Consider the following 72,089-nt stretch of genomic DNA (forward strand, 5'->3'; position numbering starts at 1 on the left):
AGGAGAAAGGGAGGTAAACCAGGCGGCCTTGGAAGAGTTCGAAATTACGAGAGGAGGAGGTCAAGAGACACCTGCTGGATCTGGATGTTAGAAAGGCTGTTGGTCCAGCCGGGATCTCACCATGGGTACTGAAAGAGTGTGCAGAGGCACTTTGCTTGCCACTCTCCATAGTGTATAGTAGGTCACTGGAGACGGGAGACCTACCAGAAATATGGAAGATGGCGAATGTGGTCCCAATATACAAAAAGGGCGACAGGCAAGAGGCACTGAACTACAGGCCAGTGTCCTGGACTTGTATACCATGCAAGGTGATGGAGAAGATCGTGAGAAAAAACCTGGTAGCACATCTGAAGAGAAGGGACTTCGTGACAAATTGCCAACATGGGTTCAGGGAGGGTAAATCTTGCTTGACTGGCTTAATAGAATTCTACGACCAGGTGACAAAGATTAAGCAAGAACGAGAGGGCTGGGCGGACTGCATTTTCTTGGATTGTTGGAAAGCCTTTGACGCAGTACCGCATAAGAGGCTGGTACATAAGCTGGAGAGACAGGCAGGTGTAGCTGGTAAGGTGCTCCAGTGGATAAGGGAGTACCTAAGCAATAGGAACCAGAGAGTTACGGTGAGGGGTGAGACCTCTGATTGGCGTGAAGTCACCAGTGGAGTCCCACAGGGCTCTGTACTCGGTCCTATTTTGTTTCTGATGTATGTAAATGATCTCCCGGAGGGTATAGATTTATTCCTCTCAATGTTTGCGGACGATGCTAAAATTATGAGAAGGATTAAGACAGAAGAGGACTGTTTGAGGCTTCAAGAAGACCTAGACAAACTGAAGGAATGGTCGAACAAATGGTTGTTAGAGTTTAACCCAACCAAATGTAATGTAATGAAGATAGGTGTAGGGAGCAGGAGGCCAGATACAAGGTATCATCTGGGAGAGGAAATTCTTCAGGAGTCAGAGAAAGAAAAAGACTTGGGGTTGATATCACGCCAGACCTGTCTCCTGCAGCCCATATCAAGAGGATATCAGCGGCATATGCCAGGCTGGCCAACATACGAACGGCATTCAGAAACTTGTGTAAAGAATCATTCAGAACTTTGTATACCACATATGTCAGGCCAATCCTGGAGTATGCAGCCCCAGCATGGAGTCCATATCTAGTCAAGGATAAGACTAAACTGGAAAAGGTTCAAAGGTTTGCCACCAGACTAGTACCAGAGCTGAGAGGTATGAGCTACGAGGAGAGACTACGGGAATTAAACCTCACTTCGCTGGAAGACAGAAGAGTTGGGGGGGGGGACATGATAACCACATTCAAGATTCTGAAGGGAATTGATAGGGTAGATAAAGACAGGCTATTTAACACAAGGGGCACATGCACAAGGGGACACAGGTGGAAACTGAGTGCCCAAATGAGCCACAGAGATATTAGAAAGAGCTTTTTTAGTGTTAGAGTGGTTGACAAATGGAATGCATTAGGAAGTGATGTGGTGGAGGCTGACTCCATACACAGTTTCAAGTGTAGATATGATAGAACCCAATAGGCTCAGGAATCTGTACACCTGTTGATTGACGGTTGAGAGGCGGGACCAAAGAGCTCAACCCCCGCAAACACAACTAAGTGAGTACATCATACGCCCGCCACCCCCAACACACGGGGCGCGCGCAAATACAGGTAAGAACGAACACCAAACACCCATAACCGCACACAACCACAGAACAAAGGCAAAACATAAAACAAACCGCAAATACAACAAAACAGGCCACGCAGGAGCCAAAAACAAACACCCACACCACACACACGCACAGACATAAACGCCCAACAGTGCACGCAGGCACTGGGGAAACAACACTCACAACACAGTCAGAAACCAATCACATGGATCACTCATACTTCTCCGGGTACTCCAGAGCTGGAAATTGTAGGCAGTAAGCATCCCAAACAAGTTGGTCCGTTTCAGGAATTGCACGTCCAGGAGTCGCAGTAGGCTGAGGCATCAAATCTGGCACGCCAATGTTGAAACACTGCTCCCGCGGAACCCAGATGGTAGGAGGGCACCAGGGTACAGGACGCACTCGGTCATCCGATTCAACACAAATATTTGCACCAGACTCGTCGACCACCTCACCGGACAGGAGGATGATAGGGAAGGGTTTCTTCCGAGGAAGCTGGTCACAGGGCCGCACCCCAGGAAGCACACCAGGCTGCACAGTGGGCCGCACATCTGGCCATCCACTAGGGCGCGCACTACGGTCTACGCCAAGTCCCGCGGAGGGTGGCACCGCAGGCGCCCCAGAGTCTCCACCAACCAGAATAGGAGCAGGGGCCCCCTGATGCACATCCTTCGACAACACCACAACGAGGTTGCGGTCACCAGAGGCAACCGCCCACCGAGGAGAGCCACCAGCAGGGGGCACAGTGTCCAACACAGAAGGCACCACAGAGGCAACACAGCGTCGTCCACAGCAGCATCATCCATCGCATCACGCTCCTCTGCCCACGTCCGGTGAGGTGGCATATCCCAAGCTGAACGACGGCGCTTAAAAAGAGGCCGCTGATCGTCGGAGCTGTCACCCCCAGCAAGCGGTGTCCCAGAAGAACCAACGGCAGGCGGCCCCAAAGCCGGGGCAGCACAATCACGCAGAACAGCAGCCTCAACAACATGGGGCAAAAAGCAACTACCATCCAAGGAGACCGGAATCGGAGAAGGAATAAACACAGCAGGTGGAAGAGTAGACTCCAGCACACGTGAGGTATCCAATGGGGACGACGGAACCGGCGCAGGAGAAGAGGCACGTGGGAACGAGGAAACTACCAGAGGTGACGATGCAGAGGGTGGGGGGTAAGTCTCACACACCACCACCCCGACATGTCCGGGGTGGTGGTGTGTGAGACACACACCACCACCCTCGGAAAGGGTGGAAAGGAAAGCACATGTCCGTCTGCAGGAGAAGCAGGCACCACCCCAACAGCACCACTCAATGCCTCCACGGAAGTAACCAGCTGCGGATGCACCTCCGCGACCACCGAACGTCGAAAATCCGAAGCAGGTGCCCCCAAGTCCTCAGAGCTTACTGGTGGGGCAGACATACCAGGGCCAGACAGATCAGGGCCAGATGGAACGCCTGCTGGAACCGCCGCAGGAACCACACCTCTCACCAGGACAGAGCGAGGATCTTCCGGGGACCCCCCACTCACAGACAAGCAGGGAAAGTCATCCTCCAGAAAACTGAAGGGGCCTCAGCACGAGGAGCGTGCTGAGGCCCCTTGTCTACATAAATCATTGTCTACATAAATCATCTGCCAGATGGAATACAGAATTATATCAACATGTTTGCTGATGAGGCTAAGATAATAAGAAAGACAAGAAACTTAGATCATTGTAATGTCCTCCAAGAAGACCTGGATAAAATAAGTATATGGAGCACCACTTGGCAAATGGAATTTAATGAGAATAAATGCCATGTTATGGAATGTGGAATAGGAGAACATAGACCCCACACAACCTATAAATTATATGAGAAATCTTTATTGAATTCTGATAAAAATTATCACCTGAGGACCACATTAAGAACATTGTGCAAGTAGCCTATGCTACACTTTCTAACTTCAGATTGCTTTTAAATACATGGATGGAGAAATACTAAAGAAATTGTTCACGACTTTTGTTAGACCAAAGCTGGAGTATGCAGTGGTTGTATGGTGCCCATATCTTTAGAAGCACATCAACAAACTGGAAAAGGTGCAACGACATGCTACTAAGTGGCTCCCAGAACTGAAGGACGAGCTACGAGGAGAGGTTAGAGGCATTATATATGCAAAAACTAGAAGATAGAAGAAAAAGAGGCGATATGATCACTACATACAAAATAGTAAAAGAAATCGATTAAATTGATAGGGAAGAATTCCTGAGACCTTGAACTTCAAGAAGAAGAGGTCATAGATTTAAACTAACGAAACAAAGCTGCCAGAGAAATATAAGAAAATTCACTTTTGTAAATAAAGTGGTAGACGGTTGGAACAAATTAGGTGAGAGGGTGGTGGAGGCCAAAACCGTCAGTAATTTCAAAGCATTATATGACAAAGATTGCTGGGAAGACGAGACACCACGAGCGTAGCTCTTATCCTATAACTACACTTAGGTAATTACACACAACTGATGTTCCCTCCCTTCCCTCCCTCACTGGTTCAAGGCCAGATGCACTAACATTCCTCCTTCAAGTATACTGTTTGTGGTGTTATTACCCTATATACACTCATTATATGAGTGACATATAGTATTTACATGCTTTGTTCACCACAACTGTTCAACTAAGCTGGTATAGTGCCCACCTTACAGAGCATGACAAGTCGTGCAGATGTCGCCACCTCCCTCACCAAAATTGCTTCTTCCCCAACACTCCTTTTGCTGTTATTACACTATAAATCCACATCATATATAAGTAACTACATTTTTGTTCACCATAACAAACCACTAAGTTGGTATGCTGAGTCAAACAGCAGCAAGGAGTGGCCACCACACACCAGCTAGCCCGCTACTGGCCGCCACTCCCTCCCTCACCTTACCTCACTCACAAACATTCTCCTCCCACCAAACTGTTTTTGCTTTTATTCACTATATACAGACGTTATATATAAGTATTTGCATGTTTTGTTCACCATAGTGAATCACTAAGTTGGTATATTAAGTGCAAATAGCAACAAGTGGCCACACAGATTTGGCAGACTACGCTACAGCCCTCCCACCCTCGACATTACTCCTCACACAGCACAGCACAAATTATCACAACAATCATGCTATTATCAGAATCCTGGTCATTTATATCATAGTCAGGGGTCTTCTGTAATACTATCATCACTAAATAATACCAGTTACATATATTTTTTACATTTTTAGGCGATGCTGTGGTCACAAACTGAACAACAATGCTGTGAGCTCATGCTGCTTGCACCAGCCTTGGTGGCTCACTCAGTACTGAGGCCCTCACACCTGGGAATGTTGCCCACGATTTTTTTTTAAATGGCGTCTGTTTACAAGTCCTGAGGAAGGTGATGGGAACCCTGTGTATCCGCGGACCATTTAAATCTTGTGTAGTACTGTACTCCAAAACTGCATATGCAGTGATGCACACTTTTACGTCAGTTACTCAAAACTTCATATGCAGTTTTGCACAGTTTAAGGGTTAAACATTAATATACAGCAGAAAATGAGATGGTGAAAATAAATGCAATATAAATTTCTAATTTTATTCTGAATCAAAGTTACTCATAAATTTGAAACAGCAGTAAGACAAGTTTTCTGATGGGATAAGGTATAACAGATATAGAAAGAAACTATGATAAAAAAAAAATTGCATGCACAAGAGCATGTTTATAGTTCAACTATCCATTTCCAAAAGTGCCTCCGTCAGTAAAGTTGATTAATGAAGGATCATAAGGTTTACCCTGGAAAGGAGATCCCTCTGCATTCCATGCCACACGAAGCAGTGATTCCATTTTCTGTTGAGAAATAATTGAAGATATGTGCAATCACTTCCACATCCAGATGATGTACCCTCATACCTATGCTCAGTTTAAGGTGTGTATATAAAAAGACGATGATGCTACTGATGAGAAACTGTACACGTACATATGCAGTATATGTTGATAATACAGTATTTACTTTATACTATCATAAATGTTCAAAATAATTTTTAGAATAATTAAATGCTATTGCCATCACTAACTTTGAGCAAGAGGAGAGAAGTACAACTGACATTGCTGACACAAGCAGCTTGTCTTGCATATGAAGATTGAAGACAAAACATAGGTTAGAGCATTGATGCATATATCCAAAATTGATATAATGAAAATCATGATAAGCAGTTATGAATACTGTACAGTCAAATGGTATTTCTACTATGCAGAATTAACTCTAGGGCTAAGTGCATAAAATCTTACAAGTTGATCTGTAGTTGGTTTGCCTTTGTCTTTCTGCTGCTGATTCCATACTAGCTCCTCAATTTTCTGTCTTTCCTCTTGAGGAAGTGTAGCATAGTCACGCTCAGCATTTATCTTCTTCATGTCGATTGGATCTTCACAGAATAACAGCCTGTTCCACCAGCACTCGTCACTCTTCTCTAGGTGAATCTGGAAGAATTTTACATGGCAAAGTTATACCTCTTGAGGAAGTAGAAAACTAATACTGTATAGTGAAACAAATGCAACAACCAATACAAAAGTTAGACTGTATACAAGGCATTATGTTAGTGAATGTAGCAAGGCTACAAAAAAACAGCGATGAATGTAATGAAACGCCATTTCTGGGCGAGTCCCAGAGGCTCCCTGGAGCTACCCAGGCTGATATGGATATTCCTAACTTTGGCATCAGTCGATGTGGGTGGAGTTCTAGGCCTACCAGGGACCACGACCAGAACCTGGCCCCCTTAGAGAGGCACAAGGAGCAATGGCCTATAGAAATGCACATGTGATTTTGGAGCATTCTGTAACTGCCATCGACCGGGACAGGCACCCAGAAAGGTAAGCACCTCAAAACAAACCCCTATTCTGGTGAAACCAATGAAACTAGCCAAACGAGTGGACAGAACTCCCCCAAATGAAAACGAGCAAACGAGCATGACGTCACAGGAGCTGCACTGCATGTCTGCCTAGCTCCCCCCTCCCCGGGAGGGGGAAAGGGGGAGCCCCAGACTCCCACGCTGGCAATCCACACCACAGTTCTGAGGCAGGATATCAAAATACACAAAAAAACGCCGACCAGAGGGAGGGAGGGTTGCCAGGGAGCCTCCGGGTCTCACCCAGAAAATGGCATTTCATTATATTCAATGCTAGTTTTTAGGGGAGGGAGTCCCTATGGCTCCCCGGAGCTACTTCACCAAAGACTAAAATAAAGAAGGGGACTTACCCGGGAGGTGATCGGTGCTCCACACCTCAACTCATAGTTGAGACAGGCTACAGTCGCCGGCCTAAAGCGACACAGGCCCGACTAGGCTCAGGAACATTTACGAGGTAGCGTGCAGCCAGGACCCTGTTCGACCGCCAAAAACCCCGTGCTCAAATGTCAGCCCAGGCCATGTTCCCAAAGACGGCAGCAAGAGCAGAGAACTTATGAACGTCATGGGCACGCTAAAAGACCGCAGGTTGACTAGACTGCGGAAGATCTGAGAGACCCGTACCAGCGAACAGGGAAGAAGGAAAACAGGATCAACTCAAAGCACGTCCCCTGACACAGAAGCCGTGACACGCAAATAATGGCAGATGGCCGCAACCGGACACAACACATGATGCACCCCTGGACCTAGATTCAGGAAGCTCTGTGTATTTCTTCGTAAGTGGGTTTGCTACGAAGGTTCCTAAGTGCGCCCTAAGAAGATGCTTAGGTGCGATTCAATAAGGTATACTTAGGAAGAAAATTGTTGGTTCACCTGCGTGCCGATAGAGGTCACTACTGTGTTTCGTTTGGCCAATCAGAGAGCAGCAACATTCTTCATATTGAAGATTTAGCGCTGGCTTATCAGAGCTCTACTGCCTCCTATTTACGTCGAATTTTCTTATAAAATTAGTATATTTCGAAGTAAAACAATGTTATTTCAACTTCTACAGCCAGCACCGACATTGTAGTAAACAAATATGTTACATTTGTTGTTTACCTACATAATTCTAAGAGATACTCTGTAGCTGTCCTTGTTGCTCGGAAGATGCGCTGACAATTATTGTATATATTTACTGAATTTACCCAAGGGCCACTAACTATCTAGTGACCTCGAAGAGGACAGAAAGCCGGCGGCTTGTTAAAGGGCCTGCCAATTGTCTTAATGATATTTTTTAGCTGGAATTTGGCATTTACGGCTTCAGCGGGTAGGCAGTTCCATGGGTTTATAGCCCTCTTGGTGGAAAAAAAAACATCTGTTTTCAGTCCTACTTGAGAGAACATACTCTCTAACACTATATCTGTGATTGCCCTGTTATCAGTGACTTCATACCAAATGGTATGAGGTATTTTGAGCTCTGTAATTACTTCATACACTCAGGAATATTGGAAGATATTCTTGTGCTGCACCCAGATTTTGCCAGTGGAGGCTAATAGATCAGCATTAAGTATTTTGTTCTCTCCTAATTCCATGTATGACTGGCCATCCTGTGAGGTGAGGATGTTGGGTGAGCTTGTAGCTGGTTTTTGATCTACACTGTGTGGTCCTTTAGACAGAATAGGGAAGCAGCACATTGCTGTGTATACCTAAACATGTTTAAAAATACATTGTTTGAGAGGAGTTTTGTAGAAACTGGTAAGAGTAATTATAATATAATGTTTTCATGATTCAGTGCTTACCTCTTGTGAAAATTGCTTAGAGTTGTTTAGTCAGAGTTGATTTGTTTTTTGTATTGAGGCTGGTATTTTCTAAATTGATTCTATGTACAGTATGTCTAACCATCTTGTGAGATGGGAGTATTAGATAAACTTATAGCTAGTTTTTTATCTACACTGTGTAATATTCCATATAGAATAGGGTAGCAGCACATTGCTGTGTATACCTAATCTTCTTAATAAAAAAAATCAGTAATAAAGATTTTAAATTATAGTTTGTATTACAAATACAGTACTGTATTATCCTTATTAAATCATGTTGACCATGGATCATTAAGATCTCATGTTGATATGTAATACAAGTCATATTTCTTTTGAACTGCTAATCCATGCTAATCATTCATTAAATTGTGCATTATGTCTCAATTTTTCACTTCCTTGGATATACTGTACAGTACAAAAAAGACAGGATAAAAATAAACCAGTAATATTTCTTTCATTATATTTTTCATTTAAATAACTGCATCAATATTTTTACAGCTGACAGGATTTGTTTTCCCATACAGGTGCATTATTTGTTAAAAAAAATTTGGTTTATTGTTACACACAATGGTGCTACATAGCCTTCCCAGCTTGGTGCCTTCTTTTAATACTTACTGATTAAAAAATAAATAATAAATACATTTTATTCAGGAAAAGTACATACAGTTGATTTACAAACATAATGTTGGATTTAAAGGCAGAGCTAGTACATACAATACCTAAAGCCACTAATACTCATAGCATTTCGGGCAAGGTGTGGGGGGGAAAAAAACACAGACTAAAACTTAATAGTAATCGAGATTAGGTATAAATTGTGTTAAAAGAAGGAATAAAAAATACAAAAAACCAGCGTTGAATGTAATGAAACGCCATTTTCTGGGTGAGTCCCGGAGGCTCCCCGGAGCTATCCCAGGCTGATATGCTAATGTCAGACTTTGGCATCAGTCATGTGTATGGAGTTCTTAGGCCTACCGGGGACCACGGCCAGAACCGGGCCCCCTCAGAGAGGCAAGGGGAGCAATGGCCTATAGAAGCCCCCGTGTAGTTGGAAGCATTCTATGTCTGCCATCGACCGGAACAGGCACCCAGAAAGGTAAGCGCCCCAAAACAAACCCCTATTCTGGTTAAAATTGCTACCTAAAACCGAACTAGTGGATAGAACTCCCCAACCGAAAACAAGCAAACTAGTGTGACGTCACACACACTGCCGCGCCGCTGTCTGCGCAGCTCCCCCCTCCCCCGGGAGGGGGAAGGGGGAGCCCCAGACCCCCCGCGCCGGCTACCCACACCTCAGTTCTTGAGGCTGGATGTCAAAAACGCGAAGAGGGAGGGAGGGATGCCGGGGAGCCTCCGGGACTCGCCCAGAAAATGGCGTTTCATTACATTCAACGCTGGTTTTCTGGGTGGAGCCCCGTCGGCTCCCCGGAGCTAACTACCCACAGACAGAAAAAGAGGGACTTACCCGGGAGGCGGTCGTCGCTCACCCCTCAACTCGAAGCCGAGACAACTGGCTGCAACCGCCGACCCAAAGCAACACAGGCCCGACGAGGCCCAGGGACATTCACAAGGTAACGAGCAGCCAGGACCCTGTTCGACCGCCAAAATCCCCGCGCCCGAATATCAGACCAAGACATATTCCCAAAGACGGCAGCAAGAGCCGCGAACTTACGAACGTCATGGGCACGGGGATAGACCGCAGGCTGGCTGGACCTAATAACCCTGCGGACGACCTGAGAGACCCGAACCCGCGAACAGGGAAGAAGGGAAACCGGATCAACCCACAGCGCGTCCCCGGACACAGAAGCTGTGGCGCGCAAATAACGGCGAAGCGCCGCAACCGGACACAAAACATGATGCACCCCCGGCCTGACCAACCAAGCATCAACCACCCATGGACCCCTCCGGAACGCAGCAGTCTCATTCTTTGCCAGAAAAGAAGGAGACGGCTGCAAACGAACAAAACTATCACCACGACCAAAAGAGCAGAAACCCCTGCGCCGGAGGAGAGCATGAAGCTCCCCTACCCGACCCCCAGAGGCCAAAGCCAACAAGAAAAGTGCCTTGGAAAAACAATCCTGGACCGAAGGGGCCACAACGAAACGAGGAGAGGAAAGGAAAGCGAGCACTCTGTCCAAAGACCAGGACGGCTCAGGCGACGCATGAGCAGGCCGGAGGTGAAACAATGCACGAGACAGCTTGCGAAACGGCGCAGACGTAACATCGATACCGAAAGCAAGCTGAAGCGGCTCCGCCAGCGCCGCACGATACGAAGCGACAGTGTTAGGCATAAGATGACGGTCCTGAAACAACCACGAGAGGAAGGACAAGACCACCCGAACAGACAAAGAGCTAACACGACGAAGACGCAAAAAGAAACGGAAGGACCGCCAGGAAACTTCATACTGCCACCGAGAAGAAGCCCTCAGGTGGGACACCAACAAGGAGGCCACCTGATCACCATAGAGATGATGATAGACTCGAGTCAAAAAAACCATACGCGAAGACTCGAGGAGAAGATCGAACCAGCTACGTGACGTACCGGCCTGATCTGCTGAAAGAGGCGGAGCCGCGGGAAAACCCTCGGGTTCGGACACCGAGCAACCAGCGCCTGAAACCAAGGCTGGGCCGGCCACCAAGGGGCCAGAAGGACAACTCTCCCCCGGTAAGTCTCTAAGCGAGTCAGGACCTGGAGCAACAGCCGAACCGGGGGAAAGAGGTACAGGAACCCCCACCTCGACCAGTCGAGCCGAAAGGCATCGACCCCGACGGCCTCGCAATCGGGGAAGGGCGCCGCATAAACGGGAAGACGCCGCGACCACGCCGATGCGAAGAGGCCCACTTCGGGGCGCCCGAACGTCTGGCAAAGCCAACGGAAGGACTCGTCGTCGACCGTCCACTCCGTGGAGAGGTGAACGAAGCGAGACAGGGCGTCGGCCAAGACGTTGGACACGCCCCGTACGTGAACCGCCAGGAGAGCCAAACCCCGAGAACTCAGCAGACGAGTCACCTGAAGCGACCAACCCCAAAGAGACAAGGACCGTGTACACATCGAGCGAGGGCTCGGGTAGGCGCCAAGGCACTGAACCCCGAAAAACCCGAAGAGGAAGCCGGTGACGCAGCAACCGACGCAAGTCCCCCGGGGGTCGAACTCTGCGATCGCGAGAGAGGCGGAAGGGGGAACCCCGAAGGAACCAGAACAGCCGTCGAAGCCAAACCCGACCCGGCGGGTAGACCACCATCGCGAAGTTCAGGCTCCCGCACAGCCCCTCGAGCAACCGCCGGGTGACCCGAGGGCCCTCCAGAAACAGACGAAGGCGGGACCGCAGCCGCAGGAGAGACTCCGGAGGGAGAGACAAGGAGGCGGTTCGAGAGTCCCACACGAGACCCAGCCAAGTCCGAACCTGAGAGGGAACCAGATGGGACTTCCTCCAGTTCACCAAGAACCCGAACCCGGCGAGCTGGGAAAGAACCAAATCCCTGGCTAGCAAGCAAGCTGACTGGCTGGGAGCCCAAACCAGCCAGTCGTCGAGGTAGGCCAACACCCGAACACCTAGGAGACGCAAACGAGCCACCACAACCCGTGTAAGGCGTGTGAACACGCGAGGTGCCAGGTTCAACCCGAACGGGAGACAACGAAAGCGGTAACTCAGACGCCCAACTACAAAACCGAGCCAGTCCCTGAACCGCGGATGAATCGGGACATGCCAATAAGCGTCCCGGAGGTCCAGGGACACCATCCAAGCTCCCGGCTCCAAGAGGAGCCGAACCTGAGACAGCGTAGTCATCTGAAAGGAGGGGCAATGAACCCAGGGGTTCAGACGGGACAAGTCCAGAATGAACCGCAGGTCCGCGCAGTCCCGTTTCGGAACCGGAAACAGACGGGAAACCCATCTGAGGGACGACGTCGTTTCAACGACGCCCAAGCGTACCCACTCCAAGACGACTCGACAGAGCGCAGGGGAAGAAGCCTGCCCTTGCCAGCCCCGACCCCCCAAAGGGGGGAGGGGCCACCCAACGCCACCGCAGGCCGCGATACACGACCCGAAAGGCCCACGAATCGTGGGACCAGGCGCGGGCGAACAACGCAAGCTGCCCCCCCATCGCCCCGTCAAGGGGGCAAACCGCGAAAGGGCCGGCGACCCTTACGAGACCCAGAACCCCGCACAGCGTGAACACCGCGCCGACCAGACGAGGGAGGGTCCGCAGGAGGAGCCAACCCCAAACTTGACACCAGAGGCCTACCACGACGAGAGGAACCCCGAGCCCTGGCACGACCTTTCCGGGAAGACCCACCCCGGGACCCCCGGAAAACCAACAAGTCCGACATCGGACGAGAAGCCGCCGACGCAGCCTGAATAAACTGCGCCACGGCCGCCTCCCCGAACAGGAGAGGACAAAAAGGTGAAGAACGCCTAAGAGCAAGAGCCCAAGCAGATTCCACGGAGGAACCCAGCACCGCCTGCCGACACGCAAGACGGGAAGCATAGAACAGGGAAACCGCATCCCGCAAAATCGGCGTGAACAGCTTCAAGAAGGCAGCCGACGAACGCGCAGCCGAGGACAAGGTGCCGGACCCCGGGACGGACCCAAGCGTCCCCACATCCTCCACGAGCCAATCCGAAGACAGCTCCAGGAGGGAAAAGAACCGCAAGGCCGAACACAAAAGGCCCCGAGCGCGCAAGTCCTCCGCCACGAGCGCCGCCGAAAGGGAGGGAACCTGCACATGGAGCTGAATAACGCCCACATCGCGGGGAAGGGCAGGGGCAAACAAGCACTCATTCAGGTACTCAAGTTCACCCCCCAGGAAAACCTGAAGCACCGTGGAAGCTTCCCGCCACTCCAGCGTGCGGGTACGACAGAAGGAATGCCAGGAATCCAGACCAAACAAGGGGCAGTCAGCTAGCCAGGACGACTCCGGAACCTCGTAACGGAGCCAGAAAGGGAACGAAGTCCCAAACCTGAACGTGGACGGATCCATTTCCGAGGCATAATCCGGGTCACGCAGGAGGTAAGCTGCAAAGGCCGCTCGCACCACACCAGGTTGAATGCGATAAGCCGAAAACCTCCGGAAGGACGGAACCGACGTACCCGGGGGAACACGGAACCGAACCCGGGGAGGGGCCGACACCAAATCCAACTCGTACGCAGAGGGGGGGGAAAGAAAACCCCACTCCTTGTAACAATAAGCCCCGCTCAGTGGGAAGAAAAACCCAGGCGGGGTCCAGCGGGGCCCAAGGCCCCCAAGTCAGCCCCTCCCCAGCCTCGAGGTCCGTCACCACAGGACCCGAGGCCGAGTCCTCTCCCCAAGCCCCGACCCCACAAGACAAGGACGGAGCAGCCGAAAAAGCTGGAGGAAGGGGGGCCCACTGGTCAGACCCTGAAGCTTCGGCCGGGAGACAAGACTCGAATGCCTCTGCCGCCCCCCCGGAAGGGGCAACCCCCGAAGCTGCCCGAGTCTCGAGATCAAGTAACCCCTGCTCCGACCCCGAAACCCTCAGACGCTTCGGGGCCGGAAGCAGGGGCGGGGGACCAGAACGAACAGAAGGGGAAGGACGAGGAGGTGCGGACTGAACCAGGATCGAAGCGACCCCCACCCCCAAGTCCGGGTCTCGAAAAGCAAAGCGGGGCAGCCCCGGGGCATCTGGGGAAGCAACCAACCGAGCTCGTTGCAACAGACGAAACCTAGACTGCAACGCACGTGCCGCCTGTACCCGAATAGAATCATCAGAGGATTGGGTAAATTGAGTCACAAGTAAGCAGCAACACTCACAGGACTCAGGGTCGAAAGTATCACCGACCCAACAGGCAGCGTGGCAGAGGCAAAAACAATGAGGGTCACCCTGAGACAAGGGGACCGAGCAACCCTCAAACTCGCACACAGCGAGTGGGGACTCCGGGGTCACATCCATCGGACCCACGCGCCCCCTAGGGGATTCCCAGGGTCCTGAGCGTTTACTTTAAGAGGACTCGCGCTCAGGTAGTCCCAGGCAGGGTGCTGCAAACCGGCGCCCAAAACTACCAAGCAAACTTCTAAAGCTGAACCCCAGGGACGTGTACACTCACGGGGACCTAGCAGGGGGCGCCACCGAGGAGAACAGTGGAAGGGCAAAAACAAACTGAATAAAATGACAGAACCCCCCACCAGGCAAAAAGAAAAAGAAAAACAAAACCCCGCAAGAGGACAGCGAACCCCAAGGAACAGAGCCGGCCGCGATGTCGGGAAATACAAGCTGAGCAGCACCCTGCGCCCCTACCAGTGCAAACTGCCTGTTACCTGCCGGTAACAAGGGAGAACAGAACACCCAAGAGCCCAACAGGCGGCCGAAAAACCAAAAGGTAAAACGGACCAGCAGAGGCAGACCCCGAGGAGCCTGTGGAAGGTGGCCCCAAGGGCAGTACTTACAGGGCACCTAGGGAAGGCAGCCCTAGGCGCATGCAGCCCGAGTACTGAAGATAACTCCTGGCTCTCGCACCCACAAAACTAACACCAAACACAAAGCACAGTGCAGTAGCGACACCGGAGCCAGAGCACACGACCATCGCCTATAGCATCAGCCTCAAGAACTGAGGTGTGGGTAGCCGGCGCAGGGGGTCTGGGGCTCCCCCTTCCCCCTCCCGGGGAGGGGGGAGCTGCGCAGACAGCGGCGCGGCAGTGTGTGACGTCACACTAGTTTGCTTGTTTTCGGTTGGGGAGTTCTATCCACTAGTTCGGTTTTAGGTAGCAATTTTAACCAGAATAGGGGTTTGTTTTGGGGCGCTTACCTTTCTGGGTGCCTGTTCCGGTCGATGGCAGACATAGAATGCTTCCAACTACACGGGGGCTTCTATAGGCCATTGCTCCCCTTGCCTCTCTGAGGGGGCCCGGTTCTGGCCGTGGTCCCCGGTAGGCCTAAGAACTCCATACACATGACTGATGCCAAAGTCTGACATTAGCATATCAGCCTGGGATAGCTCCGGGGAGCCGACGGGGCTCCCCCCAGAAAGGGGGTTAACATAGCATAAATCAGCAATTGCACATGTTGGTGAACAGCGTTGTTTAAATAATAGCAAGACATGGGTTGACATTTAGGAGGTAAGTTAGGTTACATGGAGTTAATTAGGCAGTACTTGGTTTAACTCTTAAACTGGTTGAGAGAGGTACAGCCTTTGACATGATTCGGGAGGTCATTCCACATTCTGGGTCCCTTGATTTGTAGAGCACTTCTAGCTTGGTTACACACAGCCAAATTGAGTAACAGGAAGAGGTCTTGGACACAAATTTGTTCCATGCTAAATGTAGAGGAATCAGCTGAGTATTCCTCAAATAAAATAAGTTGCCTCAGCTTATAAGGTATATAAAATAAGCATTTCTCAAATAAGTAGCTGCCTCACCTCACTGCCTTACTGCTACATAGCCTTCCCGGCATGGCGCCTTCTTTTGATAATTACTTGTTCCACACCCAAATTGTATAACAGGAAGAGGTCTTGGATCCCTACTTCCCTCTCTCTTTTTTAATAGTCTATATAGTCATAATTATAGCTTTAAGTATTCAATGAATAAAGTTTTTGACATTTTTACCCTTTTCCTTACCTAACATCATTTGTGCAGCATATTTTTATTTGATGTCTCACCCGATTAATTTCAAAATAAAACCAAACTAAATAAATTAGAAATGGGTATGTATAGCTAAGGTACACCCTTACTACTAGGTGAACAGGGGCATTTGGTGATAGTAAATGATCCCATCAGGCAGGGCTCATCACCTTCTCTCATATTTCATGTTCACCAGTGTTTATTTACTTAATAACTACTGGTATATCATCTTGCTATTATAAAACTAATTCTACTATCATCAAACACATATTTACTTCAAGTTTCAAGCAGAGAATGCATATATAACTAACACGAAGGTCTCCTCTCTACTAGATTCACCAGCTATAATATTTTGGTCATGTTCCAATATCATAAATCGATCCTAGTGTTATGTAGTAGAGAAAAAATGACTTATATCCAGTTTACGTAAAGCTACGAGTGGTCGAAACCACACTTAAATCCCGGAATGAACTTACGAAGGTTTTTCCACTTAGGGTAGTTAATTGAATACGGACGTAGCCGCCACGAAGGCGCTAAGACGGAAAACGCTCTTGGCTAAGAGGAAAAACCTTCGTAAGTACCTTCCTGAATCCGGCCCCTGGCCTGACCAATCAAGTATCAACAACCCAAGGACCTCTCCAGAAAGCAGCAATCTCGTTCTTTGCCAGAAAAGGAGATGGCTGTAGACAAACAAAACTATCACCAGGACCGAAATGAAGCATGATGTGATGCAGGAGAGTATTAAGCTCCCCGACCCAACCCCTAAAGGCCAATGCCAATAGGAAAAGAGCTTCAAAAGCAATCCTAAACCAAAGGGGCCACAACAAACTGAAGAGAAGAGAGATAGGAAAGAACCCCCCCCGACAGTTTGACAGTCTCCGTGGTGTAGTGGTAAGACACTCGCCTGGCGTTCCGCGAGCGCTATGTCATGGGTTCGTATCCTGGCCGGGGAGGATTTACTGGGCGCAATTCCTTAACTGTAGCCTCTGTTTAACGCAACAGTAAAATGTGTACTTGGATGAAAAAACGATTCTTCGCGGCAGGGGATCGTACTCCAGGGACCTGCCCGAAACGCTACGCGTACTAGTGGCTGTACAAGAATGTAACAACTCTTGTATATATCTCAAAAAAAAAAAAAAAAAAAAAAAAAAAAAAAAAAAAAAAACTATCCAAAGACCAAGACGGCTGAGGCAGCACATAAGCAGGCCGGAGGTGAAACAACGCACAAGACAGCCTGTGAAACGGTGCAGAAGTAACATCAATACTAAAAGCCAGCTGAAGCAGCTCTGCCAGTGCCGCACGATATGAGGCGACAGTATTCAGCATAAGATGATGGTCCTGGAACAACCATGAGAAAAAGGACAACACCACCTGAACCGAAAGCGAAGTACAACGACGAAGAGTCAAAAAGAAATGGAAGGACCGCCAGGAAAGTTCAAACTGCCACCGAGACGAAGCCCACAGGTGGAACACCATCAAAGAAGCCACCTGATCACCATACAAATGGTGATAAACTTGAATCAAAATACCAGACAAAGACTCGAGGAGAAGAGTGAACCAGTCTCATAACGGACCAGGACGATCTTCTGAAAGAGGCGGAGCTGCGCAAAAACCTCTGGGTTTGGACACCGAGCAAGCAGTGCCTGAAACCACGGCTGGGCCGGTCATCACGGGCCAAGAGGACCACTCGCCCCTGATAAGTCTCCAAGCGAGCCAGGACCTGGAGCAACAGCTGAACCGGTGGGAAGAGGTACAGGAACCCCCCCATATCGACCAGTCCCCATCAATCCCGACGGCTTTGCGGTTGGGGAAGGGCGCCACATATACCGGAAGATGGTGGAGGTCCACCTCCGGGCACCTGAACGTCTGGCAGAGCCAACTGAAAGAGTTGGCATCGACCGACCATTCCGTGGACAGGGAAATGAACTGGGACAGGCTGTCCGCCAGGGCATTGGACACCCCCCTGAACGTGAACCACCAGGAGAGCCAAATCCCAAGAACTCAGCAGATGAGTCACCCGAAGCGACCAGCCACAAAAGAGCCAAGGATCGCATCGAACCCCCTCGGTTCAGACAATGAACCACTGGGGAGCAGTCTGTATGTAGCCGGATCGTTGATCCGCGGACAACCCGAACCCTCCGAAGTGCAAACCACACGGCCGCGATCTCCCTCACCGTGCTGTGGGCTCGACGGAAGAACAGACCACACCGCCTCTGGCCGGCCTGGTGAGCACTGGTGAACACATTGAGCGAGGGCTCGGGTAGGCGCCAAGGCATTGAACATCCAAAAACCCGAAGAGGAAGCAGGCGACGCAGCAGCCAATGCAAGGCCCCCTGGGGTCGAACCTAGCGATCGAGAGAGACGGAAGGGACATCCTGAAGGAACCAGAACAGCTGACAAAGTCAAACCAGACCCAGTGAGTAGACCATCATCGCAAAGTTCAGGCTCCCACACAGACCCTCAAGCAACCGCTGGGTAACCCCCAGAAACAAGCGCATGCAGGACTGCAACCGAAGGAGACTCCGGAGGAAGAGAGAAGGAAGCAGTTCGAGAGTGCCACACAAGACCCAGCCAGGTCCGATCATGGGAGGGAACCAGATGGGACTTCCGCCAGTTCACCACGAACCCGAACCCGGCTAGCTCGGAAAGTACCAAAACACTGGCGAGCAGACATGCGAACCGACTGGGAGCCCAAACCTGCCAGTCGTCGAGGTAAGCCAACACCCCGAACACCTGACAGATGCAGACGGGCCACCATGACCCGGGTGAGGCGTGTGAACACGCGAGGTGCCAGGTTCAACCCGAAAGGAAGACAATGAAAGCCGTAGCTCTGACGCCCCAAAACAAAACCGAGCCAGTCCCCGAGCCCCGGATGAATAGGAATGTGCCAATATGTGTCCTTAAGGTCCAGGGACACCATCCAAGCACCCAACAGAAGCCGGACCTTGGACAGAGTGATCATCCGAAAGACGGGGTAAAATATCCAGGGGTTCAGATGGGACAAGTCCAGAATGAACCGCAGGTCCTCACAGTCCCGTTTCGGAACTGGAAACAGGCGGGAAACCCACCTGTGGGATATCGTTGTTTCGACCATGCCCAAGCGCACCCACTCCACGACAACCTGACAGAGCACAGGAGAAGAAGTCTGCCCGACCCGAAAAGCCCACAAATCGTGGAACCAGGCGTGAGTGAACAGAGCAAGCCTCCCCCCTCATCGCCCCGTCAATAGGACGAACTGCGAAAGGGCCGACGCCCCGTACAAAAACCTGATCTGCGCACTGAGCGAGCACCGCGCTGACCAGGCGCAGTCGGGACCGAAGGCGGCATCGGCCCCGAAATTGGCCCCTGTGGCCCACCTCGATGAGCAGACCGTGGGCCATGGCACGACCCCTCCAGGACTCCAGGAAAACCAACAAGTCAGACATAGGGTGGCAGCTGGAGGAAGCTGCTAGCATATATTGTTCAACCGCGGAAGCCGTAAATAATAAAGGATAAAAGGGTGAAGACAATCTAAGAGTCAGGGCCCAAGCAGATTCCAAGGAGGAAGCGAGTACCACCTGCTGACATGCAAGGCGCGCGGCGAAAAACTGCAACAGTGCATCCCACAGGATCGGCGCAAACAACTTCAACAGCGCAGACAACGCTTGAGCAGCGGAAGCCAAGGCGCTAGACCCAGGAACCGCTTCAAGTGCCTCTACAATGTAGAGGCACTTAGAGTCTACATCCTCTGTAAGCCAATCGGAAGACAGCTCAAGGAGGTTAAAGAAATGCAGGACCGAAGCCAATGAGCCCCGTGCTCCTCAGCCACAAGCACAGCTGACAGGGAGGGAACCTGCACATTAAGCTGAACCGTGCCAACATCCCGCTAAAGAGCAGCAGCGAAAAGGTACTCATTAAGGTGTGCAAAATTGCCCCCCCCCTCCCAGGTAAACCTGGACCACAGTCAACGCCTCATGCCACTCCAGAGTGCGGATATAACAGAAGGTGTCCCAAGCATCCACCGAAAACATAGGGCGGTCCGCAAGCCAGGACAACTCCGGAACCTCACAACAAACCCAGTATGGAGACGAAGACCCCACGCCTGAAGGAAGACGAATCCAATAAAGAGGCATACACCGGGTCGTGCAGGAGATAAGTCATAATGGCTGCCCGCACCTCAGCCGGAGATGCGGGACGCCAAAAATCTCCGGAAGGACGGAACCGAAGGACCCGCAGGGACACGAAACCGAACTCGGGGAGGAGCCGAACCTAAACCCAATTCGTACACAGAGGGGGAAAAAGGAAAACCCCACTTGTAACAGCAAGCCCCGCTCGGAGGGTCGGAAAACCCAGGCAGGGTTCAACGGGGCCCAAGGGCCCCAAGTCAGCTCCTCCCCAACCCCGGGAACCTTCACGTCAGGCCCCGGGAGCGAGTCAGTCCCCAAAACACCCGGCTTCACAAGAAAAAGCCGGGGCGGCCGGAATAGCAGGCAAGAGGATGGGCTCACTGGCCAGACCACGGAGGTTCCTCCAGACCTACGGCTGGAGGAACCGACTCGAATGCCTCTGCAGCCACCCCAGAAGGGGCAACCTCCGAAACTACCCGAGTCTCAGAAACCTCTAAACCCGTGCCCCAAACCCAAAGCCCTCAGACACTTAGGAGCCGAAAGCAGAGAGGGGGGGGGGGGGCGAATGAACCACAACAGGGAAAGAATGAGGGGGCGTGCGGACGGACCCAAGTCTGGGTCCCTATAAACAAAATGGAGCAGCCTCAGGGCATCCGGGGAAGCAACCAACCTAAACCTATCTTGCAACGCACGAGCTGCCTGCACCCAAATAATGTCATCATCAAATTGGGTGAACCGAGTCACAAACAAGCAACAAAGCTTGCAGGACAACGGGTCAAATGTGTCACCGACCCAACAGGCAGCTGACGGAGGCAAAAACAATGAGCGTCGCCCTGAGATAAGGGGACAGAGCAACTCTCAAACTTGCAAAAAAGAGAGCGGACTCGGGGGTCACATCCATTGGACCCGAGCACCCCCGCGGTGTTTCCCAGGGCCCCTTGACTGGGTCTGCTAAGGATTATCCCAGGCAGGGTACTGCTAACCGGCACCCAAGCTACCAATCAACACTGCTAATGCTGAAACCCCGGGACGTGTCCACTCACGAGGGAGAAGCTGGGGGGGGGGGGGGAACCACCAAACAAACATCCCTAGTATAAAGGGGGAAGAAACACCAAGGCAGACCCCTCCACCAGGCAGAAAAAAAAAAAACTCACAAGAGGACAACGCACCCAGAGGGAATAGAGCCGGCCGCTGTTATAGGTGAAGACTAACTATGCAGTACCCTGCACCCCTACCAGTGCAATAACTACCACTTACCCCAAGGCAAACTAGGGAGGAAACCTCCCCCCCCCCCCCAAAACACTTGGGGCGGTCAATTGCCAAGCAGCAAAAGACCAACAGAGGCAGACCCAAGGTGACTTGTGGAAGGCAACCCCCCAAGCCTCTAGGGCGGTACTTACAGGGCACTCAGGGAAGGTGACCCTAAGCACTTGCAGCCCGAGTACCTGTGAATATTATTCCCAGCTCGCACACCACCGTAAGATGAGTACTGAACAGAGGACAGCACAACAAAAGTCCGGAGCTGGAGCCACAACAACCAAGCCAAATCCCATCAACCGAAGAACTGTGGTGTGGATCGCTGGCGAGGGGGTCTGGGGCTCCCCGTTCCCTCTCCCGGGGAGGGGGAGCTGCGCAGACATGCGGCACGGCTCGTGTGATGTCATGCTCGTTTGCTTGTTTTTATTTGGGGGAGTTCTATCCAATCGTTTGGCTATTTTCGTTGGTTTCACCAGAATAGGGTTTGTTTTGAGGCGCTTACCTTTCTGGGTGCCTGTCCTGGTCGATGACAGATATAGAATGCTCCAAAATCACATGTGCATTTCTGTAGGCCATTGCTCCTCGTGCCTCTCTAAGGGGGCCAGGTTCTGGTCGTGGTCCCTGGTAGGCCTAGAACTCCACCCACATCGACCGATGCCAAAGTTAGGAATATGCATATCAGCCTAGGTAGCTCCGGGAAGCCATAGGGGCTCCCCGGAGCTACCCAGGGGCTCCCCCCCAGAAAAACAAACAGATCATGACTGCCTTACTGATACATGTTCACCAGGGACTAAAGACCACACAGACTCCTCAGATTTGATATTATGGGAAAATCTGCCTTTAAGAAGTGTATGCCACTCCATATCTGGCTCCTGCACTCCCACTTCAACTGACGAGGTTTGAAGAACCACTCTAACCTGTCAAAACATTCTTAATTAACAGATAAAATGATTAGGTATGCAGTTTATTATCCTAGGGAATGCATACCCCAAAAAATAATGTTGACAATAATCAAAACACTCACTTTGACAATGATTAATATGTTCCCCTTTACAAAATGATCAATACAGTGATATAAACATTCACTAAGAAAATGATTGCATACCTGCTTCCCTCTCATTATATTATCTGGCACTGTGACTCTCACTTCCACATCTTCAACTGTTTGTGTCCAGGCATACAAGTCTCTCACCGCACCATTTGTTGTGTCAAAGTTGTTGCCACATTTTCTGCTGTTATGTGGAATAAATGAGGAATAAATGGCAAATTAGACATTGTACAAATATAAATATAACTAAAGATTTTCATTTCTGTTTATTGAGAAATTAGAACACAAATTAATAACCTAAATTAGAAAAAACATGAGAGTTGAGCTTATGAAAACTTCTTTCTGAACATTCTTAAGAATTCTTGTCTTAAAGGAATTACCCTTTGCACTGTAACACCCACCCACACTGCAGTCAAACCAAATAACATAAAGGCACCGTCACCACAGGGACTAGTGCATCCTTACAGAGTCAAGCAAGGTGTTTAGAAGTCTGTTGTTGTTGGTTGAGAGGTGACGACAATCAAGGAATCGGCAGCTGCCCAGTTTAGAAGTCATGAGAGACAATCAATCTAGCTAACATAACCAATGCAGAAAATTCAGTTTTCAAACAAAAAATCCTCAAGCACCCCCAGTGACATCACTCATATCCACCATTAGGAACCCTATATAACAATAACAACTGGCATTAACACCATCAGCTGGCAGCGCTTCTCATAACCCAAGGTTCACCTCTCCGCACCCACCATATATACATTGGCAAAAAACCAGGGTTGAATGTAATGAAACACCAATTTCTGGGTGAGACCCGGAGGCTCCCCGAAGCTATCCAGACTCCGGGGAGCCTGGATAGCTCCCAGGCTATGCTAATGTCAGACTTTGGCATCAGTCATGTGTATGGAGTTCTGTGGGCCTACCGGGGACCAGAACCTAGCCCCCTCAGAAGAGGCTAGAGGAGCAATGGCCTATAGAAACCCCGTGTGGTTGGAAGCATTCTATGTCTGCCATCGACCAGGTCAGGCACCCAGAAAGGCAAGCATCCCAAAAAAACCCCTATTCTGGTGAAAACTGCGACAAAATCCGAACAAGTGGATAGAACTCCCCAAACAGAAATGGGCAAACGAGTATGATGTCACACGTCGCCATGCCGCTGTCTGCACAGCTCTCCTCTCCCCAGTAGGGGGAAGGGAAAGCCCCAGACCTCCGCGTCGGCAATCCACCTCTCAGTTCTGAGGCTGGACCTAAAATCACCCGAAAAACCGCCGATCAGGGGAGGGAGGGTTGCCGGGGAGCCTCCGGGTCTCACCCAGAAAATGGCATTTCATTACAATCAACGCTGGTTTTACCTACCCAAAGATGAAAACAAGAGGGACCTAACCCGGGAGGCAGAAGACGCACACCCCCAACACAAAGCAGAGACAAAAACTGCAACTGCAACCCAAGGTCACACAGGCTGGACAAGGCCCAAGAACATCAACGAAGGAATGCAGAGCCAACCAACGAATGCCATGGGCATGGGGACAGACAGCAGGCTGGCAGAACCAAACCACCTCGCGGATGACCCGAGAGAACAACACCCTGGAACAGGGAAGAGGGAAACTCGGAACAACCCAAAGCGTGTCCCCGGTCACGGCATGCGTGGTACGCCAAGTATGGCCCAGTGCCGCAACCGAACACAACAGATGATGCACCCCCGGCCAGACCAACCAAGTACCAAACAACCCAAGGACCCCCTCCAGAAAGCAACCATGCCAGTCTTCGCCAGAAAAGGAGATGGCTGCAAGCAAACAAACCTAACAGGAGAACCAAAAGAGCTGAAACCTAGGGACCTAAGGAGGGCATGAAGCACCCCAACCCAACCCCCAGAGGCCAACACCAACAAGAAAAGAGCCTTGGAAAACAATTTGGAACTGAAGGGGCCACCACAAACCGAGGAGAAGAGAAAAGAGCACGCATCCAAGAATCAGGACGGCTCAAGCAGCGCAAGAGCAGGCCGGAGGTGAACCACGCCAGAGATGGCTCGCAAAGCGGTGCCGAGGCAACTTACAAAACCGAAGCAACACGGAGTGGCTCCGCCAGTGCCGCATGAGACAAGGCGACTGTATGTGGCAAGATGACGGCCCTAAACCTCCACAAGAGAAGGACCAGACCAAGCCAAGAAAACATAGCAAACCGAAGAAGGGACAGAAAGAAAAACAAAGGACCGCCAAAGAAAGCCCCACACCATCGCCAAGACGAAGCATGAAGGTAGGACACCATCAACGAAGCCACCTGACCACCAATAGATGGTGAGATACTTGAGGCAGAACCTGAACCAGCCCTGCCATGGCCCGATCGAACATAGGAAGAGGTGGAGCCATGGAAAAACCTCAGGTGTGACCACCGAGCAAGCAGTGCCGGAACCCATACCGGCAAGGAATGAGAAGGAACGTCTGCCATACAGAAAACTTCCCAATGCTAGCGTGCTCGCCAGGAGATCGGAGACACTGGGGTTCCGATGTGAGACTCGTGAGAAGTGACACCGCGAGAACCAGAAAATGCCAACTGGCAGGGTAAGCCAGGAAGCCAGGAAACCAAACCTAGCAAGCCGGGAGAGAACCAAACATAGGGGCGATGCAAAAGCAGGGAACTGAACATGGACAAAGTCTAACCTAGCCTCTCTACTCTAGAGAGAACCCCAGCAACATCAGAGGCCCGAGACTGTTCAACACGCCTCCACTACACATAAGGGGCAAAACAGGCCAAAGTGACCAAGAGAGAACTGGAGCAGCACCTCCATAGGATACCTGATCAACCAGGCTGTAAGTAATATGTCTGGCTGTGCGCAGCCTCGTCAAACAGCCTGGGCGACCAGTCCAGCAACGACGAAGCCTAGTCGATGACTGGGCCGCGGGGATGCTAAGCCCCGGAAACACTGCAAGGTAACCGCAAGGCAGCAGTAGGAGAGCCAAGAAGCACATACTAAACCACACAACAATGTGTAACGAAAGGGGCAAGGTAACAATAGAACTATTACATCCCCTGACACTTAGTTTACACTTGTTTGTGTTGTGCTCACTAACTCGTATAGGGCTTCTCGCAGACGTCAAGCCCTGATGAGTAACCGACATGCAAAACAATCCAACTACCCCTCACTTATTACCTCACAGGTCAATCGACCTGAAGCGGATACAGGATAACAAGTCATATGGACTAGAAAAACCGCCCCAGCACCAGCAGCGAGGGACACGAGCGTAGATGGAAGATGAGGAATGAGAAAGACAGGTAGCAACGGGAACGAAAGGGACAGGACCAACAACACAGAGGCTATGTCTATGTCAGGCGATTGACAGCCGAGAGGCGGGACCAAAGAGCCAGAGCTCAACCCCCGCAAGCCCAGCCAGGTAAAGACAACTAGGCGAGCACAGAGAAACCAATGTATATGGAAGGGCTAAGCCAGGCACTGCAAGAAGGGCAAGGAATGAGTGACCCAGATAAAGCCACGAAAAACGGGGCCGTGACCCACCGTGTAACAAGCAACACAGACATGAACGTGTCACAACACAACGTAGCCGAGAAGATTCCGGGAGCACCACCCGAGGAAGAAGGCCAGAGCCACACCTGCAGGAGAAGAGTAGGGTAGAGGAGAATGAGGCACCCCACACCCATATACAGGGAAAACCCAGCGTCCTCTCCATATCGGCAATCCAGAACACCCCAAGCATCTACGGGGAACGGACTGGAGAGACGAGAGTAGCGAGAGAGGCGAAGCACCCAAGAGAAAAAGGACGCGGAACACCAGCACTTGTGTACACTGTCCATAACAAAAACTCCCATGGCGCATGCGCAGGACGAATGAGGTCCGAACCGCACAACCCCGCCCAGTGGGGAGGGCGCCAACAAAGAGTATTGCAAAAATATTAGCAGTGCATAGACAGAGCATGGAGAGAAAATATAATGACAAAAGAATAAGACAGTATTGAAAACCAAGAAGAAGCACAGAAAAGGACCGAGTCCAAAAAAAAGGACTGGAGGTAAGCCTAACCGGAAGACGACAGACGTTCCAATAATGTGGGAAGAATCGAAGACATTCCCGAATCCCTGAGATCTCACAGAAGCAAACAAAATAATGAAGGCTCATAAAGGCAAAGTCGCACCTGAGACCAAAAGTCATGCAGAACCCCGATAATAGGGGAACATGGCCCCGACACAACGGAGAAGTCCTGTCCCAGAGAAAAGGGGATTGGAGAAAAGTACCCACCGATAGAACGGAACCAAACGGACCCGAAGGGACAAGGATCCGAACCCAGGGAGGGGCCAACGCCCAACAACTCGTATGCAGAGGGGGAGGGGAGGAATAACCCCACTCCTCGTAACCGCAAGCCCCGCTCAGATGATAGAAAACCCCAGCAGGGTCCAATGGGGCCTAAAGCCCCCCAAGTCAGCCTCTCCCCAACCCCGGGAACCTTCACGGCACACCCCAGGGCCGAGCCGTCCCCCCAAAGCCCCAGCCTCACAAGAAAAAGCCGGGGCAGCCGGAAAATTACTAAGGAAGGGAGCCCACTGGCAGACTCATACAACCCAGCTGGAGGAACAGGCATGAATGCCTCCGTCAGTACCCCGGAAGGGGAAACCCTCGAGACCACCCGAGTTTCAAGACCATCAAATCCCAGCCCCGACCCCGAACCCACAGATGGAAATATAGTATCCACTCAATTTAATGGCCTCTTTTATACCAATCTGCCAGTAATAACGATTGGTTTGGGAGACTGGTATCTGGAGCCTTGTATACCGGTCTGGAGGTCGATATTACCGACGGTCAGTATTTGGTATGTTTTGGCATCGGCAGCCCCTCACATGGCGACCAGGCCACCGACCTCGATCATCCAGAGTCGTATATTAAATCTTAACTTTCTTTTAAAATGATTTCGTTTAATGAAGAAATTTCTAAATTATTATTAATAAAATATTTTGAAACAATTGTTATTAAGCAACATTTTTTTTTTATTTAAATACCTTTCATAGTAAAGGCAATAGATATTTTTTTCCCCACAGACCTAGAATGTACTGTGCTGGGCCATGTGTTCACATTGTTTACCGTAAACTCGCGTGACTGAGAGCAATGTCTCAGAATATTAGCCAGAGAAAATCAGACCCAGACAAAAATAGATAAAACCAGCATTGAATGTAATGAAACGCCATTTTCTGGATGAGCCCCAGAGGCTCCCTGGAGCTTATCGGGCTAATGTATGTTATATTAGACCGGGACATTAGCTAAGGAGTTCAGACCTACCAGGGACCAGCGCCAGAACCTGACCCCTTCAGAGAGGTTTCAGGGAGCAATGGCCCTGGAAAACCCCTTGTGGTTGGGGTTTTCCTTATCTGCCATCGACCGGGGTTAGGCACCCAGAAAGGTAGGCATAACAAAACAAACCCCACATGGTAAAAACTAAAACAAAAACCGAACATAAAGGTAGAAACTCCCTACAATCACAAGGAAACAAGCAAACAAGCAAACATCACACTTTACTGCCGCGTCGATCGTCCGCGCAGCCCTCCCCACCCCGGGAGGGGGAGGGGGGAGCCTCGGACCTACCGCGCCGACTGCCAAGCTCCAGTTCGGAAGCTAAGCTTCAACCAACGCGAAAAAACCGCCGACCGGTGGGAGGGAGGGTTGCCAGGGAGCCTCCGGGGCTCGCCCAGAAAATGGCGTTTCATTACATTCAACGCTGGTTTTCTGTGGGGAGCCCCTACGGCTCCCTGGAGCTTCATACCCAAAGAGAAGGAAAAGAAAGGGCTAACCCGGGAGGCGGCCGCCACAAACTCTGCAACGCAAAGCCAAGACAACCGGTCGCAAACCTGCGAGCCAAGGCAACAAGAACGCCCAAGAGCAGACGCGCATAAGGATGGGCGGCCAAGAACCTGCGCGACCCACAAATCCGTGCGCCCGAAATGAGCCCGAGACGTCACCAACACAGCAGCAAAAGCTGCAAACGTCTGAACAGCACGGGCGCAAAGACAGACCGCAGGCTGGAAGAATGAAAACACTGCGGGCGACCTGGGAGACCCGAGCCCTGAAAACAGGGAACGAAGGAACCGGATCAACCACAGCGCATCCCCAGACACGGTACGCCGGCAACAGCAAAAAGCACAACCGGACAACACAGGACGCACCCCCCAGCCAAACCAATCAAGTACCAATACCCCAAGAACCCCTCCGGACAGCAGCCGTCTCGACCGTCGCCAGGACAGAGAAAGGCTGCACACCTATAAAGCTACCACCAGTACCAAAGAGCAGGAAACTGAACCGAAGGGGCTACCACAAACTGAGGGAAAGATAAGAAGGCACCCTGAACAAGGACCAGGATGGCTCAGGCGACGCTTGAGCAGGCCGGAGGGGAAACAAAACACGAGAAAACGTATGAAACTGTCATACTGTCGCCAAGACGAAGCTCGCAGGTGGGACACCGTCAACTAAGCTACCTGAACACCATAGAGATGGTGATACCCACGTCAAAATACCAGACGCGAAGAGCCAAGGAGAAGGCCGAACCAGTCACGGACAGGACCGATTCGGCCTGCTGAAAGAGGAGGAGCCTCAGGAAAAACGCCCCGGGTACGGACACCTATCAAGCAGCGTCTGAAAAGAAGGCCGGGCCGGCCACCATGGAACCATAAGGACTGCTCTCATGGGAATGGGCTGCAACCGAGCCAGAATCCGAAGCAACAGCTGGACTGGGAGAAGAGGAACAGGTACCCCCCACCTCGACCAGTCCTGCCAAAAGCATCTACCGTGAAGTCCTCGCAGGTGGGAAAGGGCGCCACAAAATGGGCGATGCCTAGACCACGCTGACCCGAAGACGTCCATGGCCAGGAGTCCATACACCCGACAGAGCCAACAAAACGAATCGGCGACGACTGGCCAACCCACGAAGAGGAATGAACCGAGACAGCTGTCCGCCAAGACGCAGGACACACCCCAGGACATGAACCTCACGGTTAGCCAAACCCCTGTGGGGCCGGCAAGAACCACCAGAGAACTGTCCGAACAGAGCTGAATGGTAGAGTACCAAGTGACCCAAACCCTCCGAAGCGCAAACCAGACAGCCACGAACACCCGAACCGTGCTGTGAGCCCGACAGACAGACAGACACCATCAACCTCGGCCGACCTGGTGAGCACTGGTCACAAAGCCCCAGCTGAGAGACGACCCGTCCGTGAACACATCAAGCGAAGACTCGGGGAGGTGCCAAGGCACGGAACCCCGAAAACCCCAAAGAGGAAGCTGGTGACGCAGCACCAACACAAGATCCCCGGAGGAACCCAATGAATGTAAGAGGCGGAAGGGGAGTCTCCGCAGGAACCAACAGACGCCGTAGCCAAACCCGACTCCGCGGGCAGACAAGCACACCGAAGTGCAGACTCCCGCACAACCGCTCAAGCAACCGCTGAGCAACCGCTGAGCAACCCGGGACCCCCTCCTGTACAGCCGAAGGCGGGACCACAGCCGCAGTAACACTTCTGGAGGGAAGACAATGAGGGGCCCAAGAGCCTTAAACAAGGCCCAGGTCCGAACCCGGGACGGAAACAGATGGAAAACCTCCAGATCACCAGGAAACCAAACCCGGCGATCTGATAAGAACCATACCCTGGCGAGCAGACAAGCAGACTGACTGGGAGCCCACACCAGCCAGTCGTCGAGGTAGGCCAGACACCGAATCTCAGACTCAGACAGGGCACTAAGATCGGGTAAAGATGCAAAAAGTATACGAAGTGCCCATTACAAAATAGGGAAGGCAATAAAAACAGCAAACCTGAAGCCCCACCACCAACCGTGCCAGTCCCAGAAAAACTGGAGAGGAACGTGCCAAGAAGTGACCTGGAGGTCCAGGGCCACCATCCAGGCACCCGGCCCCAACAGAATCCTAACAGGAGACAACAGTCCTCCGAGGAGGGCATAGGATCCAGGGCGCAGACTGAAGAAGTCCAGAAGAACTGCAGACGGGAAAAGCTCATGACTGCAAAGAGCAGACGAGAACCCCAGAAGGATGGGGCGGATCGACCACGTCCCACGCACCCACGAAGAGGAAATGACGAAGCGTAGGGGAAGAAGCCCACCCCGCCAGCTCTGAACCCCCCCAAGGGGGAGAAGCCGTCCTCCGATGCCAGCAGAGGCTGGAAGACAACCCAAAGTGCCCACCAACAGCGGGACCATGCGAGAGGCAACAGAGCAAGCTGCTCCCCCAGCGCCCAGTCAACAGAGAAGGGAACAGAACCCCTTCCGAAAGAAAAAGGACACTACCGAAATCATGATGAGAGACTACGGGAATTAAACCACACTTCGCTGGAAGACGAAGAGTGAGGGGGGACCTGATCACCACATTCAAGATTCCCAAGGGAATCGACAGGGTTGATAAGGACAGACTATGTAACACAAGGGGCACATGCACTAGGGGACACAGGTGGAAACTGAGTACCCAAAAGAGCCACAGAGATAGTAGAAAGTTTTTTTTTTTTTTTTAATGTCAGAATGGTAACGGGAAAGCACTAGGAAGGAATGTGGTGACTCCACACACAAGTAACGAGGCTGACCCCCATACAAAGTCACATGTAGACATGATAGAGCCCAATAGGCACAGGAACCTATACATCTGTTGATAGACGGTTGAGAGGCGGGACCAAAGAGCCAGAGCTCAACCCCCGCAAGCACAACTAGGTGAGGACATATATTGTAAAAGTACAAGTCGCCGACTAGTGGGCAGAGAGCACCACGCCGGCCAGGCAAAGAATGCACAAAACTGCATCAAAAGGCCCACCTCGACAGCAAAACCGCAAAGTCCCAGCACAACCACAACATGTGCCAAGACCCAAAAAGATCAGTCTGCAAGCCAGGAAGACCCAGGAACCCCAGAAGGCAGAACCGGGTCACACGAGGAAACAAAGTCCCCTGAACCCACAAAAGGGGGCCCAAGAGGAAGAAACCTCCAGAATGAAACCAAGGAACCCAAAGGAACCCAAAGGAACCCAGAATCGAACCAGGGGGAGCCCAAACCACCACATTTTGCCGGCGGAGAACACCACTGAAAGGCAAAGCACAGCCCCCAGCAGAACCCCCCTGGGAAAACGGTCCCAACAGACCGAAAACCGAGGGACAAGGTTTGGGAGCAAGCATACCAGCCAGGGGCACTGAGCCTAAACCCAAAGGCTCAGACCCAAAACAGAAAAATTGGAAAAACACGGTGTAAAATTAACACCCAAACGTTCCCAGAGGAACAGGCAACGGCAAGAAAACACCAGAAAAACAAAGAACGACAACAGGAGAACAAAAACCCTGAAAAAATTAATGAAAACTCACCCGAGACGCTCGCTCGCACACCCAGACGCATGTAAACAAACTGCAACGCCGCCCTGGTGGCCACACCATGAAACTGGCAGACGAAAATGGCCGCCAGCAGGGGCTGTGACTGACGCTAAATTCACAAAAACACGCCAGCAAATGTGGGAAGCTAGCAGACTGGATGGGCGAAAAACGCCGCCCAACAGCAGAAAAACCCCGGCAGGGGCAAAACCGCCCCAGAACTGCTAGCAGGCATCCCCCACAGCCCCGGGAACCAACAACAGAGGCCCCGGGACAGAGCCGTCCTCCAAGCCCTCCGCCCTTAAAGAAAAGCAAGAGTCCATGGGAAAGGCAACAAGAAAGGGCCGCTGGTAAGACCCAGAAGCCTTGGCAGGAGGCACAGGCTCAAACCTCCGTCCCCAACCCGAACGGGGCAGCCCCCGAAAACCGCCCGAGTCTCTGCCACAACTAAACCCCGCCCCGACCCCGAAACCCGCAGACGGTCCGCAGCCGGGAACATAGAGGGAAAGGGGCGAACAGCACCTAACCAAACGGGGCGGCCACGGGGCATTCGAGTGGGAAACCAACCTAGCATGTTGCAGCAACCTAACCAAGCTTGCAACACGGATGCCGCCTGTACTCTGAACAGTAATAACATCAGGAGAGTACTGGAGAACAAGCAAAGAATCACTCGCAAGACTCCGGGTCAAGGTGTCAGTGACCCAACAGGCAGCATGACGGAGGGAAAAATGGCGACTGTCACCCGGAGACAAGGGAACAGCAACCAACGATCCCGTACAAGACGGGTTGGAACCCGGAAGACACATTCAATGGTCCCCCGAGCCCAGACAGGGGTTTCCAGGGCCCGTAGGGTAACAACTACGGGAAGCACGGGCAAGGTGTTGCTAACCGGTTAAGAAACCCAAACATAACAAGAGGGTAGATTATAGCACTGAAAACCCGAGACGTGTACAATCACGGGGGCCTAGCAGAGGGCCGCCAAACACTACAAGTGGAACTATAACCACCTTAGGCAGACCCCCACCAGGCATGAAAAATTAAAAACAAAAGAAAACCCCCGCAAAAGTACACCGTCTCCAGAGGCAACAGAAACCGGCCGCCGCTTAGGTGGCAGGCTGTGAAACACCTTGACGCCCTAACCAGCACAATACCAATCCCTATCCAGGACCAAACAAGGGCCCCAAGCCCCAGCTGGCCCCAAGGGCGAGGCAAATGCCGAGCAGCAAGAACCTCTACGGGAATGGTTCCCGAACGCCCCAGGGAAGATAACCCTGTTACTCAAGGGCAGTACTCACAGGGCGCTTAGGGAAGTCAGCCACTAAGCACATGCAGCCCCGGCACTGATGAGGTACTCCTGGCCACCGCACAACACAACACACGGCAGTGAACGCCACACAAGGCAAACACCGCCTAGGAATCTGAGGCCAGAGAAGCGTCAATCCCGGTTGACATTAGCGAACGAACTACAGCTTGGCAGCTGGCGCGGTAGGTCCGGTGCTCCCCCCTCCCCCTCCCGGGGTGGGGAGGGCTGCGTGGACGATCGGCGCAGCAGTAAAGTGTGATGTTTGCTTGTTTGCTTGTTTCCTTGTGATTGTAGGGAGTTTCTACCTCTATGTTCGGTTTTTGTTTTAGTTTTTACCATGTGGGGTTTGTTTTGTTATGCCTACCTTTCTGGGTGCCTAACCCCGGTCGATGGCAGATAAGAAAAACCCAACCACAAGGGGTTTTCCAGGGCCATTGCTCCCCTGAAACCTCTCTGAAGGGGCCAGGTTCTGGCGCTGGTCCCTGGTAGGTCTGAACTCCTTAGCTGATGTCCCGGTCTAATATAACATACATTAGCCCGATAAGCTCCAGGGAGCCGTAGGGGCTCCCCACAGAAATTCATGATTTTAATGGTTGGTGAAAAATTTTCAGTCTACAAGCCATGCTGAACCCGCTGGGAATTCAACAAGTCATGCAGCATCCGCTGGCAACGAGTGCCCTACAAGCCATGCTGCACCTGCCCATGCTGAATTCCCATCAACAAGTCGTGCAGCCTCTGTTGGCAACGAATGCTCTACAAGCCATGCTGCACCTGCCCATGCTGAATTCCCATCAACAAGTCGTGTAGCCTCCGCCGGCAACAAATGCTCTACAAGCCATCCTGCACTCGCCAATGCTGAATTCCCATCAACAGGTTGTGCAGCCTCTGGCGGCAATGAATGCTTTGCAAGCTATGCTGCATTCCCATCGACAAGTCGTGGAGTATCCGCCAGCAACGAATGCTCTGCAAGCTACGCTGCACCTGCCGATGCTGAATTCCCATCAACAAGTCGTGCAGCCTCCGTCGGAAATGAATGCTCTGCAAGCTATGCTGCACCCGCCGATGCTGAATTCCCATCGACAAGTTATGGAGCATCCGCCAGCAACGAGTGCCCTACAAGCCATGTAGCACCCTCCGATGCTGAATTCCCATCAACATGTCGTGCAGCCTCCACTAACGATACAAAATATGATTGAAAGGCATATAAATTAGGGTAAAAAGTATTGATAGAGTACAGTATTGTAAGTGTTAATGATTATTTAAGCCTTGACAAAACCAGCGTTGAATGTAATGAAACGCCATTTTCTGGGTGACTCCCGGAGGCTGATATCCAGCCTCAGAACTGGGGCGGGGATCGCCGGCACGGGGGTCTGGGGCTACCCCTTAAATATACATACCTGAAAATAAATATACATAATCCTGAAAATAAATATACATACTGTACCCTGTATACAGTACTGAACAATGTAAAACAAGCGCTGCAGAGGATGACATAATATTCACAGCTTTGTAATCTTCAGCTTCATTAAAAGTAAGTCAATTTACCAATTTTATTATAGTATTACAACATATTAGCTGTTTTTTCAACAAAAGCTACATATTAGTCTCTGCAAATGTATATTCTATCATTAGCAGAGAAAAGGTGAACTCAAAATATTTCGTCTTGGCTAGCTCTCACTTAGTGACAAGGCTCGATCGCCATTGTATGGCCTGGCCGCCACAGCTTGTGTCGTAACATTAAAAATACATTACCTGCACTGTACAGGGTAAACCAAACACATCTCTAAAATTTTATTGAGAAAATATTAACACTTTGACGCACCCGCCGCGCCACCCCTCAACTATGCGATGTGGGTCCCAGCGTTTCACGGGAGTGCGCGGTAATTCTGAAGTGTATTCTCTCTTCAACTTTGTCCCCTCAATTCTCGTCCTACGAGATTAAATTTGGTATCATTGTGGAAAGATATTGCAAATCAAATGCAATATCTTTCATAGACAACTGGGAACACTTCTATGGAAGAAATGAAATGTATGCTCGTGATGGGGTGCATCTATCGAGAGCTGGGGTTGTTGCTGTTGCGAACTCGCTAGAAGAAGTGGTTAGAGGTGTTTGTTTGGGTTTAAACTGTTAGTAGATAGAGGTATGGGAATTGATTTGGAGGAAGGAGGTAATAAAAGTATGTGTTTGTGGGAGAAAGGAATTGGCAAAACGATCAGGGAAAGAGAAGGTCCGCAAAATAACAATTCACTTAGGGTATATTACACTAACAGTAGAAGTCTAAGAAATAAAATTAACGAATTAAATGCTCTTGTCTGCACAGAAAAAATAGATATTATTGCACTTACCGAAACGTGGATGAATGTAGAAAATAGAGAACTATTAGCTGAATATCAAATATATGGATTTAAACTATTTCACACAGATAGATATATTAGACGAGGAGGTGGAGTAGCCATATATGTTAGGGACAATTTGAAATGTAGTCTCAAAGAGGGAATCAAAACAGAGCCACACACAGAAACTATTTGGATTGAATTAAACGAAAAAGCTAATAATATTATAATAGGAGTAATATATAGGCCACCAAATTTAGACAGAATGGAAGCAAAGCATCTATGGGATGAAATATCTAGAGCATCTAGATCTAACAGTATTTATGTCATGGGTGACTTTAATTTTAGCGGAATAAACTGGTTGAACAAAACAGGGAATAGTGAAGCAGAAGATTTTCTAGAATTAATTGACGATTGCTTTCTTACGCAACACATTAAGGAACCAACACGGGAAAATAATATTTTAGATTTAGTGTTAACTAACAGGGAAACGCAAATTAATGACATCGAAATAGGGAGTGAGCTAGGGAGCAGTGATCACAAAGAAATCAGATTTAGCATAGAATGGAATAGACCAGTAGGAGAAAATTCTGTTAAAGTGCCAGATTTTCGAAAAGCTGATTTTAATAGCCTAAGAAATTTTTTGGGTCAAATTGATTGGAAAGGCTTGGGTATGGGGAGTGGGCCGGTCTTGGAGCGAGACATGAACCCAGCGATAGGTGACTTAAATGGGGATTTCGATGTGGATTCAATATATAACTTATTTAAGAATATTCTAAACAAAGCACAGGAACGTAGTATACCATACAAATTGAATAGATCATATACTAATGACCCAAAGTGGATAACAAAGAATTTGAAGAACCTTATAGGTAAAAAGAGAGCTTGGTACAAAAGGATTAAAAATGGGGAGGTCACTTTAGAACAGGAATTCGTACAACTGGTTAGAAATGTTAAAAAAGAGATAAGGAAAGCAAAAAGAAACTATGAAGTTCGCATAGCAGGGCAAGCAAAGACAAATCCTAAAGGGTTTTTTCAGTTATATCGTACTAAGACTAGGGAAAGGATAGGTCCATTAAAAACTGAGACAGGTCAAATAACAGATAGTGATGAAGAGATGAGTAGTATTTTTAATAAATATTTTGTATCTGTATTTACTAAAGAGGAACTTAACAATATGCCTTCAGCCGAACAAGTCTATGTGGGTGGGGACGAGGACAGGTTGACGAGTTTAGCAGTTACCAGGGAGGATGTTCTTAAACAAATAGTAAAACTCAAACCAAACAAATCCCCAGGGCCGGATGAAGTGTTTGCTAGGGTGCTTAAAGAATGCAAAGAGGAGCTTTGTGACCCACTGTCAACCATATTTAATAAATCAGTAGAGTCAGGCAGAGTGCCAGAGTTTTGGAAAGTTGCTAATGTGATACCAGTTTTTAAGAAAGGAGATAGATCACTTGCGTCTAACTATCGACCAATTAGCCTAACGTCTATTGTGGGAAAGTTACTCGAATCTATAATAGCAAATAAAATTCGTCTTCATCTTGAAAAGCATAAATTAATAATTGAGTCGCAACATGGTTTTATAAATGGCCGTTCATGTTTAACAAATTTGTTATCTTTTTATTCTAGCATTGTTGAGGCAGTTGATAGTGGTAAGGATTGCGATGTTGTATACCTTGACTTTAGCAAAGCTTTTGATACAGTGCCACATGAAAGACTGATTAAAAAAATAGAGTCTCATGGTATTGGGGGTGCTATATTAAGCTGGATTAGGGCATGGCTATACCAAAGGAAACAGAGAGTTAGTATAAATGGAATCAAGTCAGAGTGGGAAAATGTTGTAAGTGGAGTGCCTCAAGGCTCTGTCCTGGGACCTCTGTTGTTTATAATATATATAAATGATTTAGATTCAGGTTTGAGTAGCAACATTTGCAAATTTGCCGATGATACGAAAATCGGTAGGGAAATTAATTCGGAGGAGGACTCACTATCACTTCAAGTTGATCTAGATAGGGTTTTGAAATGGTCAAAGGATTGGCAGATGCAGTTTAATGCTGATAAATGTAAAGTTCTGAGGTTAGGTAATGATGATAGAGTTACAAGATACGAGCTAGATGGTGTTGTGATTGCGAAGTCGGATTGCGAAAGGGATCTGGGAGTTATGATTAGTAAGAATTTAAAACAAAAGGATCAATGCATAAATGTTCGTAATAAGGCAAATCGGACACTTGGATTTATTAATCGCAGCGTTGGTAACGGGACACCTGGTGTGGTTCTCAGGCTATATCTTGCTCTAGTTAGGCCCCATTTAGATTATGCAGTTCAGTTTTGGTCGCCATATTATAGAATGGATATAAATTCACTTGAACGTGTCCAGCGTAGGATGACTAAGTTAATTCCCCAAATTAGAAATCTTTCATATGAAGAAAGATTAACAAAGCTTAAGTTGCATTCACTGGAAAGGCGAAGAGTTAGGGGTGACATGATAGAGGTTTACAAGTGGATGAATGGACATAACCGGGGGGATATTAATAGGGTATTAAAAGTATCAACACAGGACAGAACACGAAACAATGGATATAAATTGGATAAGTTTAGATTTAGGAAAGACTTGGGTAAATACTGGTTCAGTAACAGGGTTGTTGATTTGTGGAACCAATTGCCGCGTAACATTGTGGAGGTGGGGTCCCTCGATTGTTTCAAGCACGGGTTGGACAAGTATATGAGTGGGATTGGGTGGTTATAGAATAGGAGCTGCCTCGTATGGGCCAATAGGCCTTCTGCAGTTACCTTTGTTCTTATGTTCTTATGTTCTTATGTGTTCGCAATAGAAGTCTCCACAGCACTAAATGCATATAAACTCCAAAAACCTGGCTAATTATGCGCAGCAAACAGAGAAAGTGCGAACGAGTTACCCAGGAGCGCACAAAAGCGATAAAATGCGTTCACTCTTTTCACTCTGGTCACCTCAATTTTCGTCCTAGGTCTTTCATTTTCATATCAATGGGTTCGCAATAAAATTCTCTAGAGGAATATTAGCATATAAAATAAAAAACCTGGTCACGCTCCACCCGCCGACGAGTTGAAGACGGGCCACGCGTTAGCCACGAGTGAACGCCCAGACGCCTTCCAGCTACACTCCCAATTCCTGCCCACATATGTTTAGTGGAGTCCTTCTATCTGTTGTGTAGTAGTTGTACATCACATAAGCATTGTAGATAGCCATTTGCACAAAATAGAAGATCATTTTCCTCGTCCATTTGCGAGTTTTCCTTGTGAAGTGATAATATTAGATCATTTGGTCAAAGTGATCAACACCTTTCATGTTTGTATTGTAGTCACAGATTGCATTCGGCTTGTTGACAGTTACCTGCTGCACTGAGGTTGGTCCATCACGATAGGCGCGCATTTTAAAACCAGTCCCCAAAAAATCGGATAAAAAACCTGATTTCTGGCAATTATTTTAGTGGACGCCGCAGCATTGCGTCATCCCCGGGACTACCGACAGTAAACTGACGACGCAGCATTGCGTCATGCCTGGACGAAAGTGTTAACAATCACTGATTGATACTTGAAATATTTTGCAATACAAAGGAATGAATCAATTTTTTTCCCACCCATCTGGACTTGATCAGAGCGTGTTCACACATCATCCATGCAGCAGCCAACAGCGGCTTAATCGTCAGTGTGGCACTAAATTGGAACGCAATTACACAATGAACTTAATTTAATTTCAGTTATACAGTATAAAATATATCTTGCCTGAATGTTACTTGAAAATTACCCGACCCAACTTAACACTTTCGCGCTTTAGATTAGAGATAACTCGTCGCCGTTTTTTCTTACGATTCCGCATAACAGCCTACTTTTCTCGTCCATCGAAAAAATATTTCTATAAATTCCATTTTTTAACCGAAATGGATGGGGATACTCTCAGATTGGCCTTAGCCTTATGACTCAGCCTTATTGGCGTGGAACAGCGAGGAATGGCCAACAACAACAAGCATACCACATGTTCCCGACATAGATGCCAGCGCAGCTCCTCCTGCTGACGCGGCAGTTTCAACACCCGGGCCATCTGGTGCGAGGCGTCCTCTGTTCACCTCAACACCTCAAGCCCACTCATCAACCACAAATTCTGAAATGGACATTGAGGACATAGAACCACTTGATGTTTCTGATTTCATAGAAGATTCTACTACAAGTTTGGTGGTTCCTGTAGAAGACAATATTCCTCCAGTGCATCCAAGAAATACAAGAATTATAGATTCAGAACAACGTCTCAACTACAAGTTGACACATGAACTCGTGCACTTGGCTAAAAAAAGAAGATGCCATGTTTGTTTCAAGTCTGGCAAAAGGAGGGACGTGATATATGGATGTAAAACTTGTGATGTGGCACTGTGCGCTGCGCCTTGCTACACAAGGTACCACCGAAGAAAGATATTTTGGGTGTAGAAAAAATAACCACCGGCAACAGCTTCACTCCACCTAAGAAACATCAGATGAGCAACTTCAGGATCAGAAGCCTGAAGATGGTGGAGTGAAGAAAAATGCTCAACTGTTGATCTTCAATCAACATAGACAGGGTAAGTACACCTATTTGGAATTTTTTATCATCTATAAGAAGTTATATTATATACGTTTTGTAGAGAATTTATTTGTGAATTTTTTGGTACCAGAATGAATATTATATCACATAAACGTCTATGAGTAAAAAAAAAAAACACAAAGTATGTTTGGGGGTGTGGCGGGTGTGGCGGCCATGTGGCAGTGGGTTCCCTTTAGCCGTTGATATATACAACACGTGGGAAATATTTGTATGTGTTATGTATATGTCTGTGTAGGGAATTTTACTGCGATCACTGTCATACAAATTATAAAATGTTTCAACAAGTATAAACATGACAAACATCAAACGAACGAAAACAATGCGTTCGTTTCTGCCGCGAACGCATACTGAGCGACGTGGTTCTATATTTGGCGCTTCTCTTACACATGCTTTGTACAAATGTTATACATTTCATCTTATAGAAAATTTTATTGCGAACACATTGGTATAAAAAAGAAATACGTACATAGAAAAGTAGGGTCAGGAAACGTATAAATGTATAAACTTTCCAAGCATGATTTCCCCCGTGTTTTCGCCAGTGCGCTCGCGGCTAACTACTCTCCACTTCACACACTCTTGCGGGTGGGCAATTACCTATATTAAACATTCATATGCATATGTCCGTGTAGAGAATTTTATTGCGATTCCAATGATACCAAACTTAGCGATGTAGGACAACTGTAGGCTTTGCAACCATTAAGAGAGTGGAAACATTTTGTTGCTGTTTGGCGCTCTCGGCGAGTGATCTGCATAGTTTTTTATTTGGTGTTGATACTCCTTATGCTTGGGCCGCATTTTATAGGTATGCTCTTATAGACAATTTCATTGCGAACACAGTGATACCAAATTCAAATACGTGCGCCTTCAATTATTGTCAGGACAGTCAAAAGAGAGTACACTTTTTCGGTCTTACCGCGTAGGCGCGCGAAGTGCCGAAAGCATCTGGGGTATTGATTTTTTTTGAGTGCCGAGAGCGCGAAAGTGTTAACTTCGGAAATTCCAGAGCTCCGCAAATAACGACCAGGGTACAACCCCATATAGGCCGTTAAATTGAGTGGATACTGTATCCGGATGCAGAGAGGACGGGGGGGGGGGGGGGGGGGGGATTGGGGACCAGACGAAATCACAACAGGGAAAAGACAAACGGGTGAGGAAGGAACAAAACCGAAGCAACCAACACCCCCAAGCCCCGTCACAACAATCAAAACGGGGCAGCCTCGGGGCTTCCGAGAAGCAAACAACCTAGCACATTGCAACCACCTGAACCCAACGTGCTATGCCAATGTTGTCTGCGCCCACATAGTCAGTATAAGACTGGGTAACCGAGTCACAAACAAGCAACAAAACTTGCAGGACTCCGGGTCGAAGGTGCCACCGACCCCACAGGCAGCAGACGGAGGCAAAAACAATGAGTCACCCTGAGACAAGGGGACAGAGCAACCCTCGAACTCGCACAAAGTGAAGGGGGGGGGGGGACTCAGGGGTCACATCCATCGGACCCACGTGCCCCATGGGGATTCCCAAGGTCCTGAGACGGAACTCACGCTCAGGGAAGCCCAGGCAGGGTACTGCTAACTGGCATTCAAGTCTACCAAACAATCTTTTAAGAACTGAACCCCCGGGACGTGTACACTCACGGCGACCAAGCAGGGGGGGAACAACCGGAAAAAGAAGAATACTCAGTACACGGGGCAAGAACCAAGGTAGACCCTTCCTCACCAGGCAAGTAAACAAAAAGAAAAAGAAAACCCCGCAAGAGGACAGCGTACCCAGGCGGAACAGAGCCGGTCGCTATGATTGGTGAAAACATGCTGAGCAGTACCCTGTGCCCCTACCAGTGCAAACTGCCCCCTACCTTAAGGGGAACAAAGGAGGCAGAACACCCAAGCACACAAAGGGCGGTCGAAAACCAAGCAGTAAAAAGCCTAGCAGAGGCAGAACCCAAAGAACTTGTGGAAGGTTGCCCCAAGCCCCAAGGGCAGTATGTACTGGGCACCTAGGAAAAGAAACCTTAGGCGCATGCAGCCCAAGTACTGAAGAATCACTCCCAGCTCATGCACCACCTAGAAGACAGACACCACATACAAGATACAGTGCTGAAACAACCACTGAAGCCAAAGCACACGACCGTTGCCTATAGCATCAGCCTCAGAACTGAGAGGTGGACTGCTGGCACAAGGGTCTGGGGCTCCCCCTTCCCTCTATCGGGGAGGGGGGAGCTATGCAGACAGTGGCGCGGCAACGTGTGACGTCATACTCATTTGCCCATTTCTGTTTGGGGAGTTCTATCCACTTGTTCGGGTTTTCGTCACAATTTTCACCAGAATAGGGGTTTGTTTTGGGATGCTTATCTTTCTGGGTGCCTGACCCAGTCGATGGCAGACATAGAATGCTTCCAACCACACTGGGGGTTTCTATAGGCCATTGCTCCTCGTGCCTCTTCCGAGGGAGCCAGGTTCTGGCTCGTGGTCCCCTGTAGGCCCACAGAACTCCATACACATGACTGATGCCAAAGTCTGACATTAGCATATTAGCCTGGATAGCTCCGGGGAGCCAACAGGGCTTCCCCCAGAAAACTTCCAAGCATAGAAAAAGTGGGGATAGGAAGAGAGAATAAATGAGCAGCAAAGTAGCATGCTGTTCTAATATACTGTAAAGTAATTGCATAATTATTACAACTTGGAGGGAATTTACGATATATGCCAAATTTCATGCATTTCCACAACACATTGTTGAACAGCAGAAAAACCTGACTACTGGTATGTGATTGTTCTGCTGACAAGTAACTTCAACTTCTATTTATTTAATTTAACCCTCTCTCCTTAAATGTGGGAATAGTGTGCAGTATATGGTTTATCATTGTCAGGGATGGAAAGCCTGGCAGGCATATCGAGGTTTCCCTGAGCTAATGACTGACTAACTCTAGGATACAATTAACAGATGCATAACTACCAGCTACCTACCATCAAGTACCAGGAAACATGGCCAAATGTCTCATCATACTCGGGAACTGAACTCTGGTCTAATCACATGTGTGCCATCTATACTGTTTTATTTGCATCTAGAGGTATTATTGTTTCATGTGGCTACTAATTATTACGGAGCTATAGTTACACCTCGGCTTACGAATGCCCCTATTTATGAACTTTTCGGGCTACGAGCCCAATTTCTTCAGAAAATTCAGATTGGGTTACTAACTTTGCCTCGGGAAACAAGTTTGTTGATACGTGTATGGCCGACCTAGTGCGTGGTGGCACAGCGATCGCGCCTCAGTTTACCAGTGTCTCCCGCCTAATGACAATCGTGCCTGAATTCTTTGTAAAGAATAACAGTTTTTTCGGATTTTTGGCTATTTGAACATAAAATTTGTTGTTATATATCTCACCATGAGGTCCCAAGAAAGCCAGTGGTAAGGTACAAGCCAAGAAAATACATGTGAGAATGACCATAGAGGAAAAACAAGAGATCATTCGAAAACATGAAAATGGTACATGGGTTGTTGAACTAGCTAGGCAGTACAATAAATCTGTCATTGATATGCACTGTACTTGCTAAGAAAAAGACATTATGAGTGCTAAAATGGCAAAAGGCGTATCAACAATCACGAAACAAAGAACACAAGCATTTACGGATGTTGAAAAGTTGTTATTAATTCGGATACACAACAAGGAGTTAGCAGGTGATAGCATTTCAGAGGCCATCATTTGTGAGAAAGCAAGGCAATTGCATGAAGACCTTTTAAAGAAAAAACCCCTGGAACGAGTGCTGCAGATACAAAAGTTTAAAGCGAGCAGGGAATGGTATTCACAATGTTGTGAGAGTTGTGAGTTGGTGGAGGAATACAGTGAGGAACTGACCACCGAAGAAATCCTAGCCCTTCAGAAGGAGCAGCAACAAGAGGCAGCTGAGGAAATGTCTTCAGGGGAGGAGGAGGCAGTAGAGAATGTCCCTTCCTCAACAATTAGGAAGTGGTGTAGGCTGTGGGAAGAAATGCAAACTTTTGTTGAAACGACTCGCCCAGAGAAAGCAGTAGTAGGCCGTTGCATTAAACTATTTAATGACAATGTGATGTCTCACTACAGACAAGTGTTATAACGAAGGAAAAACAATCCTCTATGAATCGTCTTATAGTGAGAAAATCAAGCAGTGAGCCACAAGCAGGTCCTAATGGTATGCCTGCAAAACATAGGAGAGAGAGATTACCCCAGAAAAGTCATCACTGCCTGATGTTATAATGGAAGGGGATTCCCCTTCCAAACGTTAACACCTCTCCTCCTCCCCCTCCTCACCGTCTCCATATACCAACAAGAGTCATCAGTAAAGGTAAGTAATAACTTGTACATACTTTAGTACTGAAGATGTGGATGAATTAGGTATAAAATTAGTACTGAACATGTGGATGAATTAAGTATAAAATTTACTTTGAAGTTAATTTTTTGGGGAGTCTGAAACGGATTAATTCAATTTCCATTATTTCTTATGGGGGAAATTCGTTTCAGTTTACGAATATTTGGCTTGTCTCTGGGAAAGGATTAAATTTGTAAGCTTAGGTACCACTGTACTATGAAATTATGCAACCCATCCTCCGAATTGACAGTATGATTTAATACTAAGTGTAATAAATACACTTTCTTACTGTAATAAGCAGTGCATAATTGCACTTATGGGGCTGTTACATTGACACAACTCCCTCCCCCGCTTTAATTCTTCTCGTTTTCTGTTAAGTCACTCAGAATTTTAGGATGACGTTTTCAATTTTGATTTGCAATATACAGGTTTTAAATATCAGGAATTTCTTTTTCAGGTTAATTAAACAATATAGACTTTATACAAAATTTTAAAATATCCTGAGTTACTTTACAATTTATTGATATATTTTAGTTTTGTTTTATTAGTTTTATAAAACTGTAATATCAATATAGCTATAGGTTAAGTACTAATTGTAATTAAGAAGCAATACAATTATTATCTTCAAAAACTAAGACGGTTAGGTGAGGTTGTGGTTTTCTATTCGGTTTTTCAGGTAAACTCAAATATTCACAATATATCTGACAGTACAATTTAATACTAAGTGAAAATAAGTACAATTCCTAACTGCTATGAATAGTACATAATTGCACTTATTTGTCTTCTTACATTTACCACCCTATTTTTGGAGGACGGGCTGAATTATGAGAATCTAAATAGTGGTATTCACCACACCTGTGTCACCATTACCAACAAGTCATCCTACATGACTCTGCACAAACATGTTCATATAACTTAGTTTTGACAGAATGTGAACCTTTGCTGTGAGGTAGTCCTTGCTAGAACACCACTTCTTTCAAATATTCTTTCTATTACAAAGCTCCTCACTTCTACAGAAAAACTTCATAAGAATAAGCACTCAAGAATGCCATAATCATAGACAGAACCCTGCTCAGTACCTGAACAAATCATCTTAGAAAACACACCCAGAAAAATTTGGAGTTCTTACTGCAGGTGTACCACCAGATGCAGGAGCCAGGTTATCATCTGCTTCAGGTGTGACTCCACCATTTAGTCTATTCTGAGATATAACAACTTCTTCAGCAACAGTCGGAGGCACATCTTCCTCACTATAACTACAGAACAAGCAAAATAAATAAATGCTACAGTATTATGAAGTAATTACAATACAGTATAAATCAAGTTGTGTAACAATTGTTTAAGTGAAATTCTTGTAAGTATAATAATACACCTGCGAATACCATGTGTACAGAAGAGTTACGTTAATCATTAACAGAGAATTGTCTACATATGTTCTGCTTGCATATTAGGTACATGAGCTCATGTATCTGATTAACATTCCCATTTCTGTAAAAAACCAGCGTTGAATGTAATGAAATGCCATTTTTCTGGGCGAGACTCAGAGGCTCCCCAGAGCTTACTAGGCTGATATGCTAATGTCAGACTTTGGCATCAGTCATGTGTATGGAGTTCTGTGGGCCTACCGGGGACCACAGGCCAGAACCTGGCCCCCTCAGAGAGGCATGGGGAGCAATGGCCTATAGACAGCTCCATGTAGTTGGAAGCATTCAATGTCTGCCATCGACCTGGTCAGGCACCCAGAAAGGTAAGCATCCCAAAACAAACCCCTATTCTGGTGAAAACATTGCTACCAAAAGCCGAACAAGTGGATAGAACTCCCCCCTAAAAAAAACGAGGCAAACGAGCATGATGTCACACGTCGCCGCGCCGCTGTCTGCACAGTTTCCCCCTCCCTGGGAGGGAGAAGGGGGGAGCCCCAGACCTCCCAAACCGGCTATCCACCCGTCAGTTCTGAGACTGGATGTCAAAACATGCGAAAAACCGCCTACCGGAGGGAGGGAGGGATGCCGGGGAGCCTCCGAGTCTCGCCCAGAAAATGGCGTTTCATTACATTCAATGCTGTTTTTCTGGGGGGAGCCCCTTCGGCTCCCCGGAGCTAACTACACACAGAGGAAAAGTATAATAGGGACTTACCCGGGAGGCGGTCGCTGCTCACTCCTCAACTCGAAGTCGAGACAGCTGGCTGCAACCGCCGACCCAAAGCAACACAGGCCAGACTGTGCCCCAGAACGTTTACGAGGTAACGGGCAGCCAGGACCCTGTTTGACAGCCAAAATCCCCGCGCCTAAACGTCAGCCCAGGACATGTTGCCATAGACGACAGCAAGAGCAGCGAACTTATGAACGTCATGGGCACGGGGATAAACCGAAAGCTGGCTAGCCTTAATAACTCTGCGGATGACCTGGGAGACCTGCACCCGCGAACAGGGAAGAATTGAAACTGGATCAACCCAAAGCATGTCCCCGGACACAGAAGCCATGGCGCGCAAATAACGGTGAAGAGCCGTTATTTGCTCTTACCCCTCCGGAAAGCAGCAGTCTCATTCTTCGCCAGAAAAGAAGGAGACGGCTGCAGATGGACAAAACCATCACGAAGACCGAAAGAGCAGAAACCCCCTGCGCCGGAGAAGAGCATGAAGCTCCCCAACTCGACCCCCAGAGGCCACTGCCAACAGAAAAAGAGCCTTGGAGAAACAATCCTGAACCGAAGGGGCCACAACAAACCGAGGAGAAGAAAGAAAAAAGAGAACTCTGTCCAATGACCAGGACGGCTCAGGCGGCGCATGAGCAGGCCGGAGGTGAAACAACACACGAGACAGCTTACGAAATGGCGCAGAAGTAACATCAATACTGAAAGCAAGCTGAAGCAGCTCCGCCAGCGTCACACGATACGAGGCGATAGTGTTAGGCATAAGGAAACAATCCTGGAACAACCAAAAGAGAAAGGACAACACCACCCTAACAGAAAGCGAAGTACAACGATGAAGACGCAAGAAGAAATGGAAGGACCGCCAGGAAACTTCATACTGCTGCCGAGACAAAGCCCGCAGGTGGGACACTAACAAAAAAGCCACCTGATTACCATAGAGATGATGATGAACTCGAGTAAAAAATATTACACGCGAAGACTCGAGGAGACGATCGAACCAGCCACGTGACGTTCCAGTCCGATCTGCTGGAAGAGGCAGAGCCGCGTAAAAACCTCCGGGTTCGGACACCAAGCAAGCAGCACCTGAAACCACGGCTTGGACGGTCACCACGGGGCCAAGAGGACAACTCTTCCCTGGTAAGTCTCCAAGCAAGCCAGGATCTGGAGCAACAGCTGAACTGGGGGAAAGAGGTACAGGAACCCCCACCTCGACCAGTCTTGCTGAAAGGCATCGACCCCGAGGGCCTCGCAGTTGGGGAAGGGCGCCACATACAGGGGAAGGCATTGCAACCACGCCGACACGAAGAGGTCCACCTCGGGGTGACAGAACTTCTGGTAAAGCCAACTGAAGGAGTTGGCGTCGAGACAGGCCGTCGGCCAATACGTTGGACACTCCCCGCACATGAACTGCCAGGAGAACCAAACCCCGAGAACTTAGCAAACGAGTCACCCGAAGCGACCAGCGCCAAAGAGCTAAGGACCGCATCGACCCCCCCCCCCTGGGTTGCGACAATGAAGCACCGGGGAAACAGTCCAAATGGAGCTGGATCGTTGATCCGCGGGTGACCTGAACCCTCAGAAGAGCAAACCACACCGCTGCGAACTCCCGCACTGTGCTGTGGGCTCGACGGAAGGAAGGACCCCACCATCCCTGGCCGACCTGATGAGCACTGGTCACAAATCCCCAGCCGAGAGAGGACGTGTCCGTGAACACATCGAGCAAGGGCTCGGGTAGGCGCCAAGGCACTGAACCCCGAAAAACCCGAAGAGGAAGCTGGCAACGCAGCAGCTGACACAAGGCCCCCGGGGTCCGAACCCAGCAATTGCGAGAGAGGCGGAAGGGACGTCCCCGAAGGAACCAGAAAGCCGACGAAGCCAAACCCGACCCCGGTGGGTAGACCATCATCGCGAAGTTCAGGCTCCCGCACAGGCTCTCGAGCAACCGCCAGGTGACCCGGGAGGCCCCCAAAAACAGGCGCATGCGGGACCACAGCCTCAGGAGAGACTCCGGACGGAGAGACAAGAAAGCGGTCTGAGAGTCCCACACAAGACCTAGCCATGTCCGAACCTGGGAGGGAACCAGATGGGACTTCCTCCAGTTTACCAAGAACCCAAACCCAGTGTGCTGGGAAAGAACCAAATCCCTGGCTAGCAGACAACTGGACCAGCTGGGAGCCCAAACCAGCCAGTCGTCGAGGTAGGCCAACACCCGAACACCTAAGAGACGCAGACGGGCCACGATGACCAGTGTAAGGAGTGTGAACATGCGAGGTGCCAGGTTCAACCCGAATGGGAGACAACAAAAGCTGTAACCCTGACGCCCCACAATAAACCCCAGCCAGTCCCTGAACCCCAGATGAATCGGGACATGCCAATAAGCATCCCGGAGGTCCAGGGACATCATCCAAGAGCTCGGCTCCAACAGAAGCCGAACCTGGGACAGCGTAGTCATCCGAAAGGAGGGGCAATGAACCCAGGGGTTCAGACAGGACGAGTCCAGAATGAACCGCAGGTCCACACAATCCCGTTTCGGTACTCGAAACAGACAGGAAACCCATCTGAGGGACATCGTCATTTCAACCACGCCCAAGTGAACCCACTTCAAAATGACTCAACAGAGCGCAGGGGAAGAGACCTGCCCCGCCAGACGTCAAGTAGGACAACTCCCATTTTTAGAGACAACACTAAACCTGTAGTTTAGTGTCGTGTAAGCGGCCCTGTGGTTGAGGAGCTACCCAACGCCACTGCAGGCCGAGAGAAAAGATCTGAAACGCCTACAAATCGTGGGACCAAGCATGAGCGAACAGCGCAAGCCCCCCTCCCATTGCCCCGTCACAGGGGCGAACAGCAAAAGGGCTGGCGCCCGTTACAAGACCCAGAACTTCGCACAGAGCGACCACCGCGCTGACCAGACGAAGGCGGGACTGAAGGTGGGGCCGAACCCGAACCCGGCACCAGTGGCCTACCACGACGAGAGGAACCCCAAGCCCTGGCACGACCCCTCAGGGAAGGCCTCCCCCCCTGCCCAGGGACCCCTGGAGAACCAACAAGTCAGACATAGGCCAACAAGTAGCCGAAGCAGTCTGAATATACTGCGCCACAGCAAAACCCTCAAAAAGCAAAGGACGAAAAGGCGAAGACATCCTAAGAGCCAGGGCCCAGGCCAATTCCAGGGAGGAGGCAAGCACCGTCTGCCAACATGCGAGCCAAGAAGTATAGAACAGGGAAACCGCATCCCGCAGGATCAGCGCAAACAGCTTCAGCAAACCAGTCGACGAGCAGGCCGCCGAGCTCAAGGCACCGGACCCCGGGATGGCCCTGAGCGTCCCTACATCGTCCTCAAGGCAGTCCGTAGACAGCTCCAGGAGGGAAAAGAAATGCAAGGCCAAAGCCAAAAGGCCACGGGCACGCATGTCCTCAGCAACCTGTGCAGTCGCGAAAGAGGGAACCTGCACATGGAGCTGCACCACGCCCACATCCCGAGGAAGGGCAGGGGCAAACAAGCACTCGTTGAGGTGCTCCAGGTCGTCCCCCAGGAAAACCTGAACCACCGTCGCAGCCTCGCGCCACTCAAGCACGCTGGTACGGCAAAAAGAATGCCAAGCCTCCAAAGCAAAGACAGGACAGTCCGCCAGCCAGGATGACTCCAGAACCTCGTAATGGACCCAGAAGGGGAATGAAGTCCCAAACCTGAAAAAAGACAGATCCATCACCGAGGCGTAGTCCGGGTCACGCAGGAGGTAAGCCGCAAGGGCTGCCCGTACCACAGAAGGTTGGATTGGATGTGAGAAGCCGAAAACCTCCGGAAAGATGGAACCGACGCCCCCGGGGGGTGGAGCGGAACCCAAGGCCCCTATGTTAGCCCCTCCCCCGCTACGGGATCCTCCTCCGCAGGACCCGGGGCCGAGTCATCTCCCAAAGCACTAGCCTCAAAAGACAAGGCCGGCGCGGCGGCATAAGCCGAACGGAAGGGGGCCCACTGGTCAGACCCGGTGGCTTCGGCAAGGAGACTAGACCCCCACCCTCCAAGTCCAGGTCCCTATAAGCAAAACGGGGCAGCCTCGGGCATCCGGGTGAGCAACCAACCAAGCACGTTGCAACAGCCAAAAACGTACATGAAATCCCTGCGCCGCCTTTACCCCACATAAGATCATCACTAGACTGGGTAAATTGAGTCACTAGCAAGCAGCAGAACTTACAGGACTCAGGGTCAAAAGTGTCACTGACCTAACAGGCAGCGTGACGGAGGCAAAAACAGTGAGGGTCACCCTGAGACAAGGGGGACCGAACAACCTTCAAACTCGCACGAAGCGAGGAGGGGGGGGGGGACTCCGGGGTCACATCCATCGGACCCACGCGCCCCCGAGGGGATTCCCAAGGCCCTGAGCGCTTACCGAGACTCGCGCCCAGGTAACCCCAGGCAGGGTACTGGTAACCGACACCCAAAACTACCAAGCAAACTCACTAAAGCTGAACCCAGGGACGTGAACACTCACGGGACCTAGCAGGGGGCACCACCAGAGAAGAACCGTATTAGGTCAAGCACAAGTGGACAATAAGCAGGGCAGATCCCCCCCACAAGGCAAAAAGAAAAAGAAAACCCCTGCAAGAGGACAGCGTACCCTAGAGGAACAGAGCCAGTCGCTATAATTGAAAATAAGGTGTGCAGTACCCTGCATCCCGTACCAGTGCAAACTGCCTCTTACCCTAAGGTAAACAAGGGAGACAAAACACCCAAGTACCCAAAGGGTGGCCGAAAAACCGAGCACTAAAACGGCCCAGCAGAGGCAGGACCCAAGGAACTTGTGGAAGGTAACCCCAAGCTCCAAGGGCAGTACATACAGGGCACCTACCTGCTTGATACCTGCTTGATGGGGTTCTGGGAATTGTTCTACTCCCCAAGCCCCGCCCAAGGCCAGGCTTGACTTGTGAGAGTTTGGTCCACCAGGCTGTTGCGTGGAGTGGCCCGCAGGCCCACATACCCACCACAGCCCGGTTGGTCCAGAACTTCTTTTAGAAAACAGTCTAGTTTTCTCTTGAAGATGTCCACAGTTGTTCTGGCAATATTTCTTATAGTCGCTGGGAGGACGACATCAGCAGCGGACCTCTGATGTTTATACAGTGTTCTCTGATTGTGCCTATGGCACCTCTGCTCTTCACTGGTTCTATTCTGCATTTTCTACCATATCGTTCACTCCAGTACATTGTTATTTTACTGTGTAGATTAGGGACCTAGCCTTCCAGTATTTTCCATGTGTATATTATTTGGTATCTCTCTCGTCTCCTGTCTAGCGAATACATTTGGAGAGCTTTGAGACGATCCCAATAATTTAGGTGCTTTATCACGTCTATGAGTGCCGTATATGTTCTCTGTATTCCCTCTATTTCAGCAATCTCTCCTGCTCTGAAGGGGGAAGTGAGTACTAAGCAGTGCTCAAGACAGGACAACACCAGTGACTTGAAGAGTACAACCATCGTGATGGGATCCCTGGATTTGAAAGTTCTCGTAATCCATCTTATCATTTTTTGGCTGACGCAATATTTGCTTGGTTATGTTCCCTAAACGCTAGATCGTCGGACACCATTGTTCCCAAATCCTTGACGTGCTGTTTACCTATTATGGGCAGATTCGATTGTGTTTTGTACCCTGTATTATGTTTCAGGTCCTCATTTTTGCCATACCTGAGTACCTGGAATTTATCGCTGTTAAACATCATATTATTTTCTGCTGCCCAATCGAAAACTTTGTTGATATCTGCTTGTAATTTTTCCATGTCTTCAGCAGAGGTAAATTTTCATGCTGATTTTTGTGTCATCTGCAAAGGATGACACGAAGCTGTGACTTGTATTTTTATCTATATCTGATATGAGAATAAGGAACAGCAGTGGTGCAAGGACTGTACCTTGAGGTAAAGAGCTTTTAACTGCGCTTGGACTTGATTTTATTTGATTGACTGTTACTCTTTGTGTTCTGTTGACAGGAAATTGAGTATCCAGCGTCCTACTTTACCACTTATTCCCATTGACCTCAGTTTGTGTGCAATCACTCCATGATCACATTTGTCGAATGCCTTTGCAAAGTCTGTGTATATTACATCTGCATTTTGCTTTTCTTCTAGAGCTTCTGTGATTTTGTCATAGTGGTTGAGTAACTGTGACAGACAGGATCTTCCTGCTCTAAATCCATGTTGTCCTGGGTTGTGTAACTCATTATTTTCCATAAAACCAGAAATTTGATTCCTAATCACTCTTTCAAAAACTTTTATTATGTGTGATGTTAGTGCAACTGGCCTAAAAATTGTTGCCAAGGCTTTACTTCCCTCCCTTGTGCAAAGGAACTGTATCTGCAGATTTAAGTGCTGCTGGTATCTCTCCTGTATCTAGGCTCTTTCTCCATATTACGCTGAGTGCTCATGCTACTGGTACTTTACATTTCTTTATGAATATTGAATTCCTTGAGTCAGGCCCAGAGGCTAAGTGCATGGGCATATTGTCAATTTCTCTTTCAAAGCCTTCCGAGTTCGTGTTAATATCTGTATTATCATCTGCAGCTTGAATGTCATTCATAAAGAAGCTGTCTGGGTCATCAACTTTCATGTTGTTTATTGGTGTGCTAAACATAGCCTCATACTGGCTTCTTAGAATTTCACTAATTTCTTTGTTGTCCTCTGTGTACGTACCTTCAGTTATAATTAAAGATCCAATACTGGTGGAGGTTTTTGATTTTGATTTTGATTTTGCATATGTGAAAAAATATTTAGGATTTTTCTTCATCTCTTGTATAGCTTTCTGTTCCAATTCCATTTCCTCAGCCTCGTATGATCACTTCAACGTTTGTTCTATTTCTTCGATCTCCCTGTTTAGGTTTATTTTCCTTGCATGTGATAGTGGTGCCTGCCTAAGCATTTCCGTTATTTTTTCCTTCTGTACAATCGTCTGCATTCTCTTTCTGACCCTCCTCACAGGCACGTGCTTCAGGCAGACCTTGTATGCTTCAAGCTGTCAGTTGATCTATTCCCTGTGTGGGAGTTTTGTCACTTAAGACCGTCTCCCATTGAATGGTTGCAAGGTCTACATTTATTTTTTCCCAGTCGATCCTCTTATTGTTGAAATTGAATTGATTGAATATTCCTTCTTGCTTGTTGGGTCTCTTAAGACGTACTACCGTTATTAGACCTACTTCTACCTACTATCTAGACCTACTACTGTTACCTAGGGAAGGGAACCCTAGGCGCATGCAGCCCGAGTACTGGAGAATAACTCCTGGCTCTTGCACCCCTAGAAGACAGCCACCACACTCAAACTGAGTGTGGGTGGCTGTCTGAGCACTCAAAGTGCTGAAACTATCACTGGAGCCAGAGCACACGACTGGAGCCTCTAGCATCAGCCTAAGAACTGACGGGTGGATAGCCGGCGTCGTGGGGGGTCTGGGTCTCCCCCTTCCTCCTCCCATTGAGGGTGGGAGCTGCGCAGACAGCGGCATGACAACATGCAACATCATGCTCTTATGCTCATTTGTTTTAGAGGGGGTTCTATCCACTTGTTCAGCTTTTGGTAGCAATATTTTCACCAGAATAGGGGTTTGTTTTAGGATGCTTACCTTTCTGGGTGCCTGATCTGGTTGATGGCATACATAGAATGCTTCCAACTAAATGGGGGTATCTATAGGCCATTGCTCCCCCATGCCTCTCTGAGGGGGCCAGGTTCTGGCCTTTGGTCCCCGGTAGGCCCACAGAACTCCATACACATGACTGATGCCAAAGTCTGACATTAGCATATCAGCCTAGTAAGCTCCAGGAAGCCGAAGTTGTTTCCCCCAGAAATGCTTTGGAATTTAAATATTAACAAAGAGAAATACCGAGTTGACGCTATTTTAAGCATGATAAATCTAGTAGTCTATGAATCAAGTTGCTCAAGTACACAACATTGTGAGTGATGCGTGATACACGCACACATGCCCTTAGAATTTTGTAGAAAATAAATTAAATGGTTTAAAGGTCAATGACTCATACACAACATTCATGGCAATAATAATAAATGAGGTCAAAATTCAATAAGACATCTTTAACTATCCACATTAGTTCACTCAGTGTTCACTAGGAATAGTGCCACCTTACAGACACGACCTTCATTGTAACATCTCACTTAGCCACTTAATCCTTCAATTGGTTCTTACATGGTACTTCTATCTTCAATTTTCCCGTCAAAACTCACCACTGTTCCTGTGACAACAGTTGCAATGCTTTTTCGTCCAAGTACTTTTGCCGCCACTTACAGTATGACTGACTGATGAGGTGTTCCCCAGAGATGTGAGTACTGTTGTATATCTCTTCTCTGTAAAAATATTAATTAGCTGTAAATTTATGAATAAACAATAGCTAAAATATGGTTATTCAGGTATTTATTAAAAACATTATTTCAAAAGTCAATTATAAATAATTATTTCTTGAGCTCGATATGAACAGTAGTTAGAACATGCTGAATAGTCTTGATATCAAACAGAGTCATGTCTTTCACATTGCCACCAACCAATCTACCATGAACTGTTCTTCTCTATTTCAATATTATATTGTAAAGTTTGTGGCAGGATGTTAAATTTTCCCAAGTGAGTTTTTGTCTACCCACAGAACTGTATGATGCTATGTAAAATTGCAAGCTTCATCACTTGGGTTTTTAATATCTCTTGGTTTAGAGTAGGTACATGGCCTTTTCTGTCAAATTATGCAGAAAAACCATGCTTCTTGAGCAGTTCCCAGTGTCATACCTACCCAAACACCTCCCCGAGTATCTAAGGCTCTTGCCATAATTTACTCTGCTGTTTAGTGTCCAGATATTGGACATTAGTAACCAGTATGTTGTACAATGCAGAATGAAAACATTAAATTTGCGTTTCTTATATGTGGATTTAAACTTATATACAATCGGGTCAATGCTATTGCCAGTCATCTCTAAGCAAATATTTGTACTTCCTGGTCTACTTGCCATACAAGTGGCATGATGATCATATATGTACTGAATATAAAAGAATATACTGTAGTTCAAATAAGCACTGAATAGTCAAACAAAATGATCATATCAAATACAGTTTAACACCTAATCTAAAAGCTGAGCCAATGTCACACCAACCTTGAATACACAATACACATTGACATACTACTTGTATTTTATAGCATTTTAAGGAATATGTTGGCAGTGTGTGTAATTCAGATTATATATGTAAACTTAGAGAATCCTTACATAATGAAAGAATTATGGATATGATACCAGACCACACACTTGAAGGTGAAGGGATGACAACGTTTCGGTCCATCCTGGACCATTCTCAAGTCGATTGTGATGAGGAAGTAAATGCAGGCAATAAATAGGCTAGAGAAAGGTGAGGAGCAAAGTGTAGTAGAGGGAATAGTAGTAAGAACTGCAGAGGGCCTATTGGCCCATACGAGGCAGCTCCTATTATAACCACCGAATGAGAAGGAGATAGTAATAGGAATAAGAAGAGGATAGTAAGGGAACATAAAGACAACAATGAACAGAAAAGAGAGAAAGAAAAGGAAAGAAAAAGAAAGATAAATGAAAGGGTAAGCTTATGTTAGGTCACGTTTGTTAGAAAGATTAGAGCATTTAAGTATATACTGTGAAAGGAAAGAGTCCACAGCAACAAAGCCAGGACTCAAGTTCATGTTGGGTACATTGTGTATTAGAGCCAATTCAACAAGACGGCGTCTGTGTAGAGTAGAGGCAGGAAAGATTATTTTGGAGGAAGACCAATCAATAGGGTGTTTGGAATCCCTCACATGACAGAAGAGAGCATTGTTAGTGTCTGCAGACTTAACACTTCTCTTGATTCTTTAAGTCATTTTAAGTCTGTCATTCAGTGTACAGGCCAGTTTCGCCAAAGTATTGGAGAGGACAAGACGAACAGGAAATAGAATAGACACCAGCAGCATTTGAAGCAGGAGGAGCAGTGTGAACTAGATTGCTACGAAGTGTGTTAGTTTGTTGAAAGGCGAGCTTTATGTCAAGAGGACGAAAGGTATTGGTAAAAGTTTTGAGTTCAGATATGAAGGGAAGGCATAGTACAGTGCTACTAGTGTTGGAAGCAGGTTTAGGATGAAAGAAATTGCGTTTTGCTTGAGAGTAGGCACAGTTGATGAAATGCAAAGGGTAACCAAGGTGAGAGAATGATTTGTAGATAAAGACAATTTCAGAATCAAGAAACTGAGGGTCGCTGAGGCGTAGAGCGCGAAGGAAGAGAGAGACGAGGACACTTTTCTTAACAGAAGAAGGATGGTAGGAAAAGAAGTGAATGTACATGCCCCTATGCATGGGTTTGGGATAGACAGAGAAAGAGAACCCGGACACAGAGCTATGAACGTGAACGTCAAGAAAAGGAAGGAGGGAATTAGATTCCCACTCAACTTTGAAATGGATAGAAGGAGCCAGACTGTTAAGAGAGGAGATGAAAGGCTGGAAAAAACTAAGGTCATGAGGCCATAAAGCAAAAATGTCATCAACATAGCGAAGCCAGAGAGAGGGACGAGTATCACTAGAAGGAAGAAGAACAGTTTCAAAATATTCCATGTAGAAATTAGCAAGAACAGGGGAGAGAGGGGAACCCATAGCGACATTGAAAGTTTGAGTGTAATAATTACCATTGAAAGAGAAAGAGTTAAGAGTCAACACAGAGTCTAATGAGTTCGAGGAAAACGTCAGTGGGAAGCGGAGAGGAAGAAGGCCCTCAGACGTCTTCTGTCTAAGGAAAGAGAGAACGTCATCAAGCGGAACATTAGTGAACAGAGTCGACATCAAGACTAAGCATCTTACAAGAGGGTTGCAGGCACAGTCTTTCTATGAAGTCCTGAGAGTGACGAAGGTGGGCAGGGGAAAAAGTGCCAAGGTAAGGCGTCAGGGTTTTAGCGAGCCAGGAGGCAAGAGGATAGCTGACAGAGCCCCGTGAAGAAATGATAGGACGAAGAGGAACACCAGGTAATGAGTCTTTGGCAGACCATAGAAATAAGGAAGAGAAAGGCAGATGACACGGAAACGTTTAATGAGATCAAAGTCAGGAGGACAAAGACTAGAGAGCTGTCTCATTTTGCGGTTAAAGGAATTTTTTATGTGATCCAAAGGGTTAGAGGTCAGAGGAGCATAAGTGCGAGAGTCAGAGAGCAAGACATCTGCTTTTCGGAGATAGTTCTCACGGTCAAGGACAACCACCGAATTGCCTTAGTCGGAAGGAAGGATAAGAATAGAGTTGTTAGATTTCAGGGATTTGTGGTCTGGTCATCATACTTTAGCCACGTTAGTGTGACTTATCGCCTGCAATTATGGATATATTGGACACAGCCTGTGTACTGTGACATTTAGGTAGAGGACCATGGGATGGTGTACTTTTTCGATAACAAGTATTGTAACAGTGTATTCAGTCTGACAAGTGTACCGTATATACACATTTGCCAAGACCAGAGCTGCAAAAAGTTATAGCCATATATGTGATCACTTATCGTTACACAAACCTAATGTAATGAAAATAATAGATTAAATTTTGTAATTACCTAAGTGTAGGTACATAATGAGAGCTATGCTTGTGGTGTTCCATCTTCCCAGCACTCTTTGTCATATAACACTTTGAAATTACTGATGGTTTTAGCCTCCACCACCTTCTCACTTAACTTGTTCCAAACAGTCTACCACTCTGTTTGCGAAAGATAACTTTTTAATGGTTATCAGCAGCTTTGTTTCCTTAGCTTACATGTTTGACTTCTTGTTCTTGAAATGTGCAATAATGTGTGATAACTATGAAATAGTTTTAATGCCAGCTCAGGTTATGGATGCTTCTGCATTTGCTTGCAGTGTGAAATCAGTAATGATTATTAAGTATTCGCTTTGGGCTGGATTTTTTACCCTACTGCTTGTAAATGTGACGAAACGACCTGATACCAGTGATGGACCGAGCTGGGCACATTTGGCCCCCTTCAAATTGTTCAGCTAAAATTACATTGACCCTTAACTATGACTTACGGACAACGTCGTGATAAAAACCCAAAGACAGCATTTAAGAAAGCTGGAAGTGAATTGCCTTCCTGTAGTAGTATGTCAGCGAGGGCAGCATCATGACGGCCACCCTCGGAAGTGGCACTCATGCTGCTAGCGGCTGCAACACAACTCTCTCACACTTTATATCACCCCTTCTCCACGCTATTTGAGAGGCCTGTGAGTAGGATACGAGGCCAGCGCTGTTGATTTAAGGGCGAGAGCAAACTAGTGTACCTCTTGTGATGGCTCCTTCGGTACTCGCCCTCCCCAATGTTGACATTAACTACCGCCCTAAAATATTTCACCGCCCACCCGCCCAAAAACATTTCTTGCTCTTATATTATCAAGGATAATTACTTACCTGTAACAATTACATTTTAAATGACAAAACAAAGTCATAAATTTATTATTTTATATTTTGTCATTTGTGTAGTAGCAAATATATGGATGTTGAGGGTTGTCTACATCTGTGGAGGACAAGCAACATTTACCAGGCTTAGGGCCCGCGCAGAAATATCCATGAAAAAAATATATGTGAAGGTTGATTTGCTATTTTAGTGAAGTTTAATGGTTTTTTCAAACACAAAAAAACTCATAGTTAACTTTCTTATGCAGGCGGGGTTGTTTGTAAATTTGTGTGATGGCTTGCATTGTCTATTTCAGTAAAGGGATGAATAGCTGTTTCAGTGCGAGTTGATTTTCTGTTTCAGCCAGGGTTAATTATCTATAATAATAATACAGTAATAATAATTTTTATTTAGGTAAGGTACATACATAAAGAGATTTTACAAAGTTTGTTGGCTTTATTTTTTTTTTTGAGATATATACAAGAGTTGTTACATTCTTGTACAGCCACTAGTACGCGTAGCGTTTCGGGCAAGTCCTTAATCCTATGGTCCCTGGAATACGATCCCCTGCCACGAAGAATCGTTGCCTAGATAATCGTTATAGATAGAGCTAGTACATACAATGCCTAAAGCCACTATTACGCAAAGCGTTTCGGGCAGGAAAAACATTAATGATTAAAGCTTAAAACTAATGGGTAAAAAGAATAAAATGTGTTGAGAACAAATAAAAATAGAGGTAAAAGAGGGGGGAACATTGTTGAAAAAGCAGCACAAATACAATTACAAATTAATACAGAAAATTACAATCAAACAGCGTTGATTTGAAAAAAAAAACAAAAACAAAAAACATACATGGGTTGACAACAGAGGGGTAATGTAGGTTACAGGGAATTTATTAGGTATAGCTTCGTTTTTAACTTAAACTGGTTGAGAGAGGTACAGTCTTTAACATGGTTGGGAAGGTCATTCCACATTCTGGGCCCCTTGATTTGTAGAGCATTTCTGGTTTGATTAAGTCGTACTCTAGGAATATCAAAACTGTATTTATTTCTGGTGTGGTGCTCATGGGTTCTGTTACAACCTTCTATGAAGCTTTTGAGATCAGGATTGGCATTATAGTTTAGCGTTTTATATATGTATAATACACATGAGAGAATGTGAAGTGACTTAATGTCTAACATATTCAGAGATTTGAGTAGGGGTACCGAGTGATGTCTGGGGCCAGAATTGGATATTGTCCTAATAGCAGCTTTGTGTTGAGTAATTAGAGGACGTAAGTGATTTTGGGTAGTAGAGCCCCAAGCACAAATACCATAGTTGAGATATGGATAGATAAGGGAGTAATAGAGAGTCACCAGGGCAGGGCGTGGTACATAATATCTGATCTTAGAAAGAATGCCCACAGTTTTTGAAACTTTTTTTGATATGTTTAGAATGTGTCCCTGGAAATTCAGCTTGTGGTCAATGAGAATGCCAAGGAATTTGCCATCTAATTTGTTACAAATTTGGGTATTGTTTATTTTGAGATTTATTTGATTAGTGGATTTATTGCCAAACAGAATGTAGAAAGTTTTGTCAATGTTAAGGGTGAGTTTGTTGGCAGTTAGCCACAGATGGACTTTATTTAGCTCAGTATTTACTGTGGCATTTTGAGCAAGGGGATCAGGACTGGAGTAAATGAAGGTTGTGTCGTCAGCAAACAGAATTGGTTTGAGGTGTTGGGAGGCATTTGGAAGGTCATTAATGTAGATGAGAAAGAGGAGAGGGCCAAGTATGCTGCCCTGGGGAACACCAATGTTGATGGGTAGGGTGGGAGAAATTGTATTATTCACAGACACACATTGGAGCCTGTCAGTAAGGTAGGATTTGAGGTATTGTAGGGAGTGTCCTCTGACTCCATAATGATGTAATTTAAGAAGAAGGTTTTGGTGGTTGACAGTATCGAAAGCTTTACGCAGGTCCACAAATAACCCAACAGGGAATTCATTTTTATCAAGAGCTGTATGAATCGAGTTAAGCATACTAATAAGTGCATCGTTAGTGCTTTTTTTGGGTCTGAAGCCATATTGGCAAGGGCTAAGTATATTGAGTTTGGCTAGATATGAGTAAAGCTGCTTATAGATTAGTTTTTCAAAATTTTTTGACAAGTTTGGCAGGATTGATATAGGTCTGTAGTTGTTAACATCTGTGAGATCACCACATTTGTGGACAGGCGTTACTCTCGCTTTTTTTAGAATATCTGGAAAGGTTTGGAGTTCAAGTGACTTGTTGAAGAGCAAAGCAATAGCAGGGGCTAAAGATCTGGAGGCTTTTTTGTAGATTAAAGTTGGTATCTTCTCAAGGGCACCAGACTTGGTTTTAAGGGAAAGGATTATCTCATTGACGTCAGTGGAATTAATAGGCTTTAGGTACAGAGACTGTGAATAGTTACCTGTAAGATAGTCCTTAATGTCAGTCCTTAATCTGTTGCAGTGAGTGTTGCTAATTACCTCCATGAAGCCTACCTTACCCCGTAAATGTCAACCCGTGTAAAATATAAAAAATACAAATATTTATTCAGGTAAAGTACATACATACAAGGTGAGATACAAAGCGTTGATGGATTTATAGATAGAGCTAGTACATACAATGCCTAAAGCCACTATATAATGCAAAGCATTTCGAACAGGAAAACACTAAGACTAAAACTTAATACTAATTGAGTTTAAAGTATATGGCCTCTGATTTGCAATACAAAGCGGAGATGTTTCTGAAAAGGGGGACAAGGAAACAATTGCACAGCGCGTCCCGCGTGGGTGCGCGGGAAGTCTGGGGCCATATAAATTCCGGGGCAGAGAGGGGCTTTCTCTCATTCCGCCCGACCTGTCGCAGCACTCGAAACTGCACTACGCCTCAACGACACGTGGACCAGTACTCAGTCCTGCATTCATCAGTCTGTCGTTACGGCAGGGGCCCCCTGCCCTACTCTAAGGTAATGTGCAAAAATTTTCTGTTAAAGTTTAGTTAGGACTGTCCACAGTGTTTGGCGTGTGTTGGCACCTCCCCCCCCCCCCCGCGGTCCATGTGGGCCGCCTTAGTTCTCTAGGGCCTTCTGCACGTTCTCGTGTCTTGAGGTATGCAGGCGCGCCTTTTAATCTGTGCCAGGTGCTGCAGCGGATGCTATTTTGCTGCTGCCACAATGTCCCGGGTCGGCGTGTGTTTGCGCCGTGTCCCGAGTGGCCCGCGCCTGGTAGTGTTATCTCCCAGGCGTGCACTAAGGGCACTGGTCAGCTGTGTTCCCTAGGCGTGCGCCTAGGGGCCCAGGTTTGTGCCCGCTCAGACGTGCGCGTGCCTGGCCGGGCCCCCTGCGAGCGGCCTGGCGTCGCCCTTGGAGGCGCCCCCACGTGGGCAGGTTTCTGTGGTCCTACGCCCCTAGGGCCGGCCCTGTGGGCCCAAAGCCCGGTCGGCGTCGCCCACGTGGCGCGGAGCCCGTGGAGCGCTTGCCCCGGGCGTGCCCTTTGCTTCCACGGGCTGGAGATGCCTGTTGTGTCCCCTACCTAGGCATGTCCCTAAGCCCATGGTGCGTGCCGCGCCCGGACGTTCGTGCCCGGCGGGCTCAGGCGCGTCTGGCGTGTTTTGCGTTCATCAGGTATGCAGGTATGTTTGTATGGTATGTATGGTAACATACCTGCAGGTAAGTTTGTTTCCAGACGTCTCGCCTGGCCAGGGTAGCCCAGTACTTTTGTTCCCAGACATTTCGTCTGGCCGGTCGTGTAGCCCAGCACGTTCGTACCCAGACGTTTTCGTCTGGCCAGTGTAGCCCGGCACGTTCGTACCCAGACGTTTTCGTCTGGCCGGTCTAGCCCAGCATGTCAATTCCACCACGTTTCGTACAAATCCTGTAGCACGGTACTCCCGTCTTTTAATTATTGCGGTCATTTATTATTTATTTTGATCATTTTTAAACACATAAGCCTTTATATTTAGTCTTTCAGCTATAATTAGTTTCATTACGCTGCATTTTTAGGAAATTTATAGCTTTGCTTAGAGTTGGTCTGCCTGGAGTTACGCTGCAATTTTAGGAAATTTATAGCTTTGCTTACGCCTGATGCCTTTAAATTTCTATTTTCGTAATTAGGTATTCATATTTTCATGTCAATTTCTCGTAATTAAGTATTCGTATTTTCATGTCAATTTCTCGTAATTAAGTATTCGTATTTTCATGTCAATTTAGTGAATGGGAGCCCGCTCCTGTTTTGGTGATTTACGTTCCTCCATCGTTAACTATACGCTTACTTAAATAACTTGTTGTTACATTTAAATGTGTGTTCTATGGGGAGTCTAGTATTAATGGATGTAGGGGCAGTAGTTAGCATTAAGGGTTATCAAATGTGGGAGATCTAAAAGGCCCGGCTTCCATTACATATGTAAACATAAACTTGTAGTGGCTTATTACAGCAATAGTCAGCCTAGAGGTTGATCATCTCCTACACAGGAAAAATGGATACTCCTTTAACTAACTTACTTATTTATTAACCCCTTAACAACCCCCCATATACATTCACACCAATAACAATAATAATTACTTTACCACACTATCTTACGTTAAAAGCCTTGGTCCACATAAGCAGGATACAAGGTTTACACTGAGAACAATAAAGCTAGGGTAAAGTACTACTGGTTAAGAACTGAAGCTTGATGCAGCTTAGGGTAGTGAGACCACGTGGTACCCTAATACAACACAACACAACACTACACTTAGGGTACCCAAAACACTGGCAAATACTACCCCCCAGGTCTCACCAATCTTTCACTACCAGAATAGGCACACTTACAAACACAGGGTATAACTTAACTTAAAGAAAGGGAAATAAGTAAGAGGGAAGGTAGAAGGGGAGAGGTGCAGCCACAGGGTCCCGATGTTTACACCTCGAACGCCAACAGAGAAGAGGGCTTCCAGCAGCGACCAGATCAGGGCTCCCGCATTGTGTGGTGCCGGGAGGAGCCTAATTGATCGTGCAGCTAAACACATTAAAAATCTTCCCCTATGCATCATATTGTTACTTTACTCGTTCTCAGGATAGTTAATCTTATAACAATGTTATACTTAATCCACAACAAGCTCAAGAGTCTGAATGCTTGTGAGCAACAAGATTCGTCCTACGTTTGGCAGGGAAGATACGAACAAAGACACGTCGACTTGCGTCTTGCTAATCTTACGTAGCTTATTTAGTTCAATTTGACCTCTGGTTTCCACTTGAGGAACCCAGGGTCGTAACACTTGTTATATTCCTTAGTCTTTCAGTCATGACGTGTATTAAGGCTTTAAATTTATTCCTCAATTTAGCATTGTGCAAGCCTCTGGCTTTAGATTATTCTTGGGCTTGATGTTTGAGTCAATTACCCTCAGCAATTTGTTACTGCAATTTATGCATTGCGTTTGCTCCACGTTTTATTTAACTTTATTGTGCTGCAATTATGTTTGTTTAACTGTCGCTTTTGTCATTGAGTTTAAGTTAAGTCAGCTAGGATGTGCTAGTTAGGTTATACTATGGTGTCTTTCAGTCACGACGTGTATTAAGACTCAGTTTATTCCTCAATTTAGCCGGAAGATTCTGCAGCTTCCCAGCCGACGTCCTTCCTGTGACGAGTTAAGCCGGCGATGTTATTCAGTTTTATATTTATTTGGTTATATAAATTTGCGGCCTCCCAGGCCGCTGGTTTATCCAGACGTTAAGACGTTTATCCTGTTAAGCCGGCGATGTTATTCAGTTTTATAGTTATTTGGTCATATAAATATGCGGCCTCCCAGGCCACTGGTTTATTCAGACGTGTTGTCTGCCCGGTGTAGCCCGGATGTCACTGCGGCCTCCTAGGCCGCAGGTTTTCCAGACGTTGTCTGCTCGGTGTAGCCCGGAAGTCACAGCGGCCTCCCAGGCCGCGGGTTTATCCAAACGTGTTGTCTGCCCGGTGTAGCCCGGATGTCACTGCGGCCTCCCAGGCCGCAGGTTTTCCAGACGTTGCCTGCCCGGTGTAGTCCGGAAGTCACAGTGGCCTCCCAGGCCGCTGGTCCCGAAGTTCCAGCCGAAGCGTTCCAGCCGACGTTGTGCCTATTATCACTCCTTTTCAGTTATTGTATTTGGTTGTATTTATTTCGGCTCCATGTGTTAATCCCGTCTCCTTTAACGAGTTATAGTCCAGCATTATTTTGAGCATACTTTGTTTTGCAATTATTTATAATTATTTATAATTAATTTCTGATCAGGGGAAGGAAGACACCATGCAACAGCATGGGGGCGTAAATTTATTAGTACAGGATAAATAATTCTGCAGAAGTAAAACAGGCTTCTAAGTAGGTCTTAACAAATGTATAACATAGCCGTGGCTATAATAATAATAATAATAATATTTTATTTAGGTAAGGTACATACATACAATAAATTTTTACAAAGATTGGTTGACTTATAGGTAGAGCTAGTACATACAATGCCTAAAGCCACTATTACGCAAAGCGTTTCGGGCATGATAAACTTAAATGACAAGCTTAATACTAATTGAGCATAATGAGTAGATGAAAACAAGAAATGAAAACATAGATGAAAAAGCAGCACAAATACAATTATGTCGACAAACAGCGCTCTTTAAAGAAAAACAGACATTGGTTGACAATAGAAGGGTAAGGTAGGTTACAGGGAATTTATTAGGTATAGCTTCGTTTTTAACTTAAACTGGTTGAGAGAGGTACTGTCTTTAACATGGTCGGGAAGGTCATTCCACATTCTGGGCCCCTTGATTTGTAGAGCATTTCTAGTTTGACTAAGTCGTACTCTAGGAATATCAAAACTGTATTTATTTCTAGTGTGGTGCTCATGGGTTCTGTTACAACCTTCTATGAAGCTTTTGAGATCAGGATTGGCATTATAGTTTAGCGTTTTATATATGTATAATACACATGAGAGAATGTGCAGAGACTTAATGTCTAACATATTCAGAGATTTGAGTAGGGGTACCGAGTGATGTCTGGGGCCAGAGTTGGATATTGTCCTAATAGCAGCTTTGTGTTGCGTAATTAGAGGACGTAAGTGATTTTGGGTAGTAGAACCCCAAGCACAAATACCATAGTTGAGATATGGATAGATAAGGGAGTAATAGAGAGTCACCAGGACAGGGCGTGGTTTATAATATCTGATCCTAGAAAGAATGCCCACAGTTTTTGAAACTTTTTTTGATATATTTAGAATGTGTCCCTGGAAATTCAGCTTGTGGTCAATGAGAATGCCCAGGAATTTGCCATCTAATTTGTTACGAATTTGGGTATTGTTTATTTTGAGATTTATTTGATTAGAGGATTTATTGCCAAACAGAATATAGAAAGTTTTGTCAATGTTAAGGGTGAGTTTGTTGGCAGTTAGCCAAAGATGGACTTTATTAAGCTCAGTATTTACTGTGGCATTTAGAGCAAGGGGATCAGGACTGGAGTAAATGAAGGTTGTGTCGTCAGCAAATAGAATTGGTTTGAGGTGTTGGGAGGCATTTGGAAGGTCATTAATGTAGATGAGAAAGAGGAGAGGGCCAAGTATGCTGCCCTGAGGAACACCAATGTTGATGGGTAGGGTGGGAGAAATTGTATTATTCACAGAAACATATTGGAGCCTGTCAGTAAGGTAGGATTTGAGGTATTGTAGGAAGTGTCCTCTGACTCCATAATGATGTAATTTAAGAAGAAGGTTTTGGTGGTTGACAGTATCAAAAGCTTTACGCAGGTCCACAAATAACCCAACAGGGAACTCATTTTTATCAAGAACTGTATGAATCGAGTTAAGCATACTAATAAGTGCATCGTTAGTGCTTTTTTTGGGTCTGAAGCCATATTGGCAAGGGCTAAGTATATTGAGTTTGGCTAGATATGAGTAAAGCTGCTTAATTATAGATTAGTTTTTCAAAAATTTTTGACAAGTTTGGAAGGATTGATATAGGTCTGTAGTTGTTAACATCTGTGAGATCACCACATTTGTGGACAGGCGTTACTCTCGCTTTTTTTTAGAATATCTGGAAAGGTTTGGAGTTCAAGTGACTTGTTGAAGAGCAAAGCAATAGCAGGGGCTAAAGATCTGGAGGCTTTTTTGTAAATTAAAGTTGGTATCTCCTCAAGGGCACTAGACTTGGTTTTAAGGGAAAGGATTATCTCATTGACGTCAGTGGAATTAATAGGCTTTAGGTACAGAGACTGTGGATAGTTACCTGTAAGATAGTCCTTAATGTCAGTACTGGAAGATGGAATATCATTTGCAAGGGATGAACCAATGGAAGAGAAAAACCTATTGAACTCAATAGCAGAATCAGAGGCTGAAAGCTGACCATCGTTATTAGACAGAAGAGTCGGTTTGTTATTTAAAGACTTCTTTGATCCCAATATTTGTGAAATTGTGCTCCAAGTTTGTTTAATGTTGCTCTTTATTTGGGTAAATTTATCTTCGTAGTATTTAGTTTTGGCTCGTCTAATTATCTTAGATAGCAATAATGAGTAATTCTTTGAGAATTCTTTGGAGACAATTCCTAACCTATACTTCTTCTCAAGGTCATGTTTTTTATTAATAGATTTAAGTATTCCCTTTGTAAGCCAGGGATTGTTAAGCCTTTTGGTTGTGACTTGTTTTGTAAGCATAGGACAGTGGGTATTATAAAGGCTAAGAGTTTTTTGAAGAAAAGATTGCACTGCTAGGTTGATGTCCTCTATGTTACCTAACTCGGACTCCCAGCTAGTTGACATTATCAGCAGCAGTTATAAAATTGTCTATAGCAGTTTCATTGTGCAGTCTAAAATGTATCTCTCTTGACTCAAGAGGTGGTTTGCTAATGTTAGTTAAGAGAAATGTGGGGTAATGGTCTGTAGTGCTATCGGTGATTATACCTGAAGTAAGCGGAGAGGTTATGTTTGTCCAGATGTGATCTAGAGTCGTGGCAGTGCTATCAGTGATTCAAGTAGGTCTAGTGATTAAGGGTATGAGGAAGCAGGAATTCATACAGTTGAGGAAGCTGTCAAGTTCACAGAAAATGGTACCATCCGTTTTCTATGTGCAGCGGCTGAGGCGCCAGGAGGAGAAAAACAATAGAGCGTACAGGACGCCCGCCAAGCTTGGTAGCTACTAGTCATGTAATCATATTAAGTATTAAAGTCAGTAGCCAAGTCATGACTTTACATCAACCCTACAACCAAGACTTCCTCAGTAACAAACAAACACCACATTGGCGACGAGGATGAACTGTGAACGCAGGTATTTGTTCAGCTTCAAACACAAGGGAGAAGCATGCTGCCTGGAGGAGGAAGAGAAGCTGTGAGCGCCATACCCGATGCTGTATGCTAACCGATGCAGTGTGCTAACCAATGCTGTGTGCTAAATGATGCTGTGTGCTAACCAATGCTGTGTGCTACCCAAGCTGTGTGCTACCCAAGCTGTGCTGAAGAAACTGTGTACTGAGGAAGGGGACTGGTCAAGTCGTATACTGCAATTTCGGATACCGGGCTAGAAACAACTTCGTTCACTGAGAAGTTTGTACATACAAACCATTCCGTTCGTATATGCGCTGGTTTGTGTTCGCTGTTGTTCTCGTCTGAATAAATACATGGCACTTGTTCATATAATTAGCGCTTCCATTATTAGAATTATTTATCCATTATTAGAATAACAAGGTGCAAACCATATCCCCTTACAGTTGAAATCTATTTATTTATATACAAGAAGGTACATTGGGTTGCGAGAGTACATAACATATATTAAGAGGTACATTATAGCAAGATTTGAGATTAAAGGATTTAAGGTTTCACGTTTAGAAACAAGGCGCCCCCGAAGGAGGCTATTATTTGTTATGCACCCCATACTCAACCAGTAAGTAGTGGAGCAAAACATAGATTACATGGTCATAAAGTCTTAATCAGACCAATTCAATTCAATTTCTTTCTTTATTATGCACCCCATACCCATCCCGTGGGCGGTGGTGTAAAGGATTACAGAGGCACATAATCGGTTCAGGAACTGAACCCTCTAGTTCGTTTAGCTAAGCAAATATCAGTTTGTGACGCTAGTTACAAAATTATTAATATTATATATACATGTACACACTCTCATACATACATGTACATATATATATATATAATATATATATATATATATATATATATATATATATATATATATATATATATATATATATATATATATATATATATATATATATATAGGTTGCCGAAAAAGTTAGGTTATATATATATATATATATATATATATATATATATATATATATATATATATATATATATATATATATATGTCGTACCTAGTAGCCAGAACTCACTTCTCAGCCTACTATGCAAGGCCCGATTTGCCTAATAAGCCAAGTTTTCCTAAATTAATATATTTTCTCTATTTTTTTTCTTATGAAATGATAAAGCTACCCATTTCATTATGTATGAGGTCAATTTTTTTTTATTTGAGTTAAAATTAACGTAGATATATGACCGAACCTAACCAACCCAACCTAACCTAACCTAACCTATCTTTATAGGTTAGGTTAGGTTAGGTAGACGAAAAAGTTAGGTTAGGTTAGGTTAGGTAGGTTAGGTTGTCGAAAAACAATTAATTCATGAAAACTTGGCTTATTAGGCAAATCGGGCCTTGCATAGTAGGCTGAGAAGTGAGTTCTGGCTACTAGGTACGACATATATATATATATATATATATATATATGTCGTACCTAGTAGCCAGAACTCACTTCTCAGCCTACTATGCATGGCCCAATTTGCCTAATAAGCCAAGTTTTCCTGAATTAATATATTTTCACTAAATTTTTTCTTAAGAAATGATAAAGCTACCCATTTCATTATGTATGAGGTCAATTTTTTTTCATTGGAGTTAAAATTAACGTAGATATATGACCGAACCTAACCAACCCTACCTAACCTAACCTAACCTATCTTTATTGGTTAGGTTAGGTTAGGTTGCCGAAAAAGTTAGGTTAGGTTAGGTTAGGTAGGTTAGGTAGTCGAAAAATAATTAATTCATGAATACTTGGCTTATTAGGCAAATCGGGCCTTGCATAGTAGGCAGAGAAGTGCGTTCTGGCTATTAGGTACGACATATATATATATATATATATATATATATATATATATATATATATATATATATATATATATATATATATATATATATATATACGTATACATACACAGTTTTAAATGTAGATATGATAGTTACATCATATCTACACAGTCCATACACAGTTTTAAATGTACATATGATAGAGCCCAGTAGGCTCAGGAATCTGTACACCAGTTGATTGACAGTTGAGAGGCGGGACCAAAGAGCCAAAGCTCAACCCCCGCAAGCACAAATAGGTGAGTACAAATAGGTGAGTACACACACACACACACACACACACCTTGTCAAGCACAAGACGAAGCTTGAAAAAAGTTTAGTGGTATGCCAATAGGCTAGTCCCAGGACTAAGAGGCATGAGTTAAGAGGACAGGCTGCGAGAAATGCACCTCATGACACTGGAAGACAGAAGAGTAACGGGAGACATGATCACTACCTACAAAATTCTCAGAGCAATTGATAGGGTACATAAAGATAAACTGTTTAACACGGGTGGTAGGCGAACAAGGGGACACAGGTGGAAACTTAGTACCCAAATGAGCCACTGGGATGTTAGAAAGAACTTTTTCAGTGTCAGAGTAGTTAATAGATGGAATGCATTAGGCAGTGATGTGGTGGAGGCTGACTCCATACACAGTTTCAAATGCAGATATGATAGAGCCCAGTAGGCTCAGGAATCTGTACATCAGTTGATTGCCAGTTGAGAGGTGGGACCAAAGAGCTCAACCCCCGCAACCACAACTAGGTGAGTATACACACAAACACACACACGTACACACGTACACACACACACACACACAGACACAAACATACACACACTAATGCCTCTATTCACCTTGCAGTAAATTGGAACCTGAAAGTCAGGAAGCTGCTAAAGGCTGCATCTTGGGGATGTGTGAGTGTGTTAGATAAAAATATATGTTGTTTAGATATGATGGAGGAAAAGAGGCCGAGAGTCGGTACATTAGACAACCGACGCTTAGAAAGGCGGGGTCCAAGAGCTAACAGCTAAATTTTGGAAATAATCAATTAAAATATTTAATACACACACATACATGTTTCACATGAATTTGGCTGAGGGCTGGTGGCCCCGTCGACGGGGGCAGGAAGTCGGTGGTTGATCAAAGGCCTCCCACATCCTCCACATACCTGAGGATTATTCCGGCTTAATTTTAAACGGAAGTAATGTCTTGGTATTTACGGCTTCAGCGGGTGGGTGGGTCCGTGGGTTTATTACACTATGAGTGAAAACAATCGCCTGTTCTCTATTTTATATTGCCGCTTGTAGAGCTAGAAGCTGTTGCCTCTTGTGTGCGTTGCACAAGGGGATTAATATCTGGATTAATATCTTTCAATATTTCCAGTATTTTTTAAGATATCGCTTAAATACCGAAGATACTGTTATTGGACACCGCTTAATTGACAATGTCTCAACAACGCAGGCTGAAGATGTGCGTGGCTCCTGCTATTGCAATGATGCTCATTTGCTTTTCAATGATGCGCCTTAGTTGCCCCCTCTCTAACTTACCGTTCTAAATACCCCTTCTCCATCTCTCGCAAACATTCCCCCTCATACATCTCCCCCCTTTCCTCCTGTCCCCCTGTCCATCTTTGTCCCCTTGCCCACATTTTCTGTCCTCTGTCCCCGATCCCTTTCCCCCTGTCTGTCCCCTGTCCCCCTCTCTGTCCCCTTGTCCCCCCTTTCCATCTCTCTGTCCCCCTGTCCCTCTCTATCCCATTGTCCCCTCTCTCTGTCCCCCTGTCTCTCTCTGTCCCCCTGTTCCTCTCTGTCCTCCTGTTCCTCTCTCTGTCCCCCTGTCACTCGCTGTCCCCCTGTCCCTCTGTCCATCTCTGTCCCCCTGTCCTTCTCTCTGTCCCCTGTACCTCTCTGTCCCCCTGCCCACTCTTTCCATCCGCTGTCCTTCATCTGTCCCCCTCCCTTTCCTCCAGTAATTAGACCAGTTAATAGTTTCACTATATATATATATATATATATATATATATATATATATATATATATATATATATATATATATATATATATATATATATATATATATATGTCGTACCTAGTAGCCAGAACTCACTTCTCAGCCTACTATGCAAGGCCCGATTTGCCTATTAAGCCAAGTTTTCATGAATTAATGTTTTTTCGACTA

General features: G+C 47.0%; 1 protein-coding gene across 3 annotated transcripts; it reads right to left on the reverse strand.

Annotated features, from left to right (window-relative positions):
• Positions 1-5,233: 5,233 nt before the first annotated feature.
• LOC123769432 (nudC domain-containing protein 3) lies at positions 5,234-58,734 on the reverse strand. 3 transcript variants are annotated; one of them, XM_069308841.1, is made up of 7 exons: positions 58,434-58,732; positions 54,627-54,746; positions 45,368-45,517; positions 22,389-22,515; positions 22,054-22,200; positions 5,941-6,129; positions 5,234-5,499 (listed from the first exon to the last, which is right to left on the reverse strand). In XM_069308841.1, exons 1-7 carry the CDS (start codon positions 58,553-58,555, stop codon positions 5,383-5,385), a joined length of 972 nt encoding a protein of 323 aa, XP_069164942.1. In that variant the 5' UTR covers positions 58,556-58,732; the 3' UTR covers positions 5,234-5,382. The 3 variants fall into 3 exon arrangements, with proteins under 3 accessions (XP_069164942.1, XP_069164943.1, XP_045616481.1); XM_069308842.1 differs by lacking the exon at positions 58,434-58,732 and adding an exon at positions 57,968-58,352; XM_045760525.2 differs by lacking the exon at positions 22,054-22,200 and having other exon boundaries at positions 58,434-58,734.
• Positions 58,735-72,089: the final 13,355 nt, after the last annotated feature.

The sequence above is a fragment of the Procambarus clarkii genome, chromosome 63, assembly GCF_040958095.1.
Source record: "Procambarus clarkii isolate CNS0578487 chromosome 63, FALCON_Pclarkii_2.0, whole genome shotgun sequence".
Lineage (NCBI taxonomy): Eukaryota > Metazoa > Arthropoda > Malacostraca > Decapoda > Cambaridae > Procambarus > Procambarus clarkii.

Coding starts and splice junctions, on each gene's coding strand:
- LOC123769432 (XM_069308841.1), bottom strand. CDS start 58,555: ATGAGTGCCACTTCCGAGGGTGGCCGTCATGATGCTGCCCTCGCTGAC. Junction 54,747..58,433: donor TTTTTATCACGACGTTGTCC/GTAAGTCATAGT, acceptor ATATTTTTACAG/AGAAGAGATATACAACAGTA. Junction 45,518..54,626: donor CTGTTGTCACAGGAACAGTG/GTGAGTTTTGAC, acceptor CTTGTTCTGTAG/TTATAGTGAGGAAGATGTGC.